Here is a 64,547-nt window from a genome sequence, read left to right on the forward strand (position 1 = left end):
CTGGTGAGTCGCCAAAGGTGGCACACGTGTGAAGAATGCAAGGGAGCTGTAGAGTCACGCCAGCTGGAGCACTACAGGAAAAAACTTCCAAACTGGCTAGGCAATTAACTTGCAACTCGTTCCAGTCGCGAGCTCAAGTAGCCAGAATGCCTTGATTGTTAAAAACCTGACTGTTCGCATTCCTCACTCACCCTACTATAAATACCCTTATACCCACAAAACGTAGAGAGCTTCTAGAGAGAATTTTTAGAGTAAAACCCTAAAGAAAAACAAGATTCACTCATCCACAATCTTCATCCTTTAATTCTCCAAATTCCTCTACTCTCACTCTCTTCATTGATACATCATTGAGAGATACATTAGCCAAATTCTTATCTCCCTATACCCATACTATGAGGAGGCATTTTGGTACTTGGGAAGTAATTTGGAAGGGACCAATTCATTTTGGTTGATGCAATGGGCGATTGCGGGATCTGGTAAGCTAGAGAAAACAAGGTTCGGCGTAATCCTGTTGAAGCAAGAAGCTTGGAAGGCTTAGGTGCACTGGGTAAATTAGGCTTGGAGGGTCTTCTGCTATTCATGTATCCCAACTTTATTCTCTAATGGATTATTGACCGCTTGGAGGGCGGCGAAGAGGTTTTTCGCTGAGAACTTCAATTTCCTCTTCGATAACACATCACTATATTGTTTTTGTGTTTACATCTCTCCTCCCTTAATCTTTGCCTTTTAATTACTGATGTGGTTGTGATTAATTTCAGTTTAGATTGTTTTACCAATTCCGTTTTAGCTTACTTTCATATTATGCACATACATTGTTTGATTATAAACTTGTGTTGGTAATTTGTAAATTGGGAGTCTAAACGTTTATAGATGTTTTACACACTATTTGAACATTCAGTTATAAATCAAATGAATGTGATAAATGCATTTATTCTAAATCATGGAATAATTTACATGTTATTATTAGCCTCTATGTGGATGATATGTTGATTTTGGACTCAAATATGCATGTTATAAATGAGACAAAAAATATGCTTAAAAGCCATTTTGATATAAAAGATCTTGGTGAGGCTAATTTTATTTTGGGCATGAAAATTACAAAAGCATGTGATGGAATATATCTTGATCAATCACATTATGTTCGGAAAATGTTGAGAAAATATAATTTTAATGATCACAAAAGTGTAGCTACTCCTTTTGATTCTAGTGTTCATTTATTTCCTATGAATAATGATGATGAGATTTTTAATCAAAAGATTATGCTAGTATCATTGGTAGTTTGCGTTATGCTACTGATTGTACTAGACCTGACATTGCATATGCAGGATTACTTAGCAGATTTACTAGCAAGCCTAGTAAAGATCATTGGCTAGCTATTGAGCAAGTCATGAGATATTTAATTGGTACCAAAAGCTATGGCTTATTTTATAAAAAGTACTCCTGCTGTGATTGAAGCTTTTAGTGATGCCGATTGGAATAATTTTTTCAAGTGATTCTCTCTCTACCACTAGTTATATTTTTACCTTAGGTAGTGGTACTATTTGTTGGAAATCTAAAAAGCAAACAATAATTGCTAATTCAACAATGGAAGCTGAATTAATAGCATTTTAGGTAGTGAAGAGGCAAATTGGCTTAGAGATTTGTTATATGAAATTTTACTTTAGGAAAAGCCAATTCCACCTATATTAATTCATTGTAATAGCACTACCACAATTGGTAAAGTTAAAAAACCGTTATTACAATGGTAAATCTAGACCTATAAGAAGAAAGCACAATACCGTGCGATCTTATTTGAGTAGTGGCCTCATAACTGGATTATATTAAATCTAATGATAATTTCTTACAGATCCATTTACCAAGACCTTGGCAAAAGATAAAGTCTGGAATACATCGAGAGGGATAGGACTAAAGTCCATAGAATCATGAGTCATGTATGAGGGTACCCAACTCAAGGACCAAAGATCCTAAGAATTGGGTTCAACGGGAAAAACAAATCATATGATGGTCGTAAGAAATGCACAGTTTATTTTTTTTAATTATTTATTTTGTAAATAATTTTTTAATTGTTCATCCCTATGATGTAAGTGCATTTTCCTGTAATGTGGAGAGGTTGAGTAAAAAACTCTTAATGAAATTTGTAGCTCGTATGAGTGGGGTGTCAGAATTACAAGAGCACCTTTGACAAAATTTCACCTATGTGAGTGTGGGGGTGGGGCCGCTCCCTATAAGATTTGGACTTAATCTCAAATACACTCATGAAACTGGGATCAGCACACAGCCGTAAAGTGCTAGCTACAAAAACTCATGTCAACACCTAGGTTGTTATGTGTAAACAATGACGCTTAATTTCCTTAAAGCAGTTCTAGTTCAAGTCGGAGACCACTACGACTCTAGAGTTGAGATCGCTGTTTTACTAAGTGAAGGTTCAATGTAGAGCACACCTTCATGATGCATAGTGACCCGTCTTTGCCTGGTAATCTCTCTTTAACTAAAAATTTTAATATTAAAATGAGTGGGGGATTGTTGGAGCATTTTAATATTAAATAATTAAAATGAATAAATATTACAACATAAATGTAAAGGTGTGAGAGTGAATATGAAAGATGAGGAGTTAGTAAAAATGTTTAATCCCACATTGAAAATGAGAGAGACTATTTTATTCTTTTTAATTGTGGTAATTAATGGGTTAACATAAATTGTCTCAGATATTGGGTGTGGAGGTATCAAAAATAGAAATGAACTAGTCTCTTGGATCCTCCTACTTGACAGCCCATTCAAAGTAATTATCATATCCGTTGGTGAAAACTCCTTATCTCCCCATTAATTGTGTAACTCCAGCCCATCAGATATTCTAAAAAAAAAATAGAGAGGTTCTTGGCAAGGAATGGCGTTCTTTCTAGTCCACACCGGTTACAAAGTTTGCCAATCAAGGGCTTGAATCTCCTTAAAAAAAGCGAGTGCTGCACTTCAGTCCAAATAATGTTGTGTAATTTTTCTTTTTAAAATAATAATATTCAGAAGTATTATTCAGTTTCTCGTTGTATTATTTCCATTATCATTGTGTTATTTCTATTATCATTGTGTTTGCACCAACAAATTATTATAAGAAGTATTAGTGTTTATATTTATTTATTTATTTTCCTGTTGAAAATTAGTGTTTAAAACAACATTTTCAACCACTTTCGATATGTGTTTCTCAGGTGATTTTTTTTTTTTTTTTTTTTTTAATCCTTTTCACCAAATGGCCCTTTTTTTGAGCTAAACCATGCGTCGTTTTCCTACATTTTCCTCCAATGACACTATTTCAACTTTCAACAAAACGTTAATGACGTACAATTTATATTTTTCCTAAGGACAACAACTCTCTAAAAACTATAAGGCCGAAAAGGCAAAGCCCAATATGTAGAAATAGGTTCAAGTGAATCAAATTTTATTATCTATGTGTGTGTTTACTTTGGGGGAGTAAAACGTTGAAATAAATACTTGCTATCAATTTTTTTTTTTTTAAGTTGTTATCAAAATATACAGTATGCACTAGCAGCTCTACATGCAAGTCAGGGTAATCGCAGGACCACCCTAATTTGAAAAAAAATTGCATATATACACTTGTCAAATAAAAAATTATAGGTTAAACTAACCTATTGTGACCACCCTAATAAAAATGTTGAACACCCTGACTTGAGAATTACAAAAAGTTAGGTTCAACAAAAATAAAAATAATGCAACATTCACAACATTTTCACAATAATTTTACAGCAAATTCAATGTGATAAGCTGTTACTAATTCTGATTTTGTCTCAATACTGATATTTTTTTTACTCACAATAACAGCTTTTTGCATAAAATTTATTGTAAAAATATTGTGAACGTAGCATTACTTCAAAATTAACTATGCCCTCCAAACATAATCCTTAATCCCTTTTATAAAATTTATAAAAAAAATTAAAAATAAATAAAAATAAAACTTAAATAACGATAATAAATATTAGTCTAAATAACAACATGCATAAACCAAACAAAAACAAAATAAGACCAAACAACAACAAGTGATCTAATTATTCAACAAAAAGCCTACTATAAAACAAAAAGATAAAAATCGCTAAACATTCAAATTTGTAGCTTGTTCAACCTATTCAATAAATATAATCTCTAATTTCATGTTTCCCTAAAGAATAGTTCTAAGAAAAATATTGTGGTTGTCAATTCTCTTTAATAGTAACAACAGTTATATTCTTTTTAGCTTTGCAGTCACAACAATTTTCCTCTCTTTAGTGACTTGACTCACAATTGGAGCAAATATTCAAATTATCACTTTATTAGATTTTGTATAATTTAAATTTCTTAATGACTACTTAAAAAAAATTCCTAAAGCCGCCATTGGGCATATCCAATATTATGTTATCTATAATTTCTCTTCTTTTTTTTCTTTTTTTCTTTTGACACAACCCATTTTATGAATGTTAGAGAACTCTTGGATGATGATGCTATATGAATGTGATGAAAAAGTTGGCTTTAGATAAATGAAGTGATTGCCAATTAATCTAATGCCTTTTTTTAGTTTTTAATGAATACATGCACGAGGACTGAACATGATCAAAATTTCTTCCTTATCTTACTAGCGTAATTACTTGTCTCTTGTGTAAGCTTAAGATGAAACTTTGATGTACAATTGAAAAATAAATCAAGCAAGATTATGAGTTCTAGCTAATTTTGGCAGGCAATCTTAGAATATCTTTGCAAATATGGAGAGTTGATAGAAACAATAAATTTATTAGTTCTTAGTCTTGAAATTTTGATCATATCATATCTTAATGAATAACATTTTACAACCTAGGCCTATATAAATCCAAGTGCAGCACCTATTCTGATCATTGATATAGTGAAATCTAGAGGAGTTAACTAGAGGGCGTAGTTGAATCAGGGAGTCAATACCGTACCGAAGGCTGTACCGATCTGACTAGCGGTACAATATATTTCGGATACCGATCAATACCGGTATATCGTCTCAGGTTTACCACTATTTTACTAACATGAGTGTAAAAATCAAGTTAGTAAAAGTCAAAGTGTAAAAAAACTCATTTAAATATCTCTGATCCTTAAGTTTTAGTTAAAATACTATCTTTTAAAATTCATTATACATTGATATTATTTTTAATTATTATTGTTAATAATACAAAGTTTTTTTAGATGACACATGGTAGTAGGTTTTGTTAATTATTATTATTATTATTATTATTATTATTATTATTATTATTATTATAATAAATCCTTTAGAAATTGATATATTTGGTAATCAGTGTACTGTAGTTGAAGTTAAAAATAAAAGGATAAATTCTAGAAAACTACCCTGAGGTTTGAATTAATACACACTTCCCAAAACTAACCAACTTTGTCCTTAAAAGACACTTTTGTCCCTAAATACCTAAACCCTATTACGTTCTCTTCTCTCTTCTCTTTGACTCTCATCTCTTTCCCCTTTTTCTCTCTCTCACGCACCTGCAAAACCCATGAGCCTAGCCACCTGCAAAACCCATGAGTCTTCACCGGAATCAGCAACTCTATTGAACAACCATCACTACTAAAGGTTAGTTTAGCATCAACTCTCACTCTCTCTTCCCTATTTTCTACCACCTAAAAACAGTAACATCAACTACAATCCATGGCTGCCACCACCTCTAACCCAGTGCAGCAACAACAACAAAAACAAAAAAAGAAAAGAAAAAACAACTGTGCAGCAACCAACCACGGTTGCCACCACCTCTGACCCAATGCAGTAGCAACCCACGGCTGCCTCCACCTCTAACCCAAATCAACAACAACAACAACAACAAAAAAAACAAAAAAACAGAAAAAACAATTGTGCAGCAACCAACCACACGACCACCACAAATCTGAAAGGTCACCCACCAAAATTTAAATCCAAACCACATGCACCAGATTTGAAGACATCCATTCAGCCTAACCCCAAAACCCAAATCAAAATAGCAAACCCATAGATCTACAAATAGTATACCCAAAATCCAAATTTTCAAACCCACACCTAAATCATTTGAACCTAACAACCAAAGAAAATTTAGAGCGAGAGAGGGTTATGGGTTTCACCAATGACCAGAGTTCGGTGAGAGAGAGAGGGACGAGAGAGAAGAGATGGGCATTGATGAGGAAAAATTATGCATGACAAAGCTGTCTAGACGAAGGTGGCACAGATAGACGTGACATGTACAGACTGAACGGCCACTTGGCATCCAGCCCATTATTATGTGGTCTCCAAGGAACCTTAAATGGAAAATACTTGCGACATACGATTAGCCCTGGTTTGTAGAATCCCAACATGAATAGATTTCTAGAATATATACGCATTAATGAGTATCTTCCCCACAAGGAAAAGACTTGTTCCGCAAGCAAAAGAGTCTGGCCCTACATGACTATAAAAACCCAAAGACCCTCAAGAAAAAGGTACGCACAATTTCTCTAAAGTTCATACTCTCTAATATTGTTAAAGCTCTCTTCTAACTTAACTTTCGGAGGGTCTTTGGCCGGTACCACACCAGTACTCTCTGTAAGGTCTTTTTCTGTGTTGGGCAAGTCTGGTATTGTGCATGTTGGAACCGTATGGCTCACTGGCGATTTTTTGGGCATCATCAGTTGGCGCCGTCCGTGGGAAATACGTGTAATCATTCATTTCTTTATCCCTGAAACAAAAGGTCGTACGGTCCAAACTTGATCGATGGCATCAGCCAACCAAGAAACTGGAAATCCCCCCACTGTTGTAAAATGGCAACTACAGACACTCTCAGCTGCGATCGAGCGACTTACTCAACAAAATAAAGCCCTTATGCTACAAAACCAAGCATTGGAAGTGCAAATTAAGCATCCGCAAGAACATCAAGTCTTATCGCATGATCAACGTAGAAGTGGTCATAATCACTATCCACCCCTTCGAAATATTACAGAAGGGAACAGCAAATAGAAGAGAAGACTAACGACTACAATACTGTAGGAGGACGAACGATTGGCCAAAGAGAAGGCAAGAGGCCTAGACACTCTAACAACCGACCCATTCGCTCCACCCCACTAAACGCTCCTATTGACCATGTACTTACACTTATCAAAGACGACCCCATGTTGGAATGGCCAAGGAGGATGAATGGGGATCCAAGCAAGCGATCAAAGCACCAAATATTGACATTACCACCATGAAAATGGACATGACACAAAGGAGTGTTATGATCTGAAACAACAAATAGAGATCCTTGTAGGCCAAGCGAAGTTGCAGCGAACTAGAGCAACCCAGCAAGACGGAAGACCAATTCTCCACGAAAAAGGTGCCTTTTAGACAACAACCACCCTACAAGAGAGACTTGATGGGCAGAAGCTACCTCACCCTTAGAATACCAAATGCCTGAAGAATATTTACTCTACTTGCAATTAAAAAAAAAAAGGCGAACCAATACTGCCTACTCTTCTACAATATCTCCGAGGTAGTACCGATCATCAAAGTTGCCAAGGTGACAAACAATCTGAGAGATAATCAACTCAAGTAGCGAAGGCAAACATGGAAGGGGGGCAATAGACGAGGAATATTTGTACAACGCATCGAGTGGACGGTCACTATGCTAAGTCACCTACAGGTAGACGCATGACCAAAGTCGATTATGGGTGGACGGTCGCCACACTTAGTTACCTCAACAAGTCCATGACCCCAAGTGGACGACCAACAAGGTGATGAGGTAACACTTAGTCATCTCAACAAGTCCACGACCCAAGGTGGACGTCCAACAAGGTGACAAAGTAACACTTAGTCACCTCAATAAGTCCACGACCCCAAGTGGACGACCAAAAAGGTGACGAGATAACAATCACCTCAACAAATCCACAACCCAAGGTGGACAGCTAACAAGGTGACGAGGTAACACTTAGTCACCTCAACAAGTCCACGACCCAAGGTGGACGTCCAACAAGGTGACGAGGTAACACTTAGTCACCTCAATAAGTCCACAACCCCAAGTGGATGACCAAAAAGGTGATGAGGTAACACTTAATCACCTCAACAAATTCACGACCCAAGGTGGACAACTAACAACGTGACGAGGTAACACTTAGTCACCTCAACAAGTCCATGACCCCAAATGGACGACTAACAAGGTGACGAGGTAACACTTAGTCGCCGACCCAAGGTGGACGACAAACAAGGTGACGAGGTAACACTTAGTCACCTTAACAAGTCCACGACCCCAAGTGGACGACCAAAAAGGTGACGAGGTAACAATCACCTCAACAAATCCACAACCCAAGGTGGACGACTAACAAGGTGACGAGGTAACAATCACCTCAACAAGTCCACGACCCAAGATGGACGTCCAACAAGGTGACAAGGTAACACTTAGTCACCTCAATAAGTCCACGACCCCAAGTGGACGACCAAAAAGGTGATGAGGTAACACTTTTAATCACCTCAACAAATCCACGACCCAAGGTGGACGACTAACAAAGTGACGAGGTAACACTTAGTCACCTCAACAAGTCCATGACCCCAAGTGGATGACTAACAAGGTGACGAGGTAACACTTAGTCGTCGACCCAAGATGGACGACAAACAAGGTGACGAGGTAACACTTAGTCACCTCAACAAGTCGACGACCCCAAGCGAACGACCAACAAGGTGACGAGGTAACACTTAAGTCACCTCAACAAATCCGCGACCAAAAAATGACAACCCAAAAAGTGGACGGACACCACACAAAAAAAAAAAAAAAAAAAAAAAAAAAAGAAGAAGAAGAAGAAGAAGAAGAAGAAGGGGACGGATGCATGTCCATGAAAAAGGTGGACGGACACAACAAAAAAAAAAATGGATGGATGCATGTCCATGACAAGGTAACACTTAGTCACATCGGCAAGTCCATGACCCAAAGTAGACGGACAAAATACCTTAAGAATGGGACGCTAATAGAGGACCACAACGCATCTCGAAGGTTGAAAGTTCGGGCATCACGCGTCCCGGGGGCAGTGTATCAATGGCCTACCGTGCAGAAGGATGTCCAATCCTACGTATAAGCATACGACAAATGCCAACGCTGCAGTAAGACCTCAGGGCTAAACACTATAAAAGGAAGCCGACGGACACCTAATCTTCATCCCAATGGGATGGATCGACAACCAAGAGTACCGACGATCAAGGATGCCAAAGGCACCTGATTCTCATTCAAAATTTAAGTCTTTCTACCTACGGGTGGAAGGACGAACCAAGTCACTCACGAGTGCCTTGGTCAAAATTTAAGTCTTCCTACCTTCGAGTGAAAAGGACGAACCAAGCCACCAACAAGTGCCTTGGTACAAAATTCAAGTCCTTCTACCTATGGTTGGAAAGACGAACCAAGTCACTCACAAGTGACTCGGTACGAAATTTAAGTCCTTCTACCTACGGGTGGAAGGACGAACCAAGTCACTTACGGGTGCCTTGGTCGAAGTTTAAAGTCCTACTACCTACGAATGGAAGGACTAACCAAGCCACCAACAAGTGCCTTCGTACAAAATATAATTCCTTCTACCTACGGGTGGAAGGATGAACCAAGTCACTCACGAGTGTCTTGGTCGAAATTTAAGTCCTTCTACCTATGGGTGGAAGGACGAACCTAGTCACTCACGAGTGCCTTGGTCAAAATTTAAGTCTTCCTACCTTCGAGAAGAAAGGACGAACCAAGCCACCAACAAGTGACTTGGTACTAAATTTAAGTCCTTCTACCTACGGGTGGAAGGACGAACCAAGTCACTTACGGGTGCCTTGGTCGAAGTTTAAAGTCCTACTACCTACAGGTGGAAGGACTAACCAAGCCACTAACAAGTGCCTTGGTACAAAATTTAAGTCCTTCTACCTACGGGTGGAAGGATAAACCAAGTTATTCACGAGTATCTTGGTCGAAATTTAAGTCCTTCTACCTATGGATGGAAGGACGAACCAAGTCACTCATAAGTGCCTTGGTTAAAATTTAAGTCTTCCTATCTTCAAGTGGAAAAGACGAACCAAGCCACCAACAAATGCCTTGGTACAAAATTGAAGTCCTTCTACCTACGAGTGGAAGGACGAACCAAGTCACTCACGAGTGTCTTGGTCGAAATTTAAGTCCTTCTATCTACGGGTGAAATGACGAACTAAGTCACTCACGAATGCCTTGGTCAAAATTTAAGTCTTCCTACCTTCGGGTGGAAGGACGAACTAAGCCACAACAAGTGTCTTAGTACAAAATTTAAGTCCTCCTACCTGTAGGTGGAAGAACGAACCAAGTCACTCATAAGTGCCTTGGTCAAAATTTAAGTCTTCCTACCTTCGAGTGGAAAGGACGAACCAAGCCACCAACAAGTGCCTTGGTACAAAATTTAAGTCCTTCTACTTACGGGTGGAAGAACGAACCAAGTTACTCACGAGTGTCTTGGTCGAAATTAAAGTTCTTCTACCTACGGGTGGAATGACGAACCAAGTCACTCACGAGTGCCTTGGTCAAAATTTAAGTCTTCCTATCTTCGGGTGGAAGGATGAACCAAGCCACAACAAGTGCCTTAGTACAAAATTTAAGTCCTTTTACCTACGGGTGGAAAGACGAACCAAGTCACTCACGAGTGCCTTGGTCAAAATTTAAGTCTTCCTACCTTCGGGTGGAAGGACGAACCAAGCCACCAGTAAGTGCCTTGGTACAAAATTTAAGTCCTTCTACCTACGGGTGGAAGGATGAACCAAGTCACTCACGAGCGTCTTGGTTGAAATTTAAGTCCTTCTACCTATGGATGGAAGGATGAACCAAGTCACTCATAAGTGCCTTAGTCAAAATTTAAGTCTTCCTACTTTCGGGTGGAAGGACGAACCAAGTCACCCACGAGTGTCTTGATCAAAATTTAAGTCCTTCTACCTATGGGTGGAATGACGAACCAAGTCACTCACGAGTGCCTTGGTCAAAATTTAAGTCTTCCTACCTTCGAGTGGAAGGACGAACCAAGCCATAGCAAGTGCCTTGATACAAAATTTAAGTCCTTCTACCTACGGGTCGAAGGATGAACTAAGTCACTCACGAGTGTCTTAGTTGAAATTTAAGTCCTTCTATCTATGGGTGGAAGGACGAACCAAGTCACTCATAAGTGCCTTGGTCAAAATTTAAGTCTTCCTACCTTTGAGTAGAAAGGACAAACCAAGCCACCAACAAGTGCCTTGGTACAAAATTTAAGTACTTCTACCTATGGGTGGAAGGACGAACCAAGTCACTCACGAGTGTCTTGGTCGAAATTTAAGTCCTTCTACCTACGGGTGGAATGACGAACCAAGTCACTCACGAGTGCCTTGGTCAAAATTTAAGTCTTCCTACCTTCGGGTGGAAGGACGAACCAAGCCATAACAAGTGCCTTAGTACAAAATTTAAGTCCTTCTACCTACGGGTGGAAAGACGAACCAAGTCACTCACGAGTGCCTTGGTCAAAATTTAAGTCTTATTACCTTCGGGTGGAAGGACGAACCAAGCCACCAGTAAGTGCCTTGGTACAAAATGTAAGTCCTTCTACTTACGGGTGGAAGGATGAACCAAGTTACTCACGAGTATCTTGATCGAAATTTAAGTCCTTCTACCTATGGGTGGAAGGACGAACCAAGTCACTCATAAGTGCCTTAGTCAAAATTTAAGTCTTCCTACCTTCGGGTGGAAGGACGAACCAAGCGACAACAAGTACCTTGGCACAAAATTTAAGTCCTCTTACCTACAGAAGGAAGGATGAACAAAGTCACACACGAGTGTCTTGGTCGAAATTTAAGTCCTTCTACCTACGGGTGGAATGACGAACCAATTCACTCACGAGTGCCTTGGTCAAATTTTAAGTCTTCCTACCTTCGGGTGGAAGGACTAACCAAGTCACAGCAAGTGCGTTGGTACAAAATTTAAGTCCTTCTACCTATGGGTGGAAGGATGAACTAAGTCACTCACAAGTGTCTTGGTCAAAATTTAAGTCTTCCTACCTTCGGGTGGAAGGACGAACCAAGTCACTCATAAGTGTCTTGGTCGAAATTTAAGTCCTTCTACCTCGGATGGAAGGACGAACCAAGTCACTTACGGGTGCCTTGGACAAAGTTTAAAGTCCTACTACCTATGAGTGGAAGGACAAACCAAGCCACCAGCAAGTACCTTGGTACAAAATTTAAGTCCTTCTACCTATGGGTGGAAGGACGAACCAAGTCATTCACGAGTTTCTTGGTCGAAATTTAAGTCCTTCTACCTACGGGTGGAAGTACGAACCAAGTCACTTACAGGTGCCTTGGTCGAAGTTTAAAGTCCTACTACGTACGTACAGGTGAAAGGACTAACCAAGCCACCAGCAAGTGCCTTAGTACAAAATTTAAGTTCTTCTACCTACGGGTGGAAGGATGAACAAGTCACTTGCGAGTGTCCTGGTCGAAATTTAAGTCCTTCTACCTATGGGTGGAAGGACGAACCAAGTCACTCACGAGTACCTTGGTCAAAATTTAAGTCTTCCTACCTTCGAGTGGAAGGACGAACCAAGCCACAGAAGTGCCTTGGTACAAAATTTAAGTCCTTCTACCTACGGGTGGAAGGACAAACCAAGTCACTCACGAGTGCCTTGGTCAAAATTTAAGTATTCCTACCTTTGGGTGGAAGGACGAACCAAGTCACTCAAGAGTGCCTTGGTTGAAATTTAAATCCTTCTGCCTACGGGTGGAAGGACGAACCAAGTCACTTATAGGTGCCTTAGTCGAGGTTTAAAGTCCTACTACCTATAGGTGGAAGGACTAACCGAGCTATCAGCAAGTGCCTTGGTACAAAATTTAAATCCTTCTACCTACGGGTGAAAGGATGAACCAAGTCACTCACGAGTATCTTTGTCGAAATTTAAGTCCTACCTATGGGTGGAATGACGAACCATGTCACTCACAAGTGCCTTGGTCAAAATTTAAGTCTTCCTACCTTAGGATGAAAGGACGAACCAACCCACAGCAAGTTCCTTGGTACAAAATTTAAGTTCTTCTACCAACGGGTGGAAGGATGAACCAAGTCACTCACGAGTGCCTTGATCAAAATTTAAGTCTTCCTACCTTCGGGTGGAAAGACGAACCAAGCCACCAGCAAGTGCCTTGGTACGAAATTTAAGTCCTTCTACCTACGGGTGGAAGGACGATTCAAGTCATTCACAAGTGTCTTGGTCGAAATTTAATTCTTTCTACCTACGGGTGGAAGGACAAACCAAGTCACCTACGGGTGCCTTGGTCGAAGTTTAAAGTCCTACTACCTACAGGTGGAAGGACTAACCAAGCTACCAGCAAGTGCCTTGGTACAAAATTTAAGTCCTTTTCTACCTACGAGTGGAAGGACGAACCAAGTCAGTCACGAATGCCTTGGTTGAAATTTAAGTCCTTCTACCTACGGGTGGAAGGACGAACCAAGTCACTCACAAGTGCGTTGGTGAAAATTTTAAATCCTACTACCTACGAGTGGAAGGACCAACCAAGTCGCCCACGAGTGCCCTGGTGAAAATTCGAAGTCTTCCTACCTATAGGAGGACAGACGAGCCATGTCACCCAAAAGGGTCTTGGTCAAAATTTAAGTCCCCTGAGCCGTAAATAATTTTAGGCCAGCCTGTCAAAGACGAAGAAGTCTCTCGGGATCCAAATCGAACCGTCACCCCATGGGTTCTTCCACTCCGAGATCACGGACCCATAGGGTGAAGGGGGCAACTGATGAGGAAAAATTATGCATGACGAAGCTATCTGGATGGAGGTGGCACGGACAGACGTGGCATGTACAGACCGAACGGCCACATGGCATCCAGCCCATTCGGGACCACATATTAAATCATAATTTTCCCTCAAAATGAATAGCTAGGCCAATTTAAATCAGAATTTTCCCTTAAAATGAATAGCTAGGCCAATTTAATTTGAACAAAATTTAGCTCTAAGCATGTTCAAGACTTCTTTTTTCAATCTATTACTTGACGATTTATAAAACTATTTATGTGTATTATTCAAACAAGTCAAATGACTCCTTAACAAAGTCATGTAACTAAAATTATACATAAATAATCTCTTTAATTGCCATATAGTAAATTGTAAAAAGATAATTCCAAACATGTTTGGGCCTAAACTTTTTTTTTTTTTTTTTTAAATTGTAACTATTTCAAGCCAATCTAAGCAAAATGCTACTCACTTAAAAAAAATCCTATTTCCCTCTCATAAATAGGACTTTAATTGCCCAAAGATTAACAATTAGAGGCTCGCTCTCGTAGATAGGACTTTAATTGCTAGAAGATTAACAATTAGAGGCTCCTTCAAATTTCACAAAGAAAAGATAAACCTTTTTTCTTTTTTTCTTTTTTTTTTTGGGGGGGAGAATCAGACTAGCATTTAAGGAGATTTAGGATTTGAATCTCCCCTTCTCTAATTGTTGTGACAATTGAATTATTAAAAAAATTAATAAATTTAAATGGTTGGAATTTACTTATATGTCATCCTTATTATTTTTCTTTTAGAAGACTTTTTAATTATTTAATGGGGATAGTTTAGACGAAACAAAAACTAGACAGCAATGAATCAAATTCTTAAATGGGTTCCAATTAGTTCGATTGGTAAAGTCTTTAATAGTTAAATAAAAGATCTAGAATTCAATTCTTGCCTCCACCAAAAATCAATTGATATCTTGACTTGATGATAAAGAGCGCAATTATCAAAAGCAAACGTCATATATTAAAAAACTCTATAAAAATATATATATAAAAAAAATAAAAGAATCACATAAGAGTAGATAATAATATCATTCTTTTTTTTTTTTTTGCTTGGTAAATGCGGGGGTTTGAACCCCTAGTAATATCATTCTTTTTTAATTTTTTTCCCTTTTCTGACCACAACATGTGTCTCATGAGTTGTGGACAACTCGTGGGCTGAGTTTATTGCAGGGCCAAGCAGAGCCCAGCACTCTTGTAAAATGGGCTTCCCGCACTTCTACCGCTACCAAACACACCTTCAAACTTATGTGCCCAAGGCCCATACTAGTGAACCTTCACCTCTCAATAACACTATTAGAATGCCTGATAGAGACTAGGGATTGAAGATTTCAGTTTGAGAAGTTCAATTAAAACAACTTCTTACGACTCTCAATATAACACTGTTATAAATTCATAATGCCTGGTTAAGACTAGGGATTGAAGATTTCAGTTTGAGCGGTTCAACGAGCACAACTTCTTTTGCCACAATTTCGTTACAGCTCTGACATAACAGACTGTGAATAATTGTCTATCACTTTTACATAAACTTATAATTTTTTTCTCCATCACTTATAGTTTGTCATGTCAAAGTTGTGGTTAAAAGGTTTGTGGTTCTGGAATTTCTCTTAGTTTGATATTATTAACCATGTACTATTCATTGAAAAGAGCGGAGCAATTCTACACAATTTTAAAGATAACCTATATGCAACCAGATTACAAAACTTTTGTGGTAAAAAGCAACACTAACAATAAACTATACTCAGCCATAGTGCCTAATTTCATTATTACCAAAAGTTATAGCGCGTGGTATATTAGTTTTTTAATTTATTCTATATGTATATTAGTTGTAACTTCTATTTCTTTTTCTTCTTCTTTTTCTTTTTTCTTTTTTCTTTTTTTTTTAACTTTCTTTTCTTAATCTAAAACCCTTCAAAAATAGACAACCCCTAAAACAGTATCAACTAGCCTGCATCTCACAAGTAATCCTTTCATAGAACAACAAATTCAACTAACCATCAAAGTCTGCACTAGATTTTCCACACACACACAAAGTAAAACACTAACACTGAACACATAAATCAAGAATAAGCATATAGCTAGGAGGGTAACTAATCATCACCAAATAACAAAAAGTATCATTAGATACCAGCAAGTTACATAGTAGAACATCAAGGGAGGAAAAAACAGGAAATAAGTCTTTCAAGTTCAAGGTATAATGAAATAACTAGACAAATTTTCTCATGTTCCAAGAAATAGATATTTATGGCTTCTTTGAGAGCAAGCTCAAGAAGGCCATATCTTCATGCTACTAGCCAGTAGCCTAAATTGAAACCAAGTATATTTTATCACCAATAATACAATGAAAGCTAGAAAGTTGAAAGGAAATTGTTCATAGCTTCCTACTCATTACCCCATCTTCTCAATTAGGCCATATAATAGTCATATTTTGAGCAAACCCACTTATTTTCTTCCTTTAGTAGCTAGAATTTATTCCATCTGTTTTAGCTTCATAACTAGTAGGTACTGTACTACACATAAATTGAGTGAAAGCTTATAGCTTGGACAATTCAAAAATATATTATTAAAAAAAAAAAAAAAACATTACATAATAGCAAGTTACATAGGTATGTAGAAGGTCAAGACAGGAAAAAAGGGAAATCAGTTTTTCAAATTCGTAGTATAATGAAATAGGAATTAATGGCTTTTCTGGAGGTAAAAGCTCAAGAAAGGTTCTAATCAAAAACCAATTCACAATGTTTTGACCCTCTGGGTAGCTTTAATAACTGTTCATGAACCTTCTTCTGCTTCTCTAAATCCTTCGCAAAATGCTGTGAACATGATATGACTAATTCTTCCAAGACCACTGCATTCTTGAGCAAAATCTTTACAGCAGATAGCTCCTCCTCGTCTCCCTTATAATCATAGACTTTGATGCAATTGAGCTGTGACAAGAAACATGGAGGCACTGGATCCAGTATTCTATCATTTCTTTCATAATCTGTGGACAGGCTGATCCCCTAAATTATCATTACAAAGTGAATGTTTAAACCATCATGGGAAATCAGAAAAATAATATAGAACACATACAGGATAATAATCAATGTATTGCTGGTGAAGTTACCTCACCAAATACCATCGTCTTAAGATGGGGAGAGTTTTGCAATATCCTCAACAGTGCTACACTGTCGAGATTAACTGACCATTCTTCCAATGCCAAATACTCCAAATTATTGAAGATAGGCATATGAGGTAGGAGTTCTACAACTTCTACTGCATATGTTAAAAGCTGTGGACAACAATGCATCATAATTAAGAGACTTTCTGTGGAAAGAATATAAGAAGGCAATTGCAATTATAAAAGCGTGCAAATATGGATGCTTGATTAACGAATATGAGATAAGCAACAAGAAGATTAAAAACAAAAACTTAAGTAATTTCCAATCATTTACTGATGTAGGTATTTGGCTCAGGTTGTAAGATATTGGATGAGGTCAGGAATGATAGGTCATTCATTTAGCATATGGATCCATATAACTGTAGTTCAAATTGTCAGAAAAGCTGTTTCTGTTCTATAGCTTTACCAGACTAGGAAATACCTATCTTACTCTTTTGTATATATTGTCAAATGGATCAACAGAGAACTGCTAAAACTAACAGCCTTTTTCCAATAGATGTCTAAGACATTTATATCAGAGCCATTAGAGTCAATTGCTAACAATTCTTCTTGATGACCAGCTTAACCCTTGTTAATGGCTACCACTACTTCATCTTCCACACCCCAGTATCCCTACCTGTCAACTTTGAACATTGGGAACTATGTATCCCTTAGCCACATTTATTTTTTTCCTCTATTATATATTATCTAAAGTCATGCTTACTGTTACTTACTTAATGGACGAGCTTTTTTTTTTTTTTTATTCCATTCACTAATGTTATTTTTGGTCAAACTCTTCCCTTTTTCATTCTTTCAACTTGGATCAACTTACATTTTTGGACCGGTGCATTAGTTGCTCTCCTCTAAAACTGACCAAACAATTTCAAGCCACTCTCCCTCATCTTTTCATCAATAAGAGCTATCCTTATCTTAAAGTGGATTTCCTCATTTCGAATCCTATCTTTTCATGTATCTTTAATTATTCATCTTAACATTCTCGTTCCACTACACTTATTTTGTGTATATGTTGCAACTTAACAGCCCAACATTACATTCGCTACCATAGAGAATAATTAGTTATATAGCAATCTTATAAAAACTTCCTTTTAACTTAATTCTATGACCATACAATACTCTTGATACACTTCTCCACTTACCCTGCTCTTATCCCATGATTCACATCCTCTTCAATCTCCCCATCTTTTTGAATTGTTGATCCAAGATATAGAAAATTGTCACTCTTTAGTATCTCTTCACCATCAATTCTTGCCGCTCCTTCGTTTCTATTTCACTTTTACTAAACTTACATTCCATGTACTGTGTTTTAGTGCTACTTAATTAAAAGCCTTTAGATTATAGAACGTCTCGCCAAATTTCTAAATTGGCATTAACTCCATTTCTAGTTTAATCCACTAAAAACTATATCATTTGCAAAAAAATATAGATGAAGGGACTTTCCCTTGGATCAATTTAGTTAGTTCATCTATCACTAGTGCAAAGAGATAATGCCATGTTAGAAAGGCAAATGAAAACTAAAAATTCTCATCATTCATCTAATTTGCTTGACCATCAATTTTATTGATCTAAAATTCCAACTCAACTCAAAATATACATGTAATAAATGTATAGTTGACGTATTTTCAAAATTTTGAAATTCCATTATAAATATGGATTGCCTTGTAATGTGTTGTAAATCAAGTGAATGAAAGATATAGCCATTTGACTTTCAATGTTGTTGACGTAGGTCTTAATGACTGCACCATTATAATCTCTTGTTCTTCCTTTCTGAATTTCTCTTTTATGTTCAATAATATTCCAAGTTTTAAAAGGTATATTGAACTTTTATATGGGATTCTGGCTTAGATACTAACAAAGGCAGTGGCTTGTAAGCAGAAGTTAAGAAAAAAATTGATTACTATATGATGAAATGTTTGTTCAAGTGTTAAACATAGTGTTTAAACTTAGGTAAGTTTTATTCGCATATAATTAATTGTTCAGGACTCAGGGGCCAAGACTCATTATGTGATAAAATTTCCTCATCCATAAGAATATGCTTCAAACATGCATCACAAGATTCAAAACACAACAAACATGAAAGCACAAAATGCTATTCTGACATTAGCTTCAACCTTTAATCAGTTACCTTTTCCAGTTTAATGTAAATGATACATAATTATGCAAGCAATGCAAAGGAGGAATTAAACACTTGATACAGTTAAAAAATAAAAATAAAAAAACAAAAAGAAAAACAATAAACAAGCTTATAAAGAGAGAAGAAAGCCTACCTCAACAGCACAGTTTGAAAGTTTTAGTTTTTTTACACTAGAGAACCCTGTAAGAAGCATATACATGTGGTGGGCAATTTGTCTTTTTCTCTCATTATACCAACTAGCAAGAACTGATGCCTCTACAAGTGAGGGTGAGTTGTGTACATGGTATTCATTGTAGAATTCACCAACATAATGAAAGTAATTGAGGCTAACTCCAGAAATCATGACCTGACAACCATTTTCATCATTCTGATTTTCCCTATCTTCAACTATACGAATTGAAAGAAGCTTTGGAGCAGAAATACTCACAACCTTAAGATTCACCCAGTAGCAATTATTTAATTCCAACTCCTCAAGGACTGGCAGCCCAGAAAAAAGCTTCTCGGTTGAGTGCTCTTTCGTAAATGTAACAAACCCAAAATTTAAGGTCTTGAGATTTGTGAAGCAAATTGTAGGAGGAAGTTTGAGGATACAAGGCATTTCAAGTTCTAACTCTGTCAGTGTCATACAAGTAAACAAGCTATGAGGCAATGAAAATGGTTTTCTGAAATTGCAAAGGCTAATATACAGCCGTTGAACATTACGCCTTACTGCAGCAGAGATCCACGCACTTACATGAGATGCATCACGTAGCACATGACAAGAGAGAGTGAATGTTTTTATATCAGACGAGTCGCGAAGAAGAAGCACTCTTTCCACAAAATTCATGAAATGCTTTCTCTTAGCCAGCTCCAACCCTTTAAAATCAAGATTGGGAATGGAGGTCCAAAGGTATTCCCACCTCTTGCAAAGTACGCTAGTTCTAATAGCATCTTTTGTTGGAAGTAAGGATAGGATGTATCGAAGAATCTCCTCCGGCAAATTATGTAAGTATTTGATGTTCCTGTCAACAACGTCCCGTTCATCGTTTAGCTTCTGCTTTTTGGGTTGTTGAGTAAGACCACTTTCATCCATAGTTTGAACAATTCCTTTAATATAATATAAATACAATATTAAGAACATAGTGAGATACAAATAGTCAGCCAAAAATATAAGTTTTTTATAAGTTATTTTACAAACATATGGCCGACCTTAACTAATCTGTTGAGAATCCATAGTCAAACCCAAAATTTTGGGACTAAGGCTTTGTTTGTTGTTGTTGTAGCTATGAACATGAAACATTCCAGAAAGTATAATGTTTACATTTCTAACATTATTACCCCATTAAATTTTCCATTACTACCCCCATTGACTAGACAGACCTATACAAAATCACCCCATTAAACTTTCCATTTTTTTTCCCTACAGGGTCTTGTTTACATTTCTAACATTATTACCAAAATCAAGAAAAGAACAGATATACCAAAAAAAAACCCATGTATTTTGATTGTAACAATTTGTTTATGTTTTGGCCAAATTTGGATCAATTGAAAACTTCAATGCACTAAGAACACAAGATAAACACTGAACAAGAAGTATAATAATAGTATATAAAGATGGTAAAGAAATGGGTAGATAATTACCGTTTGTGCCACTGGCAGGAACCAAAACGACGTCGGTGGAGTGGAGTGGCGTTTCAGTGTTTGATGTGAGAAGAAAAGAAAGCAGAGAGGGTTTTTGGTTTGGTGGGAAACAAGGTAAAGAATTCCCTCCAAATTGACGGTGAAATGGGTTTTTAAAACGACAGCGTTTGGGAGAGAAGATGTGATGGACCTGGGCTAACTCCAGAAATCATGACCTGACAACCATTTTCATCATTCTGATTTTCCCTATCTTCAATTATACGAATTGAAAGAAGCTTTGGAGCAGAAATACTCACAACCTTAAGATTCACCCAGTAGCAATTCTGTAAATCCAACTCCTCAAGGACTGGCAGCCCAGAAAAAAGCTTCTCGGTTGAGTGCTCTTTCGTAATGTAACAAACCCAAAATTTAAGGTCTTGAGATTTGTGAAGCAAATTGTAGGAGGAAGTTTGAGGATACAAGGCATTTCAAGTTCTAACTCTGTCAGTGTCATACAAGTAAACAAGCTATGAGGCAATGAAAATGGTTTTCTGAAATTGCAAAGGCTAATATACAGCCGTTGAACATTACGCCTTACTGCAGCAGAGATCCACGCACTTACATGAGATGCATCACGTAGCACATCACAATAGAGAGTGAATGTTTTTATATCAGAAGAGTCGCGAAGAAGAAGCACTCTTTCCACAAAATTCATGAAATGCTTTCTCTTAGCCAGCTCCGACCCATTAAAATGAAGATTGGGAATGGAGGTCCAGAGGTATTCCCACCTCTTGCAAAGTACGCTAGTTCTAATAGCATCTTTTGTTGGAAGTAGGGATAGGATGTATCGAAGAATCTCCTCCGGTAAATTATGTAAGCATTTGATGTTCCTGTCAACAACGTCTAGTTCTTCATTTAGCTTCTGCTTTTTGGATTGTTGAGTAAGACCGCTTCCATCCATAGTTTGAACAATTCCTTTAATATACAAAATGCTTTATCAGATACAAGACCCAGAAACAGCTGCTATATTAAGAACATAGTGAGATGCAAAATAGCTAAAAACATAAGTTTTTCATAAGCTACTTCATAAACATATGGCAGACCCTAACTAATCTATCGAGAATCCATAGCCAACCCCAAAATTTTGGATTTTGTTTTTATAGCTATAAACATGAGCTATTCCAACAAGTATAGCTTTTTGGAATCTTGACTAGACTGACCTATCATTATACAAAATCACCACCATTAAATATTTTTTTAAAAAAAATTTCCCTACTGGGTCTTGTTTACATTTCTAAGATTATTACCAAAATCAAGAAAAGAACAGAAATTCCAAAACCATGTATTTTTTTGGGTCTTGTTTACACTAGTATATAAAGAAGGTAAAGAAATGGGTAGATAATTACCGGTTGTGCCACTGGCAGGAACCAAAACGACGTCGGTGGAGTGGCGTTTCGGTGTTTGATGTGAGAAAAGAAAGCAGAGAGGGTTTTTGGTTTGGTGGGAAAACAAGGTAAAGAATTCCCTCCAAATTGACGGTGAAATGGGTTTTTAAAACGACAGCGTTTGGGAGAGAAGATGTGATGGACCTGGGCTTGTCATAGTTGGCTGACAATTCAGGCCCACTTGGATTTTTTTTTTTTTTTTTTTGATAGGAAGCCCGCTTGGATTTTATTCACTCAACTCAAGGATGATTCAGTTCTTGTCTTTTTTTTTTTTTGGCTGAATGATATATGTTTTTTTTTTTTTAATAAGTAAATAGTGAGGGAAGTGGGAGATGAGTTCAAACCACAAATATGAGGTGATTTAAAGGATGTTATTATTGTTGGGCTATCATATATATGCATTCTATTAAGGCAAAATTAGAAACAGTTCAAGCAAAAAATGAATGCAACATGATCTAGTTTCTTCAATTATCATCAATAATAACTTAAGGGGAGGGAAAAATAAAATTTAGGGATATTGGGGGAAATTAATTATCTCGTTCACTTATATTTATATATAACTTATATGTAGGGGCGCAGGTACATATAGTCTTGGGGGGGGGGGGCCCTGCCCCCCCCCCCCCCCCCCCCCAAAAAAAACTTTTGTAATTCTCTTATAGTGTTGTATAAAAATAAATTGGGCCCCTACAAATTATAATGATTGGCCCCTCCAAAAAATTTCACAGAACCTTCTTGCTATCAATGGAAGAAAATTGGTCTAACATAGTTGGATAGGCCACCTAATACATGAGTCTAGACTACTCTTAACTCAATTTAAATCATAATAAAAGAGAAAGTAATCAAGTGGCCCACCTACTTGCACAATATGCCAAGAACCTAGAGTTTCCAAACTATTGAATAGAAGATAGTCTCCGGTTTTAGAGTTCCAATTAGCTATGAATATTCATCATCTTCATAGTTTATGCTTTTTTTTTTTTTTTTTTTTTGACTGTTGTTTTGCTTACTTTTCTCTTTACTTTGATTTTGGATAATGACTTTCCTTTAAAAAAAATGTCATAAAGATCTGTTCATTGTTAGTTTTTATGTTATTTCCCTTTAAAATATAACAATGATTGCATTTAGCCATTTACAATTCCAATATTTAGTTAGTTTCTCAAGTGGACTCTACTCAAACAATATACACACTTTTACCAAAATCTTATAAATCCCTAATCTCTAGGTGTCTTTCTTTTTATTTTTTCTAAGAATAGAAAAAGGACGTTGTTCCTATTGTTTTCAATTTTTAAATGCAATGCGCGTTGCTCAAATTGGTGTGTTTTTCTTTTCATTCTTAGCCTGCAAATTCATTTATTTTGGTCCCATCATCATCATTTTTTCACAAAATTTGATCATTTTCTCATATTTCCAATTTTTTTCCTCTTATGTTTTTTCTCTCATTATCATCATCTCATTTTTATATATTTTATTTGATTTTTTGTTTCCTTTTGAATCCAGGTGCCTTATAAGTTGTACCAACATTGATATGTTTCTACAACAGAATTTAGGTTGCGCTAGAGATAAGAAACATTCTCAAGTCTTAACCCTCTCCCAATTTGAAAAAGGGAAATTTTGTTAAAAATTTCACTATGAAATGATAATGAATGGAATTTATTTCATGAATGGTCATCATCAAGCACAATTCTAATATAGGAGATGCTAAGGCTTTTATAAAATAATAATAATAATAATAATAATAATAAAATTCTTTTATATGTTTATAGCAAATTGAACAATTTTTTTTATCTTGTTTGAATTTTAAAATATTACAAATTGTTAAATTTGACTATTTTATATAGAATATAATTATTGTAATAATTATGAGTTATGACTAGCATATATATAAATATATAATTCGGCCCCTCCATGTGGAAAATCCTGGCCACGCCCCTGCTTATATGCTTGTCTCTCACAATATGTAGGTTCTTCATGTATATATACCCACCACATATAAAATACCATGTCTTTGGCTTTAATGACTGTCAGAGCCATTGCCAAATTGCCTAAACAGGAAGGTCCCTAACTGCACAGACAAAGACAATATTGCCTAAATGGTCACTGCATTCTCAGCAAGCCTAAAACTCTAGTGTCAATATTCATGAAATGCTTTCTCTTAGCCAGCTCCAACCCTTTAAAATCAAGATTGGGAATGGAGGTCCAGAGGTATTCCCACCTCTTGCAAAGTACGCTAGTTCTAATAGCATCTTTTATTGGAAGTAGGGATAGGATGTATCGAAGAATCTCCTCCGGTAAATTATGTAAGCATTTGATGTTCCTGTCAACAACGTCTAGTTCTTCATTTAGCTCCGGTTTTTTGGGTTGTTGAGTAAGACCACTTCCATCCATAGTTTGAACAATTCCTTTAATATACAAAATGCTTTATCAGATACAAGACCCAGAAACAGCTGCTATATTAAGAACATAGTGAGATGCAAAATAGCTAAAAACATAAGTTTTTTATAAGCTACTTCATAAACATATGGCAGACCCTAACTAATCTGTCGAGAATCCATAGCCGACCCCAAAATTTTGGATTTTGTTTTTATAGCTATAAACATGAGCTATTCCAACAAGTATAGCTTTTTGGAATCTTGACTAGACTGACCTATCATAATACAAAATCACCACCATTAAATAATTTACTTTTTTTTTCCTTACTGGGTCTTGTTTACATTTCTAACATTATTACCAAAATCAAGAAAAGAACAGAAATTCCAAAACCATGTTTTTTTTTTTTAAAAAATCTTTTGGCCAAATTTGGATCAATTGAAAACTCCAATGCACTAAGAACACAAGATTATCACTGAACAAGAACTATAATACTAGTATATAAAGATGGTAAAGAAATGGAATGGGTAGATAATTACCGTTTGTGCCACTGGCAGGAACCAAAACGACGTCGGTGGGGTGGAGTGGAGTGGAGTGGCGTTTCAGTGTTTGATGTGAGAAGAAAAGAAAGCAGAGAGGGTTTTTGGTTTGGTGGGAAACAAGGTAGAGAATTCCCTCCAAATTGACGGCGAAATGGGTTTTCAAAACGACAGCGTTAGGGGGAGAAGATGTGATGGACCTGGGCTAGTCATAGTTGGCTGACAATTCAGGCCCACTTGGATTTTATTCACTCAACTCAAAGATGATTCGGCCGTTTGGTAGAGGAATTTGAGTAATGTTATTTGAGTGTTTCTGATATATTTGTGAGTAAAAAAGTGTATTGAAACGTAAACGTGTGTAAGGTTGTTTAAAATGTGAAAATGTGTGTTAGAACTTGCTCACCAAACAGGACAGTTATTGTCTTTTTATTTTTTGGCTGAATGATATATGTTTTTTTTTTTTTTTTTTAAATAAGTAAATAGTGAGAGAAGTGGGAGATGAGTTCAAACCACAAGTATGAGGTGCTTTAAAGGATGTTATAATTGTTGGGCTATCATATATTCGCATTCTATGAAGGCAAAATTAGCAACAGTTCAAGCAAAAAATGAATGCAAATTGCCTAAACAGGAAGGTCCCTAGCTGCACAGACAAAGACAATGTTGCCTAAATGGTCACTGCATTCTCAGCAAGCCTAAAACTCTAGTGTCAATATTCAACAAGAAATTTTGCTGCAAAGCAACATAAAGTTCTTTTTTTTGTTTTTAAGGCAAAGACATAAAGACTTGAAACATATGTCTCACATGGCAATGCAAATATTCATGCATTAATGCAAGATGTACAAAAAGAAAAAATGCAAAATTAGTAATCAATTTCTTGTTAAATAGAACTATGTACATAATGTACTACAAAAAAGCAGTAATAGAAAGAAGAATTTTAAAGAACTGATTTATAGGTATTCCCATAACATATAGATCTCACTACATATGCATGGAGACTACTTATTGTTGCTATAATAGCGTGCTCTCTCAAATGGGCGTTCATTTGTCATATCTTTATGCTAATAACCAGTAGCCTAAATTGAACCAAATATATTTCATCACCAATAATACAAAGAAAGCTAGAAAGTCGAAAGGAAATTGTTCATAACTTCCTACTCATTACCCCATCTTCTCAATTAGACCATATGATAGTCATTTTCTTCCTTTTAGTAGCGAGAATTTATTCCATCTGTTTTAGCTTCATAACTAGTAGGTACTGTACTACACATATATTGAGTGTAAGCTTATAGCTTGTACAATTCAAAACTATATTATCAATTAACAAAAAAGATCATTACATAATATCAAGTTACATAGGTACGTATAAGGTCAAGACAGAAAAAAAGGGAATTTAGTTTTTGAAGTTCGAAGTATAACAAAATAGGAATTAATGGCTTTTGTGGAGGTAAAAGCTCAAGAAAGGTTCAAATCAAAAACCAATTCACAATGTTTTGACCCTCTGGGTAGATTCAATAACTGTTCATGAACCTTCTTCAGATTCTTTAAGTCCTTTGCAAAATGATTTGAACAAGTTATGACCATTTTGTCCAAGACCACTGCATTCTTGAGCAAACTCTTTACAGCAGATAGCTCCTCCTTGTCTCCCTCATAATCATAGACTTTGATGCAATTGAGCTGTGACAAGAAACATGGAGGCACTGGATCCAGTATTCTATCATTTCTTTCAAAATCTGAGGGCAGGCTGATCCCCTAAATTATCATTACAAAGTGAATGTTTAAACCATCATGGGAAATCAGAAAAATAATATAGAACACATACAGGATAATAAACAATGCAGTGCTGGTGAAGTTACCTCACTAAATACCATTGTCTTAAGACGGGGAGATTTTTGCAATATCTTCAACAGTGCTACACCGTTGAGATTAACTGACCATTCTTCCAATACCAAATACTCCAAATTATTGAAGATGGGCATATGAGGTAGGAGTTCTACAACTTCCACTGCATATGTTAAAAGCTGTGGACAACAATGCATCATAATTAAGAGACTTTCTGTGGCAGGAATATAAGAAGGCAATTGCAATTATAAAAGCGTGCAAATATGGATGCTTGATTAATGAATATGAGATAAGCAACAAGAAGATTAAAAACAAAAACTTAAGGTATCAGAGCAAACACCCACTGATGCCTTTCCTTGGGAGTGTATATGGCGTACTAAGGTGCCTAAACGGGTGTCTTTCTTCTTATGGACAGCAGCTAATGATAGGATACTCACCATTGACAACCTTATTAAGAAATATCAGTTTTTGGTTAATAGATGTTGTTTATGTTACTATGATGGGGAATCAGTGAACCACCTTCTTCTTCACTGTAAGTTCTCTCATGCCTTATGGTGTGAAGTTTTTGCAGTGTTCGGGATTCAATGGGTAATGCCAAGGTCAGTGAACTCTTTTTTCTTTATTTGGAGACACTGGTTTGGAAAGCATCGTTCAAACATTTGGAATATGGTCTCGGCTTGTATAATGTGGTTAGTCTGGCAGGAACAGAATGCCGGCATTTTTGAAGATAAGGCGAGAACTTTGGAACATCTAAAATGTTCAAATTTTTCGTACTCTGTTTCTTTGGGCTCGTGTTTGGGGGTGGACAAACTGTACTGCTGTATCTGATTTTTTAGTTTCCATTTCCTGTAGCTCTTGATCTTCTTGTATTTGTTTCATTGTTCAAAGTGTTCACCATCGTGAACATGATGTTCAATTTTTTTCAATAAAAGTTTTATTACCTGTCAAAAAAAAAAAAGTAATCTCCAATCATTTACTAATGTAGGTATTTGGCTCAGGTTGTAAGATATTGGATGAGGTCAGGAATGATAGGTCATTCATTTAGCATATGGATCCATATAACTGTAGTTCAAATTGTCAGAAAAGCTGTTTCTGTTCTATAGCTTTACCAGACTAGGAAATACCTATCTTACTCTTTTGTATATATTGTCAAATGTATCAACAGAGAACTGCTAATACTTTAACAGCCTTTTTCCAATAGTTGTCTAAGACATTTATATCAGAGCCATTAGAGTCAATTGCTCACTATTCTTCTTGATGACCAGCTTAACCCTTGTTAATGACTACCACTACTTAATCTTCCACACCCCAGTATCCCTACCTGTCAACTTTGAACATTGGGAACTACGTATCCCTTAGCCACATTTATTCTTTTCCTCTATTATATTTTATCTAAAGTCATTCTTACTATTACTTAATGGACATGCTTTTTTTTTTATTCCTTTCACTAATTTTATTTTTGGTCAAACTCTACCTTTTTTTCATTCTTTCAACTTGGATCAACTTACTCTTTTAGACCGGTGCATTAGTCACTCTCCTCTAAAAATGATCAAACCATTTCAAGCCACTCTCCCTCATATTTTCATCAATAAGAGCTACCCTTATCTTAAAGTGGATTTCCTCATTTCGAATCCTATCTTTTCAAGTAATTTTAATTTTTTACTTATTCATCTTAACATTCTCGTTTCACTACACTTATTTTGTGAATATGTTACAAAGTGAATGTTTTAACCATCACGGTAAATCAGAATAATAATACAGAACACATACATGATAATAAACAATGTAGTGCTAGTGAAATTACCCCATAAAATTCCATTTTCTTAAGACGCGGAGAGTTTTGCAATATCTTCAACAGTGCTACATTGTCAAGATTAACCAGCGATTCATCGAATCCCAAATACTCCAAGTTTTTGAAGATAGGCAGATGAGGTAGGAGTTCTACAACTTCTGCATATGTTAAGACCTATGAACAGCAATGCATTATAATTAAAAGACTTTCTGTGGCAAGAATACAAGAAGATAACTGCATTTATAACAGCATGCAAATATGGATGCTTGATTAATGAATACGAGATAAGCAACAAGAAGAAAAAATTAGAATTAAACAAGAACTTAAGTAATTTCCAATCATGTACTGATGTAGGTATTTGGCACAAAGTGGTAAGGATTGGATGAGGTCAGGATAAGTCGTTCATTGAACGTATGAATAAGTTAGATAAGAATAAGGATGAGCATGAAGTTACTATATAACTATAGTTCAAATTGTCAGAAAAACTGTTTCTATTCTACGGCTTTACCAGACTAGGAAATACTTATCTTACTCTTTTGTATATATTGTCAAATGTATCAACAGAGAACGGTTAATATTTAACAGCCTTTTTTCAATAGTTGTCTAAGACTAAGACATTCATGATATCAGAGCCATTAGAGTCAATTGGTCACAATTCTTCTTGAAAATGAGCTTCAACCTTATTAACGGCTACTACTCCTTCATCTTCCACACCACAGTATCCTTACATGTCAACTTTGAATATTAGGAAATATTTATCCCTTAAGCTGACTCAAACAAATTTAAAACAGTAACAACAAAGCCTTAGACCTAAAATTTAGGAGTCAGCTATGGATCCTTAACAAATTAGTTAGGATTGGCCATATGTATTCTTTTCTTCCATTCTATTTATCTAAAGTCGTACTCTTTGTTACTTCCTTAATTGACATATCATTTTTTATTACTTCTACTAATGTAATTTTTGGTCATACTTTACCTTTTTTCGTTCCCTCAAAATAATCAAACCATCTCAAGTGACCCTCCTATCTTCCATCAACTAGGGTATACCTATCTTTAAGTGGATTTTCTCATCTTAAATCTTATTTTTTCGTGCATTTCCACTCTTATTTCAGCCACTCTTATTTTATAAATATGTTGCTTCTTAACAGCCCAACATTTGGTACCATAGAGCACAGATGATCAACAGTCTTCTAAAATTTTCTCTTTAACTTAATAGGTATTCTTTTTTCTTTTCTTTTCTTTTTTTTTTTGATAAATAACGGAATTGTATTAAAAGAGAAAAACCAGGTACACTGGGGGTGTACATGAAAAACAGTACATCAAACACTTAAACTACAAAGATCAAGCATTTCTAAAAAATTAGAACAAGGAAAAAGATTGAAAGATGAACTCCACTCCAAAATAGACCGTTCCTTGCCTTAAAAACATCTTGAGTTCCGTTTTAGCCAAATACACCGTAGGACACAATGAGGAATAGCCCTTCATGAATCAATGCTCCGATGCCCACCAAAGGAACCTTGCCAACTCGAAAATAAGTCAAAAACACTATGCGGCATAACCCAAAGGAGACCAAAAAGGGTCCACACCATAGACCATAACTCATAGGCAATAGGACAATGAAGAAGAAGATGATTCACTGATTCCTTACTCTTTTTACACATAGCACCAATCAATAATTGCAACACCCTTATACCATAAGTTCTCAAGAGTCAAAATCTTACCTAAAGCGGCAGTCCAAGAGAAGAAAGCAACCCTAGGAGGGATCTTTGAACGCCACACAAATTTCCAAGGGAAAGAAGTTATAGGAATAGAGGAAAGGTAGACATAGAACTCACTCACTTTAAAATACTTATTCCCAAATAGGTATTCTATTATCACACAATACTCCTATTGTGCTTCTCCACTTCATCCACTTTGTTTTTATCCTATGATTCACATCATCTTCAATTTTTCCATCTTTATTAATTATTAGTCCAAGATATTGAAAGTTGTCGCTCTTTAGTGTTTCTTGACCATCAAGTTCAGTTTCTACTTTTATTAAACTTACATTCCATGTACTATGTTTTAGTCCTTGATTGGAAGTCTTTAGATTCTAAAGCGTCTCGCCAAATTTCTAACTTGGCGTTAACTCTATTTCTAATTTCATTCATTAAAATTATATCATCTACAAAAAGCATAGACCAAGGGACTTCCTCTTGGATTGATTTAGTGAGTTCATCATGTAGAGTCATCATCTACTCTAGAGTATTAGGCCTAAAATTTTCCAATGTTTTGCATGTGTGACAATAGGTGAACAGTTCAAGACAAAGAAGTGCTCCTTTCTTGACTTTTCTTTTACCATTTTTTCTACTTTTTTAACTAGTTAGGCAAGTGAATTCAGGATGTTGTTTCCTTGCTTGTCTCCTTAGTGTGGTAGTTGTTCTCTATATAAGGCTAGCTACGGATTGTATCAATTCATCCAAGAAGTGAGTAGTATTCAAGAAGTGAAATAGCTATCCAAGAATAAGTAGTGAGATAGTAAATAAGTGTAAGGAGAAAAGCAGTGAGTAAAAAATTAGGAGTACTAATGCATGTAGCAAAGTGAGTGCAATGTTATAAGCATAAATAAAACTTCTTTTTATTGATAACTCCTTTGTGTATTCTATTTGAGTGTGGTGAGATTTATCACAAAGTATTTGATAAGATATTTTCTTTTTTAATGTTAAATTTATTTTGCTAAGACTTTCACCATGGCAAATCTCTACACATACATCACCAGTGCAAAGAGATAACGCCACATTAGAAAGGCAAATAAAAACTAAAAATTATAATCATTCATCTAATTTGCTAGACCAAAAATCAAATGATTAAATAATTTTTTTTTTTTTTTGATAAGTAATAAAGATGTATATTCAAAAAGCTACCTCATGCTAAAAGGCATAAGGCAGATCAAAGATTACAGAAAGAGAATAATAAAAGTTCAAAGAAAATACTAATTACAAAGGAGAGAACTAAGGAATATAGGGAGAGAATTACTAGAGGTGAGCCCCCAAACCCTAAACCAGTCAAAAAGGGAGCCAATGAAAGAAGCAAGCAGCTGGTCGTCAGAGCTTTCCTTGTCCTCAAACGCCCGCCAATTTCGCTCCCTCCAAATACACTACATTATGCACAATGGAACTAAATTCCAAATGCTAGACGAGTTCTTTCCAAACCAATTCCACCAACCAAAAAAAGTATCTGCAACCGATCTTGACAAACCCATGAAATCCCAAAAGATCTAAAAACAAAACTCCACAACCAATAAGCCTTTCCACAATGAAGTAGCAGATGATCCACTGTCTCCCCATTACACCGACACATAATGCACCAGTCAACAAAATCAAAGCCTCTACCCTGTAGATTATTGCCTGTAAGAATCTTATCCCAAACTGCGATCCAAACAAAGAAAGAAACACGCCGAGGAGCCTTAACCCTCCAAATACCTTTCCAAGGAAAAACAATGGTTAAGAGACCTCATAACTTATTGTAAAACGAGCAGATATCAAAATCCCCATTCTTCGTCAACTTCCATCTCATACGGTCTCCATTCTCAATTGGAGGTAAATTAGAACTCAAAGTACGAAGAAATTCATCCACAACACCCATTTCAAATCATTTGGTCTCTGAATGAAATGAACATCCCAGCTTCTCCGTTCCTCTATCCCCAATCTTTCAAGAGAAGAGGCCAGAAAGGCTTCTTTATTGGAAGCAATCCCAAACACAACCAGAAAGGTCAATTGGAGTGGTGAATCCCCACACCACTGATCTGTCCAAAACTTCACTCTATCCCCCACCCCTACCTCAAACTGAACATTTTTGCTAAAATCCACCCAACCCATTCTGATACTTCTCCATAAAATGAAAAACTTATTTGGAATTAAAGGGAATATGGGATCATTTTAATTTAGAAAGAAATTATTTGAAAGTATTGACACCTTCCACACATTGAAGATAAAATTAAGGAATCGATTGTCACAAGCCTAGGAGTAAATCAATGAATTGGAGAAATCAATTATATTGATAAGAAATTCAACTTCAAAATATACACGAAATTGATAATTGACTTATTTTCAAATTATGCAAATCTCATTATAAATATGGGTTCCCTTAAGCCTTATTATCAACACAGTGAATAAAAGAAGTCACCATCAGGCTTTTGGTGTTGTGGACGTAGGTCTTAGTGACCAAAAAATGTTAATCTCTTATGTTATTTCTTTCTCATATTTTCTTTATATTAATACTTCAAATTAGTTCATACCAAAATTTTCCTTTATTGACTAATTTTCTTGTACTCCCAAAAAAAAAGTTTTATTTTTTTATTTTTTTATATATAATTCCATAGTTGGGGGAGGAAGGATTGACCCCTAAACGTTTCTGTTGGAAATACGAGAAAGTGTCAGCTAGTTGAGTTACCAGACTCTTGACAAAAAAAAGTACAATAATTTCATAAGACAACTCCAAGCTTTGGGTTCAATTTCTGCAAGTTGTGTATTTCATCAAAGATTAATCCACAACTTGAGGGGTTATTGGAAAGTATCACTTTCTACCAAGTGAAGATGAAATCAAATGATTGATTGCTAGAAGTAAATCAAGGGGTTGGGGAAATCAATTATATTGATTTGAAATTCCAACTCAACCCAATAGATGTAATAAATTAATAGTTGACCTAGTTTCAAATTCCATTAGAAATATGGATTGCCATGTAATGTCTTATAAATCAAGTGAATGAAAGATAGTCCTTTGACTTTTGATGTTGTACATGTAGGTCATAATGACTGAACCATGTTAATCTCTTTTATTCTTCCTTTCTTAATTTCTCTTTATGTTCAATAATATTCCAAAGTTTTGACAGGAATATTGAATTTTTAAATGGGAGTTTGGCTTAGATATACCCACAAAGGCAGTGGCTTGTAAGCAAAAGTTAAAACAGTTTTGAATATTATATGAAGAAATATTTTTGTTAAGTGTTAAAAAAAGTGTTTCAAGCTTAGGTAAGTTACTGCATATAATCAATTGGTCAGGATTCAAGACTCATTATGCGTGGTAAAATTTCCTCGTATGTAAGAATATTCTTCAAACATGTGTCACAAGACTCAGAACTCAACAAACATGAAAGCCCAAAATGCTATTCTGACATTAGCTTCAACCTTTAGTCGGTTACCTTTTTCCAATTTGATATAAATGATACATATTTGTGCAAGCAATTCATACAGTTAAAAATAAAAAACAAAAACAAGACAACCTTATAAAGAGAGAAGAAAGCATAACTCAAGAGCACAGTCTGTAAGTATTAGTTCTTTTACTCTATAGAACCCTGTAAGAAGAACATACATGCGGTGGGCAACTTGCCTTTGTCTCTGAAGGGACCAATCAACAAAAATTGATGCATCTACAAGTGAGGATGAGTTGTATACACGGTATTCATTGTAGAATTCACCCAAATAATAAAATACATTGAGACTAACTCCAGAAATCATGACCTGACAACCCTTTTCATCATTCTGATTTTCTGTATCTTCGGTTATGCCAATATAAAGAAGTTTTGGAGCAGAAATACTCACAACCTTAATATTCACCCAGTTGCAATACTCTAAGTCCAACTCCTCAAGGACTGGCAGTCCAGAAAAAAGCTTCTGGGTTAAGTACTCACTGGAAAATGTAACAAACCTAAAATTTAAGGTCTTGAGATTTGTGAAGCAAATTGTAGGAGGAAGTTTGAGGATACAAGGCATTTCAAGTTCTAACTCTGTCAGTGACATACAAGTAAACAAGCTATGAGGCAATGAAAATGGCTCTCTGAAATTGTAAAGGCTAATATCCAGCTGTTGAACATTACGCCTTACTGCAGCAGAGATCCACGCACTTACATGAGATGCATCACGTAGCACATCACAATAGAGAGTGAATGTTTTTATATCAGAAGAGTCGCGAAGAAGAAGCACTCTTTCCACAAAATTCATGAAATGCTTTCTCTTAGCCGGCTCCGACCCTTTAAAATCAAGATTGGGAATGGAGGTCCAGAGGTATTCCCACCTCTTGCAAAGTACGCTAGTCCTAATAGCATCTTTTGTTGGAAGTAGGGATAGGATGTATCGAAGAATCTCCTCCGGTAAATTATGTAAGCATTTGATTGTCTTGTCAACAACGTCTAGTTCTTCATTTAGCTTCTGCTTTTTGGGTTGTTGAGTAAGACCGCTTCCATCCATAGTTTGAACAATTCCTTTAATATACAAAATGCTTTATCAGATACAAGACCCAGAAACAGCTGCTATATTAAGAACATAGTGAGATGCAAAATAGCTAAAAACATAAGTTTTTTATAAGCTACTTCATAAACATATGGCAAACCCTAACTAATCTGTCGAGAATCCATAGCCAACCCCAAAATTTTGGATTTTGTTTTTATAGCTATAAACATGAGCTATTCCAACAAGTATAGCTTTTTGGAATCTTGACTAGACTGACCTATCATTATACAAAATCACCACCATTAAATAATTTACATTTTCTTTTCCTTACTGGGTCTTGTTTACATTTCTAAGATTATTACCAAAATCAAGAAAAGAACAGAAATTCCAAAACCATGTATTTTTTTTTTTTTTTTTTTAAATCTTTAGGCCAAATTTGGATCAATTGAAAACTTCAATGCACTAAGAACACAAGATTATCACTGAACAAGAACTATAACACTAGTATATAAAGAAGGTAAAGAAATGGGTAGATAATTACCGGTTGTGCCACTGGCAGGAACCAAAACGACGTCGGTGGAGTGGCGTTTCGGTGTTTGATGTGAGAAAAGAAAGCAGAGAGGGTTTTTGGTTTGGTGGGAAACAAGGTAAAGAATTCCCTCCAAATTGACGGTGAAATGGATTTTTAAAACGACAGCGTTTGGGAGAGAAGATGTGATGGACCTGGGCTTGTCATAGTCGTCTGACAATTCAGGCCTACTTGGATTTTTTTTTTTTTTATAGGAAGCCCGCTTGGATTTTATTCACTCAACTCAAGGATGATTCAGTTCTTGTCTTTTTATTTTTTTTGGCTGAATGATATATGTTTTTTTTTTTTAATAAGTAAATAGTGAGAGAAGTGAGAGATGAGTTCAAACCACAAATATGAGGTGATTTAAAGGATGTTATTATTGTTGAGCTATCATATATATGCATTCTATTAAGGCAAAATTAGAAACAGTCCAAGCAAAAAATGAATGCAACATGATCTAGTTTCTTCAATTATTCATCAATAATAACTTAAGGGGAGGGAAAAAAAAAATTTAGGGATATTGGGGGAAATTAATTATCTCGTTCACTTATATTTATATATAACTTATATATAGGGGCGGAGGTACATATAGTCTTGGGGGGCCATGCGCCCCCCCCCCCCCCCCCCCCCCCCCCCCCGGCCCAAAAAAAAAAAACTTTTGAAATTCTCTTATACTGCTGTATAAAAATAAATTGGGCCCCTACAAATTATAATGATTGGCCCCTCCAAAAAATTTCACATAACCTTCTTGCTATCAATGGAAGAAAATTGGTCTAGCATAGTTAGATAGGCCACCTAATACATGAGTCTAGACTACTCTTAACTCAATTTAAATCATAATAAAAGAGAAAGTAACCAAGTGGCCCACCTACTTGCACAATATGCCAAGAACCTAGAGTTTCCAAACTATTGAATAGAAGATAGTCTCTGGTTTTAAAGTTCCAATTAGCTATGAATATTCATCATCTTCACAGTTTATGCTTTTTTTTTTTTTTTTTTTAACTGTTGTTTTGCTTAGTTTTCTCTTTACTCTGATTTTGGATAATGACTTTCCTTTAAAAAAAAAATGTCATAAAAGATCTGTTCATTGTTAGTTTTTATGTTATTTCCCTTTAAAATATAACAATGATTGCATTTAGCCATTTACAATTCCAATATTTAGTTAGTTTCTCAAGTGGACTCTACTCAAACAATATACACACTTTTACCAAAATCTTATAAATCCCTAATCTCTAGGTGTCTTTCTTTTTATTTTTTCTAAGAATAGAAAAAGGACGTTGTTCCTATTGTTTTCAATTTTTAAATGCAATGCGCGTTGCTCAAATTGGCGTGTTTTTCTTTTCATTCTTAGCCTGCAAATTCATTTATTCTAGTCCCATCATCATCATTTTTTCACAAAATTTGATCATTTTCTCATATTTCCAATTTTTTTTCCTCATATATTTTTTCTCTCATTATCATCATCTCATTTTTATATATTTTATTTGAATTTTTGTTTCCTTTTGAATCCAGGTGCCTTATAAGTTGTACCAACATTGATATGTTTCTACAACAGAATTTAGGTTGCGCTAGAGATAAGAAACATTCTCAAGTCTTAACCCCCTCCCAATTTGAAAAAGGGGAATTTTGTTAAAAATTTCACTATGAAATGATAATGAATGGAATTTATTTCATGAATGGTCATCATCAAGCACAATTCTAATATAGGAGATGCTAAGGCTTTTATAAAAAAATAATAATAATAAAATTCTTTTATATGTTTATAGCAAATTGAACAATTTTTTTTTATCTTATTTGAGTTTTAAAATATTACAAATTGTTAAATTTGACTATTTTATATAGAATATAATTATTGTAATAATTATGAGTTATGACTAGCATATATATAAATATATAATTCGGCCCCTCCAAGTGGAAAATCCTGGCTACGCCCCCTGCTTATATGCTTGTCTCTCACAATATGTAGGTTCTTCATGTATATATTCCCACCACATATAAAATATCATGTCTTTGGCTTTAATGACTGTCAGAGCCATTGCCAAATTGCCTAAACAGGAAGGTCCCTAGCTGCACAGACAAAGACAATATTGCCTAAATGGTCACTGCATTCTCAGCAAGCCTAAAACTCTAGTGTCAATATTCAACAAGAAATTTTGCTGCAAAGCAACATAAAGTTCTTTTTTTTTTTTTGTTTTAAAGGCAAAGACATAAAGACTTGAAACATATGTCTCACATGGCAATGCAAATATTCACGCATTAATGCAAGATGTACAAAAAGAAAAAAATGCAAAATTAGTAATCAATTTCTTGTTAAATAGAACTATGTACATAATGTACTAAAAAAAAGATGTAATAGAAAGAAGAATTTTAAAGAACTAATTTATAAGTATTCCCATAACATATAGATCTCACTACATATGCATGGAGACTACTTATTGTTACTATAATAGTGTGCTCTCTCAAATGGGCGTTCATTTGTCATATCTTCATGCTAATAACCAGTAGCCTAAATTGAACCAAATATATTTTATCACCAATAATACAAAGAAAGCTAGAAAGTCGAAAGGAAATTATTCATAACTTCCCACTCATGACCCCATCTTCTCAATTAGACCATATGATAGTCATTTTCTTCCTTTTAGTAGCTAGAATTTATTCCATTTGTTTTAGCTTCATAACTAGTAGGTACTGTACTACACATATATTGAGTGTAAGCTTATAGCTTGGACAATTCAAAACTATATTATCCATTAACAAAAAAGATCATTACATAATATCAAGTTATATAGGTACGTAGAAGGTCAAGACAGGAAAAAAGGGAATTTAGTTTTTGAAGTCTAACAAAATAGGAATTAATGGCTTTTCTGGAGGTAAAAGCTCAAGAAAGGTTCTAATCAAAAACCAATTCACAATGTTTTGACCCTCTGGGTAGCTTCAATAACTGTTCGTGAACCTTCTTCAGATTCTCTAAGTCGTTTGCAAAATGATGTGAACAAGTTATGACCAATTTGTCCAATACCACTGCATTCTTGAGTAAAATCTTTACAGCAGATAGCTCCTCCTCGTTTCCCGTATATTTATAAACTTCAATGCAATTGAGCTGTGACAAGAAACATGGAGGCACTGGATCCAGTATTCTATCATTCCTTTCATCATCTGAGGATAGATTGATCACCTAAATTATCATTACAAAGTGAATGTTTTAACCATCACGGTAAATCAGAATAATAATATAGAACACATACATGATAATAAACAATGTAGTGCTAGTGAAATTACCCCATAAAATTCCATTTTCTTAAGATGCGGAGATTTTTGCAATATCTTCAACAGTGCTACACTGTCAAGATTAACCAGCGATTCATCGAATGCCAAATGCTCCAAGTTTTTGAAGATAGGCATATGAGGTAGGAGTTCTACAACTTCTGCATATGTTAAAGCCTATGAACAGTAATGCATTATAATTAAAAGACTTTCTGTGGCAAGAATACAAGAAGATAACTGCATTTATAACAGCATGCAAATATGGATGCTTGATTAATGAATATGAGATAAGCAACAAGAAGAAAAAATTAGAATTAAACAAGAACTTAAGTAATTTCCAATCATGTGCTGATGTAGGTATTTGGCTCAAAGTGGTAAGGATTGGATGAGGTCAGGATAAGTCGTTCATTGAGCGTATGAATAAGTTAGATAAGAATAAGGATGAGCATGAAGTTACTATATAACTATAGTTCAAATTGTCAGAAAAACTGTTTCTGTTCTACGGCTTTACCAGACTAGGAAATACTTATCCTACTCTTTTGTATATATTGTCAAATGTATCAACAGAGAATGGTTAATATTTTAACAGCCTTTTTCCAATAGTTGTCTAGGACTAAGAAATTCATGATATCAGAGCCATTAGAGTCAATTGGTCACAATTCTTCTTGATAACGAGCTTCAACCTTATTAACAGCTACTACTCCTTCATCTTCCACACCACAGTATCCTTACATGTCGACTTTGAATATTAGGAAATATTTATCCCTTAAGCTGATTCAAACAAATTTAAAACAGTAACAACAAAGCCTTAGACCTAAAATTTAGGAGTCAGTTATGGATCCTTAACAAATTAGTTAGGATTGGCCATATGTATTCTTTTCTTCCATTCTATTTATCTAAAATCGTACTCTTTGTTACTTCCTTAATTGACATATCATTTTTTATTACTTCTACTAATGTAATTTTTGGTCATACTTTACCTTTTTTCGTTCCCTCAAAATAATCAAACCATCTCAAGTGACCCTCCTATCTTTCATCAACTAGGGTATACCTATCTTTAAGCGGATTTTCTCATCTTAAATCTTATTTTTCTGTGCATTTCCACTCTTATTTCAGCTACTCTTATTTTATAAATATGTTGCTTCTTAACAGCCCAACATTTGGTACCATAGAGCATAGATGATCAACAGACTTCTAAAATTTTCTCTTTAACTTAATAGGTATTCTTTTTTCTTTTTCTTTTTTGATAAATAACGGAATTGTATTAAAAGAGAAAAACCAGGTACACTAGGGGTGGACATGAAAAACAGTACATCAAACACTTAAACTACAAAGATCAAGCATTTCTAAAAAATTAGAACAAGGAAAAAGATTAAAAGACGAACTCCACCCCAAAATAGACTGTCCCTTGCCTTAAAAACATCTTGAGTTCTGTTTTCGCCAAATACACCACAGGACACAATGAGGAATAGCCCTTCATGAATCAATGCTCTGATGCCCACCAAAGGAACCTTGCCAGCTCGAAAATAAGTCAAAAACACTATGCGGCATAACCCAAAGGAGACCAAAAAGGGTCCACACCATAGACCATAATTCATAGGCAATAGGACAGTGAAGAAGAAGATGATTCACTGATTCCTTACTCTTTTTACACATATAACTCCAATCAATAATTGCAACACCCTTATACCATAAGTTCTCAAGAGTCAAAATCTTACCTAAAGCGGCAGTCCAAGAGAAGAAAACAACCCTAGGAGGGATCTTTGAACGCCACACAAATTTCCAAGGGAAAGAAGTTATAGGAATAGAGGAAAGAGAGACATAGAACACACTCACTTTAAAATACTTATTCCCAAATAGGTATTCTATGATCACACAATACTCCTATTGTGCTTCTCCACTTCATCCACTTTGTTTTTATCCTATGATTCACATCATCTTCAATTTCTCCATCTTTATTAATTATTAGTCCAAGATATTGAAAGTTGTCGCTCTTTAGTGTTTCTTGACCATCAAGTTCAGTTTCTATTTTTATTAAACTTACATTCCATGTACTATGTTTTAGTCCTTGATTGAAAGTCTTTAGATTCTAAAGCGTCTCGCCAAATTTCTAACTTGGCATTAACTCTATTTCTAATTTCATTCATTAAAATTATATCATCTACAAAAAGCATAGACCAAGGGACTTCCTCTTGGATTGATTTAGTGAGTTCATCATGTAGTGTCATCATCAACTCTAGAGTATTAGGCCTAAAATTTTCCAGTGTTTTGCATGTGTGACAATAGGTGAACAGTTCAAGACAAAGAAGTGCTCCTTTCTTGACTTTTCTTTTACCATTTTTTCTACTTTTTTAACTAGTTAGGCAAGTGAATTCAGGATGTTGTTTCCTTGCTTGTCTCCTTAGTGTGGTAGTTGTTCTCTATATAAGGCTAGCTACGGATTGTATCAATTCATCCAAGAAGTGAGTAGTATTCAAGAAGTGATATAGCTATCCAAGAATAAGTAGTGAGATAGTAAATAAGTGTAAGGAGAAAAGCAGTGAGTAAAAAATTAGGAGTACTAGTGCATGTAGCAAAGTCTGTGCAATGTTATAAGCATCAATAAAACTTCTTTTTATTGATAGCTCCTTTATGTATTCTATTTGAGTGTGGTGAGATTTATCACAAAGTATTTGATAAGATATTTTCTTTTTTAATGTTAAATTTATTTTGCTAAGACTTTCACCACGGCAAATCTCTACACATCCATCACTAGTGCAAAGAGATAACGCCACATTAGAAAGGCAAATAAAAACTAAAAATTATAATCATTCATCTAATTTGCTAGACCAAAAATCAAATTATTAAATTTTTTTTTTTTTTTTTTTTTATAAGTAATAAAGATGTATATTCAAAAGGCTACCTCATGCTAAAAGGCATAAGGCAGATCAAAGATTACAGAAAGAGAATAATAAAAGTACAAAGAAAATACTAATTACAAAGGAGAGAACTAAGGAATATAGGGAGAAAATTACTAGAGGTGAGCCTCCAAACCCTAAACCAGTAAAAAAGGGAGCCAATAAAAGAAGCAAGCAGCTGGTCGTCAGAGCTTTCCTTGTCCTCAAATGCCCGCCAATTTCGCTCCCTCCAAATACACTACATTATGCACAATGGAACTAAATTCCAAATGCTAGACAAGTGCTTTCCAAACCAATTCCACCAACCAAAAAAAGTATCTGCAACTGATCTTGGCAAGACCCATGAAATCCCAAAAGATCTAAAAACCAAACTCCACAACCAATAAGCCTTTCCACAATGAAGTAGTAGATGATCCACTGTCTCCCCATTACACTGACACATAATGCACCAGTCAACAAAATCAAAGTCTCTACCCTGCAGATTATTGCCTGTAAGAATCTTATCCCAAACTGCGGTCCAAACAAAGAAAGAAACACGCCGAGGAGCCTTAACCCTCCAAATACCTTTCCAAGGAAAAATAATGGTTAAGGGACCTCGTAACTTATTGTAAAACGAGCAGATATCAAAATCTCCATTCTTCATCAACTTCCATCTCATACGGTCTCCATTCTCAGTTGGAGGTAAATTAGAACCCAAAGTACAAAAAAATTCATCCACAACACCCATCTCCAATCATTTGGCCTCTGAAAGAAACGAACATCCCAGCTTCTCCGTTCCTCTATCCCCAATCTTTCAAGAGAAGAGGCCACAAAGGCTTCTTTATTGGAAGTAATCCCAAACACAACCAGAAAGGTCAATTGGAGTGGTGAATCCCCACACCACTAATCTGTCCAAAACTTCACTCTATCCCCCACCCCTACCTCAAACTGAACATTTTTGCTAAAAACCTCCCAACCCATTCTAATACTTCTCCACAAAATGAAAAACTTATTTGGAATTAAAGGGAATATGGGATCATTTTAATTTAGAAAGAAATTATTTGAAAGTATTGACACCTTTCACACATTGAAGATAAAATTAAGGAATCAACTGTCACATGCCTAGGAGTAAATCAATGAATTGGAGAAATCAATTATATTGATATGAAATTCAACTTCAAAATATACAGGAAATTGATAATTGACTTATTTTCAAATTATGTAAATCTCATTATAAATATGGGTTCCCTAAAGGCTTATAATCAACACAGTGAATAAAAGAAGTCACCATCAGGCTTTTGGTGTTGTGGACGTAGGTCTTAGTGACCAAAAAATGTTAATCTCTTATGTTATTTCTTTCTCATATTTTCTTTATATTAATACTTCAAATTAGTTCATACCAAAATTTTCCTTTATTGACTAATTTTCTTGTACTCCCAAAAAAAAAAGTTTTATTTTTTTATAAATAATTCAATAGCTGGGGGACTCAACCCAATAGATGTAATAAATTAATAGTTGACCTAGTTTCAAATTCCATTATAAATATGGATTGCCATGTAATGTCTTATAAATCAAGTGAATGAAAGATAGTCCTTTGACTTTTGATGTTGTACATGTAGGTCATAATGACTCAACCATGTTAATCTCTTTTGTTCTTCCTTTCTTAATTTCTCTTTATGTTCAATAATATTCCAAAGTTTTGACAGGAATATTGAAATTTTAAATGGGAGTTTGGCTTAGATATACCCACAAAGGCAGTGGCTTGTAAGCAAAAGTTAAAACAGTTTTGAATATTATATGAAGAAATATTTTTGTTAAGTGTTAAAAAAAGTGTTTCAAGCTTAGGTAAGTTACTGCATATAATTAATTGGTCAGGATTCAAGACTCATTATGCGTGGTAAAACATGCGTCACAAGACTCAGAACTCAACAAACATGAAAGCCCAAAATGCTATTCTGACATTAGCTTGAACCTTTAGTCGGTTACCTTTTTCCAATTTGATATAAATGATACATATTTGTGCAAGCAATTCATACAGTTAAAAATAAAAAATAAAAATAAAAACAAAAACAAGACAACCTTATAAAGAGAGAAGAAAGCATACCTCAAGAGCCTGGTCTGTAAGTAATAGTTTTTTTACGCTATAGAACCCTGTAAGAAGAACATACATGCGGTGGGCAACTTGCCTTTGTCTATGAGGAGACCAAGCAACAAAAATTGATGCATCTACAAGTGAGGATGAGTTGTATACACGGTATTCATTGTAGAATTCACCATAATAATAAAATACATTGAGACTAACTCCAGAAATCAAGACCTGACAACCCTTTTCATCATTCTGATTTTCTGTATCTTCGGTTATGCTAATATCAAGAAGTTTTGGAGCAGAAATACTCACAACCTTAATATTCACCCAGTTGCAATCCCTTAAGTCCAAATCCTCAAGGACTGGCAGTCCAGAAAAAAGCTTCTGGGTTAAGTACTCACTGGAAAATGTAACATATCTAAACTTTAAGGTCTTGAGATTTGTGAAGCAAATTGTAGGAGGAAGTTTGAGGATACAAGGCATTTCAAGTTCTAACTCTGTCAGTGTCATACAAGTAAACAAGCTATGAGGCAATGAAAATGGTTCTCTGAAATTGCAAAGCCTAATATCCAGCTGTTGAACATTACGCCTTACTGCAGCAGAGATCCACGCACTTGCATGAGATGCATCATGTAACACATCACAATAGAGAGTGAATGTTTTTATATCAGAAGAGTCGCGAAGAAGAAGCACTCTTTCCACAAAATTCATGAAATGCTTTCTCTTAGCCAGCTCCAACCCATCAAAATGAAGATTGGGAATGGAGGTCCAGAGGTATTCCCACCTCTTGCAAAGTACGCTAGTTCTAATAGCATCTTTTGTTGGAAGTAGGGATAGGATGTATCGAAGAATCTCCTCCGGTAAATTATGTAAGCATTTGATGTTCCTGTCAACAACGTCTAGTTCTTCATTTAGCTCCGGTTTTTTGGGTTGTTGAGTAAGACCACTTCCATCCATAGTCTGAACAATTCCTTTAATATACAAAATGCTTTATCAGATAGTAGACCCAGAAACAGCTGCTATATTAAGAACATAGTGAGATGCAAAATAGCCAAAAACATAAGTTTTTTATAAGCTACTTCATAAACATATGGCAGACCCTAACTAATCTGTCGAGAATCCATAACCAACCCCAAAATTTTGGATTTTGTTTTTATAGCTATAAACATGAGCTATTCCAACAAGTATAGCTTTCTGGAATCTTGACTAGACTGACCTATCATTATACAAAATCACCACCATTAAATAATTTACATTTTCTTTTCCTTACTGGGTCTTGTTTACATTTCTAGCCATGTATTTTTTTTTTTTTTTAAATCTTTAGGCCAAATTTGGATCAATTGAAAACTTCAATGCACTAAGAACACAAGATAATCACTGAACAAGAACTATAATACTAGTATATAAAAAAGGTAAAGAAATGGGTAGGTAATTACCGTTTGTGCCACTGGCAGGAACCAAAACGACGTCGGTGGAGTGGCGTTTCGGTGTTTGATGTGAGAAAAGAAAGCAGAGAGGGTTTTTGGTTTGGTGGGAAACAAGGTAAAGAATTCCCTCCAAATTTACGGTGAAATGGGTTTTTAAAACGACAGCGTTTGGGAGAGAAGATGTGATGGACCTGGGCTTGTCATAGTTGCCTGACAATTCAGGCCCACTTGGATTTTTTTTTTTTTTTTTGATAGGAAGCCCGCTTGGATTTTATTCACTCAACTCAAGGATGATTCAGTTCTTGTCTTTTTATTTTTTTTGGCTGAATGATATTTTTTTTTTTTTGGTGATTTAAAGGATGTTATTATTGTTGGGTTATCATATATATGCATTCTATTAAGGCAAAATTAGAAACAGTCCAAGCCAAAAAGAATGCAACATGATCTAGTTTCTTCAATTATCATCAATAATAACTTAAGGGGAGGGGAAAAAAAATTAGGGTTATTGGGGGAAATTAATTATCTCATTCACTTATATTTATATATAACTTATATATAGGGGCAGAGGTACATAGTGTCTTGCCCCCCCCCCCCCAAAAAAAAAAACTTTTGAAATTCTCTTATAGTGCTGTATAAAAATAAATTGGGCCCCTACAAATTATAATGATTGGCCCCTCCAAAAAATTTCACAGAACCTTTTTGCTATCAATGGAAGAAAATTGGTCTAGCATAGTTGGATAGGCCACCTAATAAATGAGTCTAGACTACTCTTAACTCAATTTAAATCATAATAAAAGAGAAAGTAACCAAGTGGCCCACCTACTTGCACAATATGCCAAGGACCTAGAGTTTCCAAACTATTGAATAGAAGATAGTCTCTGGTTTTAGAGTTCCAATTAACTATGAATATTCATCATCTTCACAGTTTATGCTTTTTTTTTTTTTTTAACTGTTGTTTTGCTTAATTTTCTCTTTACTCTGATTTTGGATAATGACTTTCCTTTAAAAAAAATGTCATAAAGATTTGTTCATTGTTAGTTTTTATGTTATTTCCCTTTAAAATATAACAATGATTGCATTTAGCTATTTACAATTCCAATATTTAGTTAGTTTCTCAAGTGGACTTTACTCAAACAATATACACACTTTTACCAAAATCTGATAAATCCCTAATCTCTAGGTGTCTTTCTTTTTATTTTTTCTAAGAATAGAAAAAGGACATTGTTCCTATTGTTTTCAATTTTTAAATGCAATGCGCGTTGCTCAAATTGGCGTGTTTTTCTTTTCATTCTTAGCTTGCAAATTCATTTATTTTGGTCCCATCATCATCATTTTTTCACAAAATTTGATCATTTTCTCATATTTCCAATTTTTTTTTCCTCATATGTTTTTTCTCTCATTGTCATCATCTCATTTTTAGATATTTTATTTGATTTTTTGTTTCCTTTTGAATCTAGGTGCCTTATAAGTTGTTCCAACATTGATATGTTTCTACAATAGAATTTAGGTTGCGCTAGAGATAAGAAACATTCTCAAGTCTTAACCCCCTCCCAATTTGAAAAAGGGAAATTTTGTTAAGAATTTCACTATGAAATGATAATGAATGGAATTTATTTCATGAATGGTCATCATCAAGCACAATTCTAATATAGGAGATGCTAAGGCTTTTATAAAAAAAATAATAATAATAAAAAAAATTCTTTTATATGTTTATAGCAAATTGAACAATTTTTTTTTTATCTTATTTGAGTTTTAAAATATTACAAATTGTTAAATTTGACTATTTTATATAGAATATAATTATTGTAATAATTATGAGTTATGACTAGCATATATATAAATATATAATTCGGCCCCTCCAAGTGGAAAATCCTGGCTACGCCCCTGCTTATATGCTTGTCTCTCACAATATGTAGGTTCTTCATGTATATATACCCACCACATATAAAATACCATGGGTCTTTGGCTTTAATGACTGTCAGAGCCATTGCCAAATTGCCTAAACAGGAAGGTCTCTAGCTGCACAAACAAAGACAATATTGCCTAAATGGTCACTGCATTCTCAGCAAGCCTAAAACTCTAATGTCAATATTCAACAAGAAATTTTGCTGCAAAGCAACAAAAAGTTCTTTTTTTTTTGTTTTAAAGGCAAAGATATAAAGACTTGAAACATATGTCTCACATGGCAATGCAAATATTCACGCATTAATGCAAGATGTACAAAAAGAAAAAAATGCAAAATTAGTAATCAATTTCTTGTTAAACAGAACTGTGGGGCCAGAGAATTTATGACCCCGGCCCACTTTGCATTATGGCCCAAGACCCGAGCCAAGGAGGGACATTGCCGAGGACATATAACAAAAGTCTAAATGACCTAGAGATATAGCCGAGGACGATTCTGTCCTCGGCATCCCAAAGCGCTCTTAGAAGAAAGGGCGAGTACGATATAGAAACGGTGCATGGAAAAGCTGAACATCTCCGCATTAATGGGGAAAGGACCCCTGAATAGTGTGGCGACAAAGGATAAGGGAAAGGCTACCATTACTACAATTAAGTACTCTACACCTGATAGTGCAATGTTTTTCAGCTTTTACAACCACTCCCAACTACTTTGGGTATGAGCTGATAGAACAAGTATCAGTCCTAGAAAGCTGAACCTACACGTGGACGTTGGAGGGAGGGTGAAGGCTAGTATAAAAAGGAGAGGGAAGCAATCCAGAAGGGGGGGGGGGAGGACGAGAGCCAAGAACTAAAGCCTCCCGGGCCATGCCGAGGAGAAAACCTTCTTGGGCAAGCACGGTTCACCCTTATGCAATTACTATGAACACCATGACTAACCACTGTCCGGTGACCAAGGCCTAGCCTTCTAACCCACTCTCTTCAAATTTATTGTTTGGCCCTTTAACGTTCGAACCCAATAAACCAATTTGGGGTCACTACAAATTGAGTCCTTACAATTAGCGTCGTCTGTATGGAGGCTTGTGCGTTGGCACAGGCAGTGGTAGGATCAAGCTCCTGTCAAACAAGGGTCTGCGAAAGCCCCTCCATTATTTCCAACAGCACGCTGTTGTTGCCCTAATATAAAATTCCACTAGGGGCTACACTTTGAAACGCCAGTGGCGCGGGCAGTTCTAGGGGCTTCCAACATCAAGTCAGCACCCCGCACCTTGGTCGAGGGGCTAATCCTCGAGTCATTAAAGAAAATCTAAGTTTTTGACAGAACCAAAGTCTTGCATGGTTCTCGGACTCAAACGTATGGGGAAACCAACTACTTTAAGAAAAACTATAAGTTTTGGACGGAACCAAGGTCTTGCATGGTCCTCGGACTCAAACCTGTGGGGAAACCAACTACTTTGAGAAAAACTGTAAGTTTTGGACAGAACCAAGGTCTTGCATGGTCCTCGGACTCAAACCTATGGGGAAACCAACTACTTAAAGAAAAAAAAAAAATCTAAGTTTTGGACAGAACCAAGATATTCCATGGTCCTCAGACTCAAACCTATGGGGAAACCAACTACTTTAAGAAAATATAAGTTTTGGACAGAACCAAGGTCTTGCATGGTCCTCGGACTCAAACCTATGGGGAAACCAACTACTTAAAGAAAAAATCTTAGTTTTGGACAGAACCAAGGTCTTGCATGGTCCTCGGACTCAAACCTATAGGGAAACCAACTACTTAAAGGAAAAAATCTAAGTTTTGGACATAACTAAGGTCTTACATGGTCCTCAGACTTAAACCTATGAAGAAACCAACTACTTAAAGGAAATCTAAGTTTTGGATAGAACCAAAGTCTTGCATGGTTCTCGGACTCAAACCTATGGGAAAACCAACTACTTAAAAAAAAATCTAAGTTTTAGACAGAACCATGGTCTTGCATGGTCCTCGGACTCAAACCTATGGGGAAACCAACTACTTAAAAGAAATCTAAGTTTTGGACAAAACCAAGGTCTTGCATGGTCCTCAGACTCAAACCTGTGGGAAAACTAATCACTAGAAAATGGCTAAAGTCTTAGACAGAATGGAAATCTCGCGCTGTCCTCAAATCCCTAGCTCTAAGGAAACTAACGCAACCGAGTGGTTAGACCTGGTACATTCATACCTCGGTCCTCGGATTGGATGCCAAAAAAGGTTAAGGTTATAAATGTTGTCAGGAACATGGCAAAGCACCCTAGTGCTTGGCGATCCTCTCGGGTAGTTCATTTTAGGTTACCCATCCTCGGATGATCACCTCATATGCAATACAGAGCGTTCAGCTGTTATCTCGGTTAGTCTCATATGGTTAACCTACTTCAGGTCGGCATTATTGTGCCCGTTAGTTTTAATAAGTTCAAAGTGATAGCTCTTTGTTAACAAGGGTTTCGGCTCTAAGTATTGTCCAAAAGAAAAGGACACCAGCACATCCACTCACAAAATAATTATTGCAGAAAAGAAAGGACATGTAAAATGGGATAAAGTCATCTTTTATTAGACAAAGAAATAGTACAGGGTACAATAAGGGGCTTAAACAAGCCTATACCAGAAGCTAACTACAGAAGCAAAAAGAAAAGCAAAAGGAAAAAGATACAGGGGAACGATAAATCCTTCAAATTCTGCTCTAGCAGCAACTAAGCATGTCAGGATGGCCCCAGTAATGGAAGAGAAGAAGAAGCAGAGGCACCTGGGTGGCACCAGTGATGGAAGAGAAGAAGAAGCGGAGGCACCTAGGTGGTACCAGTGATGGAAGAGAGGAAGAAGCAGGGATGCCTAATCCCCGTACCAGCTCTGACTCCCATCAAGCAAGTGTCATGTTATCAGCACTCGAGAGAGAACAGATGGTACCGACGATGAGAAACCTCAGTGCTATCGCACCAAAAATCTGATGCGACCTCCACCTGCTTCGGATTTTGGCTGAAGGAAGAAGAGGCTCCTTTGCTGCCTTGCCAAGGGGAAGAAATGTCTTGAGTCTTTGTTTCCCTTACCCTAACCGGGCCATCTTGAGTCTCGGGGAAACCTAATGCTTCTGGAGAGGGTGTGGTCCATTCATCCCCATCCTGGCCTTAATCATATCACCCCCGAAGGACTCAGTCACACTAGTAATGAGGACTATGGGCACAACTGGAGGGTTAGGGATTTGAAAGGCTTAAAGGGTCTACAAATAAAGAAAATGACCCCCCACCATGCTTCTTATATGGGGGGCAAGCCTGGTGGCATTTAATCTGTACAAATCTCCAAGAAAAGTTACAAACGAAATAAGTCCCGCTCAACTTCCAACGCCGTCTTCAACTGTTGGATTTGCGTCGCCTCGTAAAGAAAACTTATTAAAAACACGCCTCGTGCACCGAAATGGTAGGGACGCGGCGTGAGTAAAACTAAAGGAATGTCTCCTAGCCGGAAGCATGTCCCAAACAAATGAAGAGGCACCGGCATTGATGAAGGATAAGGCGGGGTAAGCCGTGACATAGGCCCGACCTCACCAAAACCCTCCTCTTCGTCTGAAAGGCCGAACAGCAAGATTTTAAGGGACTATTGTGGGGCCAGAGAATTTGTGACCTTGGCCCACTTTGCATTAGGGTCCAAGGCCCGAGTTGAGGAGGGACATTGCCGAGGACATACAACGAAAGTCCAAATGACCTAGAAATATAGCCGAGGACGATTCTGTCATCGGCATCCTAAAGCGCTCCTAGAAGAAAGGGCGAGTATAGTATAGAAGCGGTGCATGAAAAAGCTGAACACCTCCGCATTGATTGGGAAAGGACCCCTGAATAGTGTGGCGACAAAGGACAAGGGAAAGGCAACCATTATTGCAATTAAGTACTCTACACCTGACAGAGCAATGCTTTTCACTTTTACAACCACTCCCAACCACTTTGGATATGGGCTGATAGGACAAGTATCAGCCCTAGAAAACTGAACCTACACGTGGACATTGGAGGGAGGGTGAAGGCTAGTATAAAAAGGAGAGGGAAGCAATCTAGAAGGGGGGGGGGGGAGGACGGGAGCCAAGAACTAGAGCCTCCCAGGCCGTGCCGAGGAGAAAAACTTCTTGGGCAAGCACGGTTCACCCTTGTGCAATTACTATGAATACCATGACTAACCACTGTCCGGTGACTAAGACCTAGCCTTTTAGCCCACTCTCTTCAAATTTATTGTTTGGGTCTTTAACGTTCAAACCCAATAAACCAATTTGGGGTCGCTACAAATTGAGTCCTTACAAGAACTATGTACATAATGTACTACAAAAAAGCAGTAATAGAAAGAAGAATTTTAAAGAACAAATTTATACGTATTCCCATAACATACAGATCTCACTACATATGCATGGAGACTACTTTTTGTTACTATAATAGTGTGCTCTCTCAAATGGGCGTTCATTTGTCATATCTTTATGCTAATAACCAGTAGCCTAAATTGAAACCAAATATATTTTATCACCAATAATACAAAGAAAGCTAGAAAGTCGAAAGGAAATTGTTCATAACTTCCTACTCATTACCCCATCTTCTCAATTAGACCATATGATAGTCGTATTTTCTTCCTTTTAGTAGCTAGAATTTATTCTATCTGTTTTAGCTTTATAACTAGTAGGTACTGTACTACACATATATTGAGTGTAAGCTTATAGATTGGACAATTCAAAACTATATTATCAATTAACAAAAAGATCATTACATTATAGCAAGTTACATGGGTACGTAGAAGGTCAAGACAGGAAAAAAGGGAATTTAGTTTTTGAATTTTGAAGTATAATGAAATAGGAATTAATGGCTTTTCTGGAGGTAAAAGCTCAAGAAAGGTTCAAATCAAAAACCAATTCACAATGTTTTGACCCTCTGGGTAGCTTCAATAACTGTTCGTGAACCTTCTTCAGATTCTCTAAGTCCTCTGCAAAATGATGTGAACAAGTTATGACCATTTTGTCCAAGACCACTGCATTCTTGAGCAAAATCTTTACAGCAGATAGCTCCTTCTCGTCTCCCTCATAATTACAAACTTTAATGCAATTGAGCTGTGACAAGAAACATGGAGGCACTAGATCCAGTATTCTATCATTCCTTTCATAATCTGAGGCTAGATTGATCTCCTAAATTATCATTACAAAGTGAATGTTTTATCCATCACGGCAAATCAGAATAATAACATAGAACACATACATGATAATAAAAAATGTAGTGCTAGTGAAGTTACCCCATAAAACTCCATTGTTTTAAGACACATAGATTTTTGCAATATCTTCAACAGTGCTACACTGTCAAGATTAACCAGTGATTCATCGAATGCCAAATACTCCAAGTTTTTGAAGATAGGCATATGAGGTAGGAGTTCTGTAACTTCTACTGCATATGTTAAAGCCTATGAACAGCAATGCATTATAATTAAGAGACTTTCTGTGGCAAGAATACAAGAAGATAACTGCATTTATAACAGCATGCAAATATGGATGCTTGATTAATGAATACGAGATAAGCAACAAGAAGAAAAAATTAGAATTAATCAAGAACTTAAGTAATTTTCAATCATGTACTGATTTAGGTATTTGGCTCAAAGTGGTAAGGATTGGATGAGGTCAGGATAAATCGTTCATTGAGTGTATGAATAAGTTAGATAAGAACTAGAAAGCACGGACGCGGCTGGGAGGGTGGCGCACCCAAGTCCGACGCAGCGCGACGCGGGACGCGGCGTCCGACTCGGTTGACCGCGAGTCCGGCCGCGTCTGAGCTTTTTTTTTTTTTTTTTCTCGGATTCGAGCCGAATCGGCTGGATTCGCACCAACGCGGCTCGATTCGTGCCAAATCGGCTCCATTCGCGCCGAATCGGGCCGTATCGGCCATATCGGGTCGTATCGGCCGGCGACCGATACGGCCGGAAACGGCCGAAATTGGCCTTAAAACTCGTCGGAGCAGCCGAAATTCTGACCTCAGATGTGTTTTTTGCCTTCTTCTTTCTTTGTTTTATGAATCAAGTATATTAATGTGTTTTTTAAGAATATTTTAATAGTAAAAATATATAGAAAATATAAATAAAAATATTTTTAATAATTTTTTAATCGCCGAGTCCCGCCGCACCCGCACCCTACTTTTTCAAAAATTGCCGAGTCCCGCACCCGCACCCGCACCCGAGTCCCGAAACGCACCCGTGCTTCATAGGATAAGAATAAGGATGAGCATGAAGTTACTATATAACTATAGTTCAAATGGTCAGAAAAAATGTTTCTGTTCTACAGCTTTACCAGACTAGGAAATACTTATCTTGCTCTTTTGTATATATTGTCAAATGTATCAACAGAGAACGATTAATATTTTAAGAGCCTTTTTCTAATAGTTGTCTAAGACTAAGACGTTCATGATATCAGAGCCATTAGAGTCAATCGGTCACAATTCTTCTTGATAACCAGCTTCGCCCTTATTAATGGCTACCACTCCTTCATCTTCCACACCCCAGTATCCTTACCTGTTGACTTTGAATATTGGGAACCATTTATCCCTTAAGCTGACTCAAACAAATTTAAAACAGCAACAACAAAGCCTTAGACCTAAAATTTAGGAGTCAGCAATGGACCCTTAACAAATTAGTTAGGATCGGCTACATGTATTATTTTCTTCCACTATGTTTATCTAAAGTCATACTCTTTGTTACTTCCTTAATTAATATATCATTTTTTATTACTTTTACTAATGTAATTTTCTATCATACTTTACCTTTTTTCATTCCCTCAACTTAGATCACCTAATCTTTTCTTACTAGTGCATTAGTCTCTCTCCTCCCAAAAGAATCAAACCATCTCAAGTGACCCTCCTTTATCTTTTCATCAACTAGGGTATACCTATTTTTAAGCGGATTTTCTCATTTTAAATCTTATTTTTCCATGCATTTCCACTCTTATTTCAACTACTATTATTTTATAAATATGTTGCTTCTTAACAGCCCAACATTTGGTACCATAGAGCATAGATAGTCATACAACAGTCTTCTAAAATTTTCTCTTAAACTTAATAAGTTTTTCTTTTTTTCTTTTCTTTTTTTGATAAATAACAGAATTGTACTAAAAGAGAAAAACAAGGTACACCAAGGGTGTACATGAAAAACAATAAGGTATGAAAGAGGAGAGATTTAAGATCCAAAATAGACCGTTTGTGAGAGTGCCCTTTTTTAGGATACTCAGGCCCAAGGATCCCGGGCCCAAATAAAAAGAGGGATTCGGTGGACCGGGCCTTGACTCACCGCAGCTAACGAGCTGTTTAAGAATCAAGTAGGTACAGAGAATACTCCTGACAATATAAAAAAAAATGACAAACAAGGATATCGTAGAATGCCCAAAAATGTTAGCAACGTAAATTCAGAACAAAGACAGGATTAGCAAAACGATAAAGAAAAGGTGCAGTGGGGATCCTGGGAGTTATGAGGCAGTATTTCATTAACAAGTTATCTGTTTGATTACAGAAAGCTCACTAGGACGTGATACAAGGTCCAATCAAGCTCAAAAATTGCAGTCTTGAATGGCTATTTCAGCCTTCAAAACTTGCAAAGTTTGATTCCTGTTGAATCCGAGTATGTGCAATAGTGGCCTTTACAGGATATCGGGAAAAAGTATTTCGTTCTTCCCTTAGTATTTTCTTTCTGGATGGATTTTTCTGATGGTTCTTCCTAGAGAGTTTCTTCTTCTTCTTTTTTTTGTGTTTCTTTTCCTTTTTTCTTGCTTGCTTCTTCACGACCCGTCCCCTCCTTTTATAATGGAGTTTTTCTGGGTGTCCCGGGTTCCCCTGTTTTGTTCTTTTGCAAACAGAGCATGTTCTGTCTCTGTCGCCTCGGTAAGTCCCTTTGCCGTTTTTTTTCATTCTTTCCTTCTCTTGGTTCTGATTCCTTCGAAAGCTTCTGGTTGGCCATCCTCTTTGGGACGTGCTGAGGTATGCCCTTCTCGGTATCCTCATTTCTGGCGTATTCCTTTCTTTCCTATTTGGGCGGAATCCTGTTCTGCCATTTTTGAAAGTCATTCGTTGCCATTCTTTCTTCCCTGTCCTGGTTTCCCGAGGCCCCTTTTGCTGTCTGTGCCATGAAAGGTCGCTTGCGTTTCTTGTTCTTTTCTTTTCCTGTCTTCTTTCTACCGATCTGTCCCAGTCTTCTCTTTTTTCTTTTTTTATTTGTGCTTGAAGGGATTTGAGGATCCTTGTTTCTTTATATTTTGCCGTGGTCTCTTTTTGGGATGATTCTTCCTTTTCTGGGCTTCAGGATCCTCTGGGCCTTCCTTTTGCCTCCCATGGGTCATCCGTGCCTATTACTTTTGGGCTTAGCCTAAGATTTTCCTTTTGGGCTTGACTTGTTCTTTTGTTTTTGGGCTTATTTCATTATGACCTATTTTAGACCTCAACATTTAGCCCCCCGAGCTCGTGGGTTGCCTGAAACCCACGCGTGAGTGATTTAGGTTTCCTAGGACTCTCATGGTATCCCCCTTTCCTTTGACTTCTACTGGATTTCCTTCCTTTTTAATTGGGATCCCGGCCCTTTTCTGCTGCTTTTAGTTGCCTCCTTTTTGCGTGTTGCCTTCCCTTATCATTATTACCTCTCGCAGCTTCCTCTTTATACGGGACGTGGCAGTTGGGTATTTGAGGTAAAACTCCTCTACCCACTTTTCTCGTTTCCCGTTATCCCTCATTAATAACTGCTGATCACTTCAAATTAAATTTCTTGGCAACTGGCGCGTCTTTCCATAAACTGTTTTTCCCCAACTGCTATTTGCGCCTTTATTGTAGCCGTTTCACCTTATCACTTTGCTTCTCTGAGTTTTTCACTCTGTGTTTCTCTTTCTTTTTTCTCTTCTTCTCCGTTACTCTGGTCTTCCTCCCTTTCGCACTTTCAATCTTTTTTCTTCTCAGAGCGCGTGTTGTTTCGATGGCTTCTTCTTCTTCTCGAAAGAGGAGAGAGCGTACTCCCAGTCCTTCTGAGGGTGAAGGTTCTTCTGGTTCTGCTCCGAGTGATTCTCACGAGGTTACTGAACGTCCGGCCTTCCCTTTACGGGATCCTTGGTATTCTCTCAGCGCATTTTTTCCTCATATATCTCATGGTGAGGCTCCTCCATCCCCTCACGTTTGGATGTTTTCTGGTCAAGCGGGTTTCGCTGGTTCCGCCCAAGTTCCTGACCCTAGAGAGATTTTTGATCTCCAGATCAGACAGGGAATCCGAGAGGCGGTTCCTATTTTCTTTGATTTTGTTCCAGGAAAGATTCAGGGCTGGCCTATATGGGTAGACAAAGAACTGTCTGATGCTGAGTTTGTGGGTCGTTTGGAGCGCGCCGGTATCCTAAAGGCAGTGGCTATTTCCAGAAACCTTGAGGGCTTCAGAGATGCCAAAGGGCTCAGGCATCTGGTACGTCGTTGGTGCCCTTCCCTTCATACTTTTTTCTTTTCTACTGGTGAATTAACAGTCACCTTGGAGGATGTGGTTAATAACTTCCTCCTCCCGGTGTTTGGTGAAGAGAATCCCTTTGATATTGACCTTTCTGGTGAGGATCTCATGGTAGAAGAGAAATTATTTGGTCATTTTGGTGGTCGCGCCGCCTCTTCTGGTGGCAAGCCGGCTAGGATGGGGAGATGGGTGATGACCCTCTCTCGTGAAAAAGATAAGGAAGTGAGGTGGGCCGGTTTTCTGGCTTTTTGGCTTAGTAAGTTTTTTGTTCAGTGAGTTTCTGGGTACGGAGTTAAGTCTTCATTTTTTCCATTGGCAATCAAGTTGGCTCGAGGTACCCAGTATCCTTTGGCCCCTCTGTTTTTGGGTCATGTTTATTCTCAATTGGACCAGCTTCATGGAGATGAGGCTGAGGGTGACTCTTGTTATGTGATCACTTCGTCTCTTCACTGTGCTATCCTTCAGATTTTCATGTGGGACCGTTCTGCAGCTACTTTGGCTAAGTGCAGGAATTTGAAGTTTGTGAAAGACAAGTTCCAAGGATCCCCCGACATAGTGAAGGGTCTTTGTGGCAATTCTACCGATGCCTTTCCCGTTATTTTTCGTTGGATCAGCTTGAAGGGTGGTGGTCTCAATCTTGTGGAGTTGTTTGACCAAGCAGGGAGCTTATATTGGAGATCCCCTCGTGAGTTTGGTCCTGGCTTTGCATGTGATTCTGTGTTGTCTTCTTTTTTATCTTCTACAGGTAATACCTTTGACTTGCGCCGTGGTGATGAGGGCAGTCTGGCTTATCTTGCCTGCATTAGCCCCTCCTGGCTTCCTGTGCCTTCTTCAAGTGGCCCAAAATATACTCATTATTCAGCACACCGGGTGCTCCGGCAATTTGGTTTTGATCAGGACATTCCTCCAGTCTTTAAGGATGTGGTGCCATCCCTTCCTTCCTTGGATCCTTTCTTGAGGCTGCAAGCCTTTTCTTATTGGTCACGGAGGAGCCCCCAATTTGCAGTGCCTAACTCCCAAAGAGGAGTCTTTGCTTCTAGTGGCTATACGAGTTATTGGAGGAGAGTGCAAAAGTCCTTTGTTGATTATGTTGGCACTGGCACAGTTCGGGATGTCCCGAATCCTAGCATTGTTTCTGCTCCTACATCCAATAGACGTTTATCCCTTCCTACTGCTGGGATTGTTTCTGCTGCTGCAAGCAGCAAGACTGGGTTTGCAGAGTGGCATGCCTCCAGGGGAGGTTGGGTGGTTTATGGACAGGATTTTCCTGAAACCTGGCTAGGTGATAGCCTCATCATTGGTGCTTCCTCTGGGGTGCCCATCAAAAGGGGTGCAACAGAGACAATAAGTGTTGCCACTGCTCCAAGTAAAGGTAAGGATGTCAAGTCAAAGAAAATGAAAGCTGCTGATGTTGGCGAGAGTACAGGAGGTGTGGAAATAGGCTTTGAGGCGAAAAGAAGGAAGACAGGAAAACCTCAAGCACACTTGGCATCTCAGGAAGGCAAGGATGTCAGGGAACATTTGGTTTCAAGGACCCGGAAGAAGACTAAGGTAGAGCCTTCTTTTCCCCAGGTTCCTGTGACTGCCTCAGTCCATGGTTCTTTAGGATCCTCTGATTTGGTATCCCAGCCTCCTTTAGGACCCTCTGGGCGTACTCGTAGTAAGCAAAAGACTTCCAGAGAATCTGTAGAGAGAGAGAGAAGGGCAAGACTTTTTTCCTTCTTCTCTCTTTTTTTTTTTGTCGCACTTGTTTCTATTTTGCTGACGAGTGGTGATTTCCTTTGCAGTCTAAGCGCAAGTCTGATCACAAGACGGGTAAGAGCCAATCTTCTGGAGACGACGTGGTATGTGTTCCCCTTTTTCTTTTGTTCTTTCCCTTTTGTTCTGTCATTGTGTTGTCTGCATTCCTGCTGTTGTGTTTTTTTTTTCTTTCTTTTGACACTGCCTTTTCCTCTTCTCCTTCCTTTAGGTGGAGGTATCCCCTCCTATGACTGACAAGGCTCTGGGGGAGGAAATTATCACAGCTCTTTCTGTTGTTTTTCCTGTTATGGGGGAGGAGCCCCCTACTGATGACCCAGCCGAAGAAACTGGGCAACCAATGCAAGGTTCCCAGGATTCCCAGGATCCCAAAGCTTCTAGGATCCCGTCATCTCAAAGTCCCCATCTTGAGCGTACTCCCAGTCCTATTAGGACTGTGTTTCCTCAGTCCTTGTCAGATAAAGGTGCTTTGGGAGACACTCCTTTATCCAAACAAACAGGTAAACCTTGTTCCCTTGAAATGGCGTTATATTCTACTTTCTTTTCCAATTTTTTTTGAGTTCCTCCTTTTCCTTTTCCTTTTAGGTCAAACCAGTGAGAAATCCGCTCCCAGTGTTGCCTCTTCTTTAGAATCAGAAAGCTCAGAAGGTGAGTGCAAGTTACTCCCATCGTGTTTCCTTTTCTTCCTCCTCCTTTTCTTTTTATATATGTCGAAGCCCCCTGCATCTATCCCTTCTTTTAGCCACTTTGCCATTGGTCCTTCACCTTTTCTTCAACTTGCCTTATGTTCCTTCCCAGAATCTTCGGGGAAGTCAGGAGATCAGGAAGAAGAGGCTCTGCCCCAAGAAGCTGGAACCGGTTTGTTCTTCTTTTTCTCCCTTTTTTTTTTAAGACTAAATCTGTTCTTCCTCTTCTTTTCTTTTTTTTCTTTTTTTTTTGAATATTGATACAGGCTTTGCAGGTTCTGAGCCTGTTATTCCTGAAGGAATTGTGAGACCTGCTCAAGTTGCTGACCTTCGTCCAGAGCAAAAGGCTGCAAGTCCCCTTGTTTCTGCAAGTGGTGACACAGTGATGGGGGATGCCTCGAAGATGACTGCCTCAGATCTTGATTCAAGGCTTTCTTCTTTTCTGGCTCGCTTTGATCTCTTGGAATTCAACAGTCTTCCTGCCAGCCACTTCCATATTTTTGGGTCTTCTTATGGCAGCTTCCTGCGTTTCTCCGTTCCTGTGGAAGGCCTGCCGCTGCTAGAGAGTCTGCTTAAGAGTCACGAGGATTTCACCAGCGGCTTCAGGGGAGGCGTTTTTTTGGGCAATATTTTAATGGAGTTGCTGTGTGCTGTGCTGATTTCCCTAAGGAATTCCTCTGTAGATTCCTTGTCCGAAGAAAAGCTTCTGGAGTGGAGAGGGGTGGTGCAAGACCTTCTAGAGGCCAAGTTTAACTTGTCTTTTCTGCTGGATCACTTGCGTCTGCTGGCCCATATGCTGTTTCAGAGGCAATCTTTCGAGAGTATAGACACTGAGATAGCTGCTGCTGAGGAAGCTTTGGCTCGTGCTCACAAGGTTTTACAAGACTTGAAGGTCAAGCGGCAGAGGATCCTTTCTACTTTGGCTGTGCCTGTTATTTCTCCGGATGCCTCCCTGTTGGCCGGCCTCATTCCTTAGCCTTCTTTTTTTTTAGATTTACATAGACAATTTGGGATTGTATAAGTTTTTTTTTTCTTTTTTTTTTTGAACATTGTTCTGCTTTTTGCTTTCTCTTTTGTGTTTCAAAACTGTTTCTCTTTTTTTTTTTCAGTATGTGAATCTACCTTTTTCTTTGGTATATTGCCTTTTCTTTCCTATCGCTCTTTCCTTTCCTGAGTCCTGGACCATGGTTTTCACAGGTTTCTCTGTAAATTCTGGTCCAGGTACCCGGTAATCTATTATGTAAGTACTGAACTGGGTACACTGGTATCCTTCTCTATGTACATATATTTTTTCGAGATACGGTCCCAGTTCATGAACTTTGACAGGTTCCCCTTTTGCCAAGTGCTAGGCTAGGTATCCTAGATATTTTGCTTTTATTCTGTGATCCTAGACCTATGCACTTGGGACTGTTTGTGGGGTATCTGAAATTATTTGTGGGGTGAATCCTGGGCCATATGTAAAAGGGCATTACACACTCTTCCCCCTTTTTTTTTGACTCAGGTATCCTTCCTTAAATTTATCCAAACTTGTTTTTTTTTTTTTCTTTATAGTATGAAAAACTTAAATGTTGAAGAAATAGGAATTTCATTAAAACATAGTCATTTTCAAGGAACAAAGAAAAAGTCTTTTGGTGCAGTATTGACCACAAAGTGTCAATCTATCACATGTTCCTGAACAAAATTAGCTTAGACTAGAATTCATGATAAAAGCTGAAAAAGACAAAAATAAAAGGAACTTAGCAGATAGTGAAACTGGTGAAAGGACCCTGAGGTACCGGGATCCCTTTGTTCTTATGCATAATATTGCTTCAGCCACTTCCCGTTTATGGGCTCTGTCAGGACTGTTCCATCTTCTTTGGCAAGGTAATAATACCCACTTTCATGAGCTGTATTGATGATGTAAGGTCCTTCCCATTTCGGGGTGAACTTGGAAGGCCCTGGCAGGTTCCTCCTCACATGCTCCGCCATCCTTAGCACTAATTGCCCTTTACTGAACACTCTTAGGCGTACTGCTTGTGCATATGCTCTGGTCATTCTTTGCTGGTATCTCTGGCTTCTTTTCTTAGCCAGTTCTCTTTCTTCTTCTACTCCTTCCAGATCTGCTAGCCTCTTTTCATTGCTTGTGTCCTCACTTTCTCCCTGGTTTTCCTCTAGAACTACCCTTGGTGTAGGAATGACTAACTCCACAGGGCTGATGGCTTCCGTTCCATAAACCAGGGAGAATGGGGAGAATCCTGTGGCTGTCTTTACAGAGCTTCTACATGCCCAAAGCACATCTGCCAGATGGTCACTCCATTTTCCTCCATACTCATGTTTCATTTTCTTAAGGATCTTTAATATTACCCTATTAGTGGCTTCAGCTTGGCCGTTTCCTTGTGGGTAGTATGGGGTAGACCTTCCATGCTTGATGTGGTATGTTTCAGTTAATCCCTTCATATCTCTGTTTATGAATGGGGTTCCATTGTCGCTGATCAATCTTCTGGGGATCCCGAACCTTGTAATGATGTGGTTTCGAATAAAATTTGCCACAGCTGCTCCAGTAGCTTTTTTCAAAGGGATGGCCTCTACCCATTTTGTAAAGTACTCCGTGGCTGCCAGGATCCATATATAACCATTGGATGGAGGATTTATGGGCCCTATGAGATCGAGCCCCCAAGTATGAAAAGGCCATGGCGTCGTCATATCCTGTAGGACATTTGGGTGAGTGTGAATTGCATCTCCTAGGACTTGGCAAGCATGACATGTTTTGACCAGCTCCTCAGAGTCTCTTTTCATCGTTGGCCAGTAATATCCCAACAACAATAACTGCTTATACAGTCTTCTCTTTCCTGGGTGACTTCCACAGTCTCCAGAGTGCACCTCTCTGACTACTTCTCTAGCTTCCTTTGGTCCCAGGCACCTGAGGGGATCCCCATGATATCCCTTTTTGAATAAAATGTCGTTCTGCAAGAAATACCTGCACGCTAGTTTCTTGAGCTTGTGGGCCAGTTCCCTGTCGGTTGGCAGGATCCCCCGAGCCAGGTATCCTATGAAAGGAACCCGCCAGTCTTCTGCAATGAACACCGCGTAGCTTTCTTCTTTATCAATTGCCAAACGACATTCCTGGCATTTCCCCTGTATGATTGCTGCTTCCTTGTCCATATCTGGCCAGTAATATCCCCTGCGTTGCATCCTTCTGTATAGGCTGACTTTTTCTGTGACTCCACATGCTTGGGCGTGTAATTCTTCTAGTTTCGCCTTTCCTTCCTTCTCGGTGATACATCTGGACAATATTCCTCCTGGCAGTCTCTTATATAACTCTCCTTCTATCTGAGTGTAATCCATTAGTTCTTTGATGTTCCCTCTGGGGCTTGCCTCTTTCATCTTTTCTTTGATTTCGTCCCTCCAGTCCCACTGTTTGGATTCCCCGGGGTACATCCCTTGGAGGATCCTTACAATAGAATGTTCCTGCCTTCCTATTTTTATCAGCGTATCCCTCCCATTAAATGGTATTTGGGATCCCAGGGTGGCGAGAGCATCTGCAAACTTGTTCTCACTTCTTTGAGTGTATTCTACGCTGAAGGTTTGAAATTCCATCTCCAGCCTTTGTGCCCAAGTCCTGTAGGCTGCCAGGCTTTGTTCTCGTAGTGCAAAGTCACCTTTCACTTGGGAGATTACAAGATTAGAATCTCCCAACACTCTCATATGTTTCACTCCTATGCTAAGTGCTATAGTCAACCCGGTTAAGTATGCCTCATATTCAGCTGCGTTATTGGAGCATGAGAAACCAAGCTTGAAGGACAGGGGCATGATATCCCCATTTTCGCAGCTTAGTACAATTCCTACCCCATTTGAAGTTGCTGTAGCTGATCCGTCAAACCTCATGGTCCATTTCTTCCCTGGGATCTCCATCACTGCTACCTCGCCGGGGATTTCTTCACTCAGCGGGCCTTCTTCCTTTCCTGGGAATTGAGCAAGCAAATCTGCTATGGCCTGGCTCTTGACAGCCTTGGGAGTTTTTATGCCTATATCATATTGTGAGAGTAACACTAGCCATTGTGCTATCCTTCCCGTGAGAAGGGGCTGGTGTAGGAGTGCTTTTATGGGGTGGGATTTAGTTACCAAGAGGATTTGGTGAGCTGAGAAGTACCTCTTCAACCTTTGGGATGCATAAATGATCACTAGGCAAGCTTTCTCTATTCTGGGGTACGTGGTCTCGGTATCCTTGAGTGTTCTGCTTACATAATATATGGGCTGCTCATTCCCTTGGTCGTCTTCTTGTGCCAACAAAGCTCCTATTGCCTAGGAGTTTGATGCTAGGTATAGCAACAGAGGTCGCCCACGTACTGGTGCCTGAAGGGTGGGCAGATGATTCATAATGCCCTGAATTCTTTGAAAAGCTTCCTGCTGCTCCGTTCCCCAGGTAAATTCATTTCCCTTTTTTAATAGCTTGGATAGGCCTGCTGTAGCTGAGGCTAAACCAGGCACAAACCTCCTGATGTAGGAGACCCTTCCCAGGAAGCTTTTGAGTTCCCTAATAGTAGTTGGCCTTCTCATCGTGGCAATAGCTGTGGCCTTGGCTGGGTCCACGCTTATGCCTTTGTGATGTACTAGGAACCCGAGGAACTTTCCAGCAGACACTCCAAAGGCGCACTTCATGGGGTTCATACGTAACTTGTATTTCCTGCATCTTTCAAAGACTTGCTCAAGTACTTGGAAATGTCCTGTTCTGGTTTTTGACTTGACTACAATATCGTCTACATAATCTTCCATTTCCTCATGCATCATGTCATGGAAAATGGCTGTCATGGTTCGTTGATACGTAGCCCCCTCATTTTTGAGGCCAAAGGGCATTACAGTGTAGTAAAAGTTCCCAATCGGAGTTCTGAATGCTGTCTTCTCTGCATCTTTGGCTGCCATGCGGATCTGGTTGTATCCACTGTACCCATCCATAAATGAGAACATCGAGTTTCCAGCGGCTGAATCTACAAGGAGGTCTATATTGGGCAAGGGGAACTCATCTTTAGGACATGCCTTGTTCAGGTTGCGAAAGTCTACACAGCAACGGATTTGACCATTTTTCTTCTTCACAGGTACAATGTTGGAAAGCCATTTTGGATGTTGGATGGGTTTGATAAAACCAGCTGTTAGTAATTTCCTGACCTCTTGGACTATTTGAGCTTCTATCTCAGTGTGGAAGACCCTAGCTGGTTGGACTACTGTCCTCATCCCTGGGTCCACATTAAGAGAATGGACTACCAACTCTGGGTCTAGACCAGGCATCTCATCATAGGTCCATGCAAACACATCTCTGTATTTTTGAAATAAGGTTACCAGTTGTTCTCTTTCTTGAGCCACCAATTGACTGCTAATGAAGACAGGTTTTCGGGATCCTGGTTCTGTTCCCAAGTCTACTTCCTTTAATTCTTCCTCAGGCTGGATCTGAGCCTCCTTAACTGGTTCTTCTGGGATTTCTTCTTGGGCCATCATGCAGCTTGGTGGTCCGGGACCTTCCTACACAATGCATTCAGGTCCCGCGCACCTTCACAAACGATAAATCAGCCTTCCCCCAGGTTCCTGCACCACCACACATTCTCGGGATCCTGAAGAGCTGGGCTCCCTCTTCTGTCTCTTTCTTTCTAGAAGGTTTCTCAGGTCACGGGTGCCCCTTCCTCCTTCTTCTTCTT

The 64,547-nt window shown here is 37.5% G+C and overlaps 4 protein-coding genes across 4 annotated transcripts; all 4 read right to left on the bottom strand.

Annotated features, from left to right (window-relative positions):
- Positions 1-15,946: 15,946 nt before the first annotated feature.
- On the bottom strand, positions 15,947-20,124 carry LOC115991117 (F-box/FBD/LRR-repeat protein At5g56420-like). The gene is made up of 3 exons (XM_031114862.1): positions 19,186-20,124; positions 16,868-17,032; positions 15,947-16,763 (listed from the first exon to the last, which is right to left on the bottom strand). Exons 1-3 carry the CDS (start codon positions 20,122-20,124, stop codon positions 16,479-16,481), a joined length of 1,389 nt encoding a protein of 462 aa, XP_030970722.1. The 3' UTR covers positions 15,947-16,478.
- Positions 20,125-20,979: 855 nt separating this feature from the next.
- Positions 20,980-22,145, bottom strand: LOC115991118 (F-box/FBD/LRR-repeat protein At5g56420-like). Its single transcript, XM_031114863.1, has 2 exons — positions 22,058-22,145; positions 20,980-21,626 (listed from the first exon to the last, which is right to left on the bottom strand). The coding sequence occupies exon 2, from the start codon at positions 21,610-21,612 to the stop codon at positions 20,980-20,982; it is 633 nt and encodes a 210-aa protein (XP_030970723.1). The 5' UTR covers positions 21,613-21,626; positions 22,058-22,145.
- An 11,776-nt stretch (positions 22,146-33,921) lies between these two features.
- Positions 33,922-45,160, bottom strand: LOC115993056 (F-box/LRR-repeat protein At3g58900-like). Its single transcript, XM_031117334.1, has 4 exons — positions 45,070-45,160; positions 34,374-34,868; positions 34,210-34,259; positions 33,922-34,037 (listed from the first exon to the last, which is right to left on the bottom strand). Exons 2-4 carry the CDS (start codon positions 34,852-34,854, stop codon positions 33,948-33,950), a joined length of 621 nt encoding a protein of 206 aa, XP_030973194.1. The 5' UTR covers positions 34,855-34,868; positions 45,070-45,160; the 3' UTR covers positions 33,922-33,947.
- On the bottom strand, positions 38,119-44,590 carry LOC115991119 (F-box/FBD/LRR-repeat protein At5g56420-like). Its single transcript, XM_031114864.1, has 3 exons — positions 43,652-44,590; positions 38,687-38,848; positions 38,119-38,582 (listed from the first exon to the last, which is right to left on the bottom strand). The coding sequence occupies exons 1-3, from the start codon at positions 44,588-44,590 to the stop codon at positions 38,298-38,300; spliced, it is 1,386 nt and encodes a 461-aa protein (XP_030970724.1). The 3' UTR covers positions 38,119-38,297.
- Positions 45,161-64,547: the final 19,387 nt, after the last annotated feature.

The sequence above is a fragment of the Quercus lobata genome, chromosome 5 (genome assembly GCF_001633185.2).
Source record: "Quercus lobata isolate SW786 chromosome 5, ValleyOak3.0 Primary Assembly, whole genome shotgun sequence".
Classification (NCBI taxonomy): domain Eukaryota; kingdom Viridiplantae; phylum Streptophyta; class Magnoliopsida; order Fagales; family Fagaceae; genus Quercus; species Quercus lobata.

Excerpts from the sequence above, each read along its gene's own strand:
- LOC115991117 (XM_031114862.1), bottom strand. The coding sequence starts at position 20,124 with ATGGATGAAAGTGGTCTTACTCAACAACCCAAAAAGCAGAAGCTAAAC. Across the intron at positions 17,033-19,185 it reads TTTCAAACTGTGCTGTTGAG|CTTTTAACATATGCAGTAGA; the intron begins GTAGGCTTTCTT and ends TGTTGTCCACAG. Across the intron at positions 16,764-16,867 it reads AGACGATGGTATTTGGTGAG|GGGATCAGCCTGTCCACAGA; the intron begins GTAACTTCACCA and ends ATGATAATTTAG.
- LOC115991118 (XM_031114863.1), bottom strand. The coding sequence starts at position 21,612 with ATGGATGGAAGCGGTCTTACTCAACAATCCAAAAAGCAGAAGCTAAAT.
- LOC115993056 (XM_031117334.1), bottom strand. The coding sequence starts at position 34,854 with ATGGATGGAAGCGGTCTTACTCAACAACCCAAAAAGCAGAAGCTAAAT. Across the intron at positions 34,260-34,373 it reads GTTAGAACTTGAAATGCCTT|TCCTTGAGGAGTTGGACTTA; the intron begins GTATCCTCAAAC and ends CTGGACTGCCAG. Across the intron at positions 34,038-34,209 it reads ACTGGGTGAATATTAAGGTT|ATGCATCAATTTTTGTTGAT; the intron begins GTGAGTATTTCT and ends CCTCACTTGTAG.
- LOC115991119 (XM_031114864.1), bottom strand. The coding sequence starts at position 44,590 with ATGGATGGAAGTGGTCTTACTCAACAACCCAAAAAACCGGAGCTAAAT. Across the intron at positions 38,849-43,651 it reads TTACAGACCAGGCTCTTGAG|GCTTTAACATATGCAGAAGT; the intron begins GTATGCTTTCTT and ends TACTGTTCATAG. Across the intron at positions 38,583-38,686 it reads AGAAAATGGAATTTTATGGG|GTGATCAATCTATCCTCAGA; the intron begins GTAATTTCACTA and ends ATGATAATTTAG.